At 39.5% G+C, this 72089-nt stretch overlaps 1 protein-coding gene across 7 annotated transcripts; it reads left to right on the top strand.

The window, feature by feature from the left end:
- Positions 1 to 37532: 37532 nt before the first annotated feature.
- TGS1 (trimethylguanosine synthase 1) lies at positions 37533 to 66091 on the top strand. Of its 7 annotated transcripts, none has more exons than XM_068932691.1 (13): positions 37533 to 37692; positions 38794 to 38858; positions 40742 to 40905; positions 42977 to 43850; positions 44870 to 44987; positions 45760 to 45846; positions 46927 to 47101; positions 48737 to 49088; positions 49929 to 50102; positions 51081 to 51224; positions 52619 to 52835; positions 53840 to 53918; positions 65812 to 66091. In XM_068932691.1, the coding sequence occupies exons 1-13, from the start codon at positions 37595 to 37597 to the stop codon at positions 65926 to 65928; spliced, it is 2664 nt and encodes an 887-aa protein (XP_068788792.1). In that variant the 5' UTR covers positions 37533 to 37594; the 3' UTR covers positions 65929 to 66091. The 7 variants fall into 7 exon arrangements, with proteins under 7 accessions (XP_068788792.1, XP_068788791.1, XP_068788795.1 ...); XM_068932690.1 differs by having other exon boundaries at positions 37538 to 37692; positions 46927 to 47105; positions 48741 to 49088; positions 52619 to 52837; positions 53842 to 53918; XM_068932694.1 differs by lacking the exon at positions 65812 to 66091 and adding an exon at positions 64668 to 65802 and having other exon boundaries at positions 37538 to 37692.
- Positions 66092 to 72089: the final 5998 nt, after the last annotated feature.

The following is a 72089-nucleotide window of genomic DNA, read 5'->3' as shown; positions in this document are numbered from 1 at the left end:
GAACTGTATCTCATTGCAGCCAGTAATGTTGTAGAGTCATTGGAAGAGAGGGCTGCTTGTAGGTCTTAAATCTGGACAAGCTGAATGTGAACCCATTTTTTTTCCTTCAAAATTGACGTTCTAGAGATGTCAATCTCTAGGTGCTAAAAGATGGAGTCTGGATTGTACCACAGCTGTGGAACTGATTTCAGGCAGTCTCCGAGGCAGTCTCCAGCACAGCAGAGGTAGAAGTTGAGACAAAGAATAATTATTTTATGTTTTCTGGAAGAGATGCTTCACGGATGAAGATAAAGCAAAAGGTGCAGATAAAGAAAAGGATACTGCTTTTTCTTTAGATCCTGAAGGAAACATCCTCCAATACCATTCCTGGAAAGCTGTTAGATGGACTGAAATTGTTAGCAGTAGGTGGAGTGAGGAACTTCACTGGTCAGGCAGGAGAAAATGGGCATTGCATAGAAGATCCTATTCTCTTTCTGGCCATGTAAAATGGGCGGAGTCAAACAAAACTCTGCCAAGGCTGAGGGCTCAGCCTGTCCTGGAGGAAAACAGAAAATAGCTTGAGATTAAGATTTTGTGGTCTAGCCGCTAACTCAGTTCATTTGCCTTGAAGCTGAAGGTGTTGACCTGAGCAGCAATGGTCAGCTTGACGTGCAGGCCCTTATTCCTAGCTCGAAAGAGAGCTCTTTGGTTCAGATGGGATACTCTGTCTGTATATGCCATCCCTCTTACATAATGCAAGATCATGCGAGCCCAGGCTGCTTTATGACTCAAGTCTCCCCGTTTCTTTTTTAAAGCCTCAATCCCCTTCTTGTTCCCCTTCAAAACTATTATTCTTGGCCAGCTGTTTCCAGATTCAGTCTCCAACTCTATGAGCAGACATTGCAGCTTTTGCCCCCTTCAGGGAGGAGACCTTCTAAAGCGTGACACTGTGACCGTGGTCACCTCCCTCTTGAAGAAAATCCTTCAGGCCACTTGCCTCATCACTTCCAGATTGCTACTCTGAGTATGGCCTTATTAGATTAAACACCTTGGCTGTACATAGCTTTGCACCGTTTATACAATAGCTCACAGTCAGGACTGAAGTCTCAGCTTCAGAGCGCTCCAGTTGGTAGTCTACAGAGTGGCTCCATTGCCCCTGAGTGATTTTGCATTACTATCAGCATTATAAAGTGTATTTGCCATCAAATCCTAAAATAAACATTGTAATACAATTCAGGTCCTGGCTGTCAAGAAGTTGGGCAGCCTTGCTCTAGCTATTACTTCACTTAAATATTGTAATAATAGCATTTCTTCCATTGCAAGCAGTTGAGTGGGTGTGTATGTAGCAACTGCCTAAGTGGACAGAATTCACATAGATGGAAATGAGGTAGGTGAGCTGTAATACCAAGTGTGGATGACCTGCCTCCTTTATCCGCCCTTTCAGTCTGCCCACGCAGGATGTATGCACCGAAGTAGATAGAGTTCTGAATAGTTCAAGGACGGCAAAACTTTACAGGGGCACGGATTTTGCTGAATGGAACTGTCTAGGCTGCTTTATGTTTCAGGAATTTAGGAGGAAAGTGCTTAGCAAGTCATTCATCCACTTTTTTTTCCTAACATCTTCTCACCTACTTTTCATTTGGACATTTATGAAATTATAACCTTAAACAGTCTGCCTAAAATGAAAGCTTTATAATGTTTTTCTGCATCATTAAGAAAAGACTATGTGATATTATAATCTTGACTAACCCTCAGCAGAAAGAAAAGGTTAAAATGCCTATTTGAGTTTGTGAAGAATCTGAATATTCAAGATCACATTTTTTTGACAACAGAATATATTCAAAGGTAATTGAGAATATACTGTAACTTCTTTTCAGATTTCAGTAGTATTACATTCTTAAATAAAACCGAAAAACACACTCTAAAATGTGAGAAACCTCACTTTTAGATTGATGAGAATTCAGAAGCTGTAGTTAAATTTCTTATTCAAGCAGTTCTCCTTATGATGTAAATAAAGTATAATAGATTAATACCTGTACAACTTGCTTTGTCCAACGTCACTAAGACATTTGAACGGTTTAGTCTGTAAGCCAGACTTTCACAAAAGCGTTTTAGCTATTTTATATTTTCGCATATTTGATGCCTGGATCTACTATCACTAATAGGCTGGACTTCCTTGTCTCTAGTCCTGGTAAGACAAAGAACTGAATTCAACCAGCACTTCAACTATAACAGGGCAGAGGCAATGATCTGTAGAAAACTCCTCACAAAAAAATGCACTGCACGTTCCTTCCACTCATGGAAATAAAGGCGCACCCCTCTGTGACCAGAGCAGAGAGACAGTTGTCACAGAATGATAGAGGAGAGGACTGGAAGGGATCTCAAGAGGTGATCAAGTCCCTCCCCTTGCTTGAGGCAGTGCCTGCTATATCTGTGTCTTCACAGATGTTTGTCTGTCCCAGTCTAAAAAAAATTCTAGTGATAGAGGTTACGCTGCAATGCTGTAGGACTATTATTATTATTATTTTGTTATGAGTCTTCTATAAAGCAAGCAGGTATTTCATAAGGCAGAGGACTGGTCTTTTGAGAGGGATTTGAAAGCCAAAGAATTAAAGGCATCTTAATATTCCATTAAAATTAGTAGTAATCACAGGTAAACATCCATTTTCCTTGTTGCAATTTTAGATGTTCAGTTGCTGGCACATGAAAAAAAAGTTAGGACCTCTTCAGGAGTATGCAAAATGAAGTAGTCTTTGCAATAAAGCAATAATAAATCATGCTTGCAATTAATTTCACAAGAGCAATGATATTAACTGACAAAGAATCTGAAAAATGGAAGAATTATTTTAGTCGTAAGAAAATGAATCCAGGCCGTCAAACTTTTTTAGACTGCTTTTAAACAATTTTTTTTCCCCTGCATGTCCTTCAGTCCCCTTTTCCTTTAAGAAAACATATCCAAGCGCTTCATGAGCTGAGTTTTGTTCTATTCTTTTTTTTGCCAACTTGTAGATTTTCAGTGATCAGCCACACTTTGTACCGGATCACACCTACAATTTTCAAGTCCTCACTGACATATGAAGTTGCTGATTTACAACAACGTGACTTTATTCTGTTACCAGTTCTGCTGGTAACTAAGGTTGCATTTACAGCTGCAATAGCTACTAATACAAACTCTTTAAAAAAAAAAAAAATTATATTTCTAAAACAAAAGAAGCCACCCATGAAGGAGGAAGTACTATTTTTGTACAGTCATGCTTCAGAGTAAAAACTGAATTTAGCAGATGTGTTGCAATATGTTAAACTAAACTGCATTCATTTTACTTCATTCACTATGCCAGAGTTTCTTCTAATAACAGAAAGGTTCAAGGAAAGACCCTTGATTCTCATTCACATTTGAGCTCATTTTATGCTACTCTAGCAGTTTGAAGACACCTGAAAAGCTACTTATTATCCATATAGCTCCAGGGCTTCTTCACAGTGCTGGAGAAGGGTGTAGAAGAGGTATTCTATAAAAAATAAAGCAGTTCATATGTATTTTTCATGTAGCTACTTTCTTTTTTAAACTATATATTGTATCTTCACACAAATTGTTCATTCACATAGCTACCATGTCAATGTGCCTATGCTCAGTCACTCAGGATCAAGTAATTTGAATCGTTGCAGTATTAGGAGGGTCATTTTTGTTTTCCAGGCTCAGTGCATGAGTATGCAGGGCAGCATGCAGATCTCAAGCTATCTTTACTTTCTCAGCAACCATCTTGACTGCCCGATAGAGTGATCTTAATGACACACAAGTTTTCTTCTTCCTTCAGCTCTTCTTTAGCTTTCAGTGTAAAATCTTGGGCAGATTTTTTATTATTTTGGCATTTTAATTATTTTCCCTTTTCTATTTATGTTTCGTCACTACTATTCTATCTGAGATACGTTGGGGATTAATGTCCCCTAACATGATCTACATCTACCTTGTTACAGACAAAATCTTTTGATTTACCTGTGTAATGAATGTGAAAGTCACCTTTGCAACTATTTTTCCCTCTTACCTAAATAATAGCCATTAGTGGTATGAATCTAAGTGTGAGGAGCTTATTTTTTTAAAAGGCCCTGAAATCTTCATCTGACCCAGCTAGGCACAAGTGTATGATCTCTTCAGGGAACTGTTCAAGGAGCACTTTGACCTTGGTGCTACTTCAATCTTTCCTCCCAGTCCCTCGCAGGACTTCCAAGCCTGCAAGGGATTGCTTAACTAATATCTGCATTCAGGGAGTCCTGCTTTCCTTTACCATTCTAGCCCAAATGTTCTGACATCTCTTGGCTCCATATGATTTCTGAAAAGGCACGTGACATAGTTGAGCCATGATTCATGGTGCCAATCCTACCATCAGTGGCTCCAATTCATCATGGTAACACTAAGGAAAAGCTCCAAAAGCATTTCTTCTCACTTTTCACTTCCTCACCCGTGGAAAAAGCTTCAAGTCCTTTAACCCTTTCAGCACAGGCTCTGCGTCTGCAGTTCCACTAACTTGTGCGAAGTTCATATCAGGCTTCAACCTAGAATTTTCTAACTGCTTAGCACTGAGAGTTCATTTAAGGTTTTCTGTTAAGCTTAAGTGTCTTCCCTTAACTCCTGAGGTCCTTAATCAATGCCATCCCCCTATGGGGCCAAAACAAAAATGCTTGTTCCCATCAGAGGACCACCCTCCATTAGAATAATGGAGACAAATCAAAGGCACACATATGCAACCTATATTTTCAGCTGTCTTCAATACACCAGACTACTCTCATTCTTTCATTTTAAAAAAGGAAGAAAATTTTCACCTTCAGATGAGGAATCCTGCTGACAAGGTTTGCTTACCCTACTGGTCTTCAAGGCTTCAAGTCATAAGGACTCTCAGGGAGATGACTCTTATTCCCCTATTTCCAGGGACACTAAGACACCTGTTGTCTGTCCTTGCATCTCCCAATATATTGCTGGATGTCATGATTAAAATTGTACTTGATAATTTAGCCTGCATAATCCCAAAGATTTTATTCTGGATGAAAGAAAAACAGAAAGAACAATTAAATGGTTTTCATATGAAAATCTACTTTATCAGTGAGAAATCCTTGGAATTTGTCTTTTCTTCCCAATTTACTAACATAGAATTCTGTGATTCTCTTCCATCCCAACCTATAGATGCTCAACTTCATGGCTCAAGACATTGCTGACCTGCGTTTCTACAACACGCTTTTTCTTTCCTTGTGAAAAAGATACTCACTAGCAATAAGAAGTGGTTCCATGAAACTTATTTGGCAAAGTAAATAACATTCTCAATCTAATGTGTTTCTGGACCTTTCTTTCTGCTGATTTTTTTTTTAGTCATCCTGAACTCTCTGTTAGAACTGAAGGAGTCTAGCCATTTTGTTAGTTCAGTGAAGATTCTCCTGGTAGCTAACTTGGGTCACTGCATGGCATTTCAATATTTCCACATCCAATTGTTCTCAACCTTTTTAAGGGATAGGCCAGACTGTTCCCCTCTGTAAAAGGCTGTCACCTAGAAGGACCTGGTTTTGGTGTTTGCAACCTTCCTCAATCCATCTTTTGCACCCCTAGAAACTTACTCATCATTACATCTACTCAGGAAGGTATTTTTCCTGAAGATAACATCTGCCATGAGGCTGGAAGAAATCAAAGCCAATGTGGCTGTTCCTCCAAATGTAATATTCTTTTTTGATTGGCTATCTCTGAGAAAAAAGTTATTTTCCAAAAGTCCCAAAAGTAATTTTCAAGTTCAATCAGAGAATTTAACTATCTGTGCTCTTCCCTACATCTCACAACTCTGAGGCTGAGGTGTATGCTGTAGGTGTTAAGAAGGACATTTGTTTTTACCTCCTCAGCACTGTTTTTTTCATATAGTCTATGAGGCTGGGCGTATTAGCAGCCAAGAAATCCAAGTTTACAGCAATCTCCACACTGAGAAAGTTTAACTACACAACAGATTGTCTCAAGACTTCTTATGAGACTGCAATGGTGGAACTACCCTGCATCATCAGAGCCCATACCACAAGAGTTCAAGCTATATCTTTGGCCTTAGTAAGAAACAGCTGTATCTTTCCACTTCCACCTTGCCCGTGTCCCATCTGTAACTCCTTTCACACCTCTGCCTAGCTAGTGTGCCGTTACTGAGGCCTCCGAGGAGGATTTTGCTAAGTGGTATGCTCTGTTTGCCTGAAGGATTCTGAGGCTCAGTAACTGTGAACAGCTCCTTAAGGTCATGCATTAGGTTAACATGCATATAAACAACCACTCGAAGGTAAAATAAGAAAGTAACTTCCCTCAGCTGGAGTCCTTTGAAATCTATTGCCTATATGGATATTTACTTCTTGCCATCCTTCCTTTCTCTTCCAGAATCCTACTGAGAATACTAATTCTGGTATTTTGACACTGGAAGACAGACTAATTGATGACATATATTTTCTGTCCCATGTGCTCATGTGCTGAGCATGAGAGGAACAGGAGGGAGCATGACCTACATACCTACTGTAAGGTTAAAAATCTTCAACTTCTAAAGACTGGGCACACTGGAGTGCAAATATGCATACGGATAGCACATCTCAAAGAACTCCAGATACTTTCCTATTGAGAATCTCGGGAGTTGGCATAATATGTCCAGTTCTTAGTGCAGTAGCAGCTTTGATACAGAACGTGGCCTCGAGACTGTCTCATGCTAGAAACAATCCGAGCTTGCGGACTTCTGACGGACAAGGAAAGGCTTGTTAGTCTTTAGGGAGTGAAATAATTCTGGTGGACAATTATAAAAATATCTATATCTTTGTAAGTGCTCTGTTATTATCTGTAATTGTTAAGTACAGTATGAGTCCTAAATAGTGCACTCCCTGATGACTTGGTCATGGTATTACAGATTTCCTCTTGAATTAGTCTTCTTTCAGTTGCTGTCCTAGGCCTTGTGACTGTCTGTCTCTTCTGTGACTCAATCCTACAGCTGAGATCATTCTTATTTCTAGCTATCAAGGTTACTGATTGTCTACATAACCTCAGACATAGCAATTGGAGTCATAAACCAAATATCATTACTTCTTGTAAATTGTCTTTACTGCACTCATCCACACATAGGAAATAATTGAAATTTTTGCCACCTATATTTGGGAAAAAGTAATTAAAATAATTAATCAAATAATGCCTGAAAAAGATATTATTTTTGATTTCCTCAATCAAGACAAATACATGTAAAAATATGTTTCCATATTACTTAATGCTATTCTTAAAAATACAGGCTATTTACTGAGAATTCTGTACAGTTATGGACAGTTAAGTCCATTTGTTATTGCACTGATGTTTTCTGGAACAACATGACATATAGATAGATAGATAGATAAATAGATACATACATATGTAGACAGACTAATCAGTTAAGGGAGTTTCAGAAGTCCTGCTTTATAGTAACATAGTCCAAAGACCCTACAAAATATTCTTGTATCCTGTACCCTATATCAGAGCAGTATCCCTGTCTAAATCATTCACCCAAGAAGAAATTCTGCTAAAAGTGCAGCTGATAGCAGCTGGAAAGAAAGAAGAAAAAGTTTTGCTTAGATGTTTGTTTTGTTAGTTTTCTTGCACGTGTAATGCCTCTGTGAAACAGCATCTGCTGACCATCACAAATGTGGCGGGAATGAGAGGCTGTCGAAGGTCAGCGACTCCCTTGAGATTCAAGCTCCTCCTGTATCCTGGTCAGATTTTACCAGGATCATTAAAGTAAAAGGGAGAGAACAAGCCATTAACTGATTTCACATATAAGGGTCAAGACCAAAGGCTTGGCTGGGCTAAACCATCTTTGAAACCAATAGGAATTTCATCTGCCTAGATACTATAGGTCTTAGAACTGATATTGAAGTCATACTTTGTAAACAGCTTAATCAAAGTTATAACAAATAATTAACTCTTCCACTAACACCACCCAGATGTGGAAATACTATTATTAGTCATCCTAGGTAGAACAGTGCCTGTAAATAATGTTGCATAACAGTTGCCATTATATAGAGCCTTTCTCCATCAATATTTACCAATTCTTTTAATACCTGGATACAGACTGAGCTTTTTGGGTTTCACTCTTTTTTAAAAAGAGCTTCAGAAAAAACCCTAATTAATAATAAACTTTTAGAACAACAATAGTGACACTAAAACAAAAGTGTTTTAAATAGTTCTAGCTTTCCTCTGGTTTGAGCAAAGAAACAATACACTTAGTAGGGAGAGAATATCTAGACGGTAAATATGTTTTTACTGATATTACTTGTTTAGTAAACATTACGTGAATTATTAAAATTTTTCTTTTAAAAGCTTTGGTTATAGTATTATACATTCGTGAGTTTTTAAACTGAAGATCTCTTAACATGCCATTGGCATTCATATTTGAATGTTAGTTCAGCATAAATTCTTATTCAGAAAAAAATCTCTCACTCTAAAGTTGATTCTGCACTTTTTTCTCATGCAAGATCTCAATTAACTCCTTTGGATTAGGGTCCGAAAGCTTAGGTTAGGCTGGAAAAGGGACAAGTATTTATAGAAGTGAATTCCATAGAATGGAAGAGACATCAGTTATAAGGCAAATATTAAGCCTATGTCTTAAATAATGCATGTAACACCCTCTTGCCCCAAATAGTAAACGTGTCCTATAGGAGGAGAAATTACACCAAGTTCATCTACAAAAGAAAGCAGCTAATGTTGCAATAGTTATTTTAAGATTAGCAGTTTATGACTTTGCAGCAGCACATCTTATTCTCATTTTTAATTACTGCTTGTTCATATAAATTACTTGTAAATCTTATAAAACCAAATTAGAAGGTTCTAGGCATTTTATACACATAACACATACAAAACAAGCTTCTGAAAAAGTGTTTATAAGAGAACAACATCTCATCTTCCTTATTCTGCGGATTTTTAGAGCGCATATGTAGGTATGCACGCATGACGTCCTTTCATACCTTAATCGTTAACATCCATCAGCTGGAGAGTTCCATTACAGGTGTATTTCCCTCCATGTAATGGTGGGAGTTGAAAAATATGTTGAAATAATCTGTTGAAATTTCACAAGAGTAGATTTATTTTAATATAAGAGATAATAATTTCATATTCCACTCCTCCTATTTGTTAATTAGCATTTTCTTTTCTTCATCTGACACAAAATTATTCCCACATATTTAAAAAGGACATTAAGTAACTGGAGTTAAAGGCCTGGAATCAGACTCAGAAAAGGCAGCCTGGCTTATGTTTAAAGCTGCAGAAAGCTAGGCAGACGATTACTCCCAGCATAAATGGAGACTTTGAGGGAGGTTAAAGTCAGTTTCTGAAAGGATTCATTAGAATAAACCAATTGGACATCTTGTAGGTTGAAGACTCCTGTCCTATTGACATGTTATTTCTACTAGGTAATGTTTAAAGATGATATGTCCTTCAGGCATTTCTAGTAATTATGCATATGGTGCATAATATCTACTTTTCCCAGCTGGTTAGGGAAAGTAATCTTACATTTGGAGTGTAAAATGTCTTTTTCATCTCTGACTTTGTGTGCCATATGGCCACATAAAGTCATTAGGAAGATTTTGAAAAAAATGGTCATGTATAACAAAGATGGTCTGAGACGCTGAAAGGCATTGGTCACTGGGACTGCTAGTCTCCTGATCTCAGAATATTCACCCTATTGTCGTCTGCCTAAATTAACACACCATTTCTTAAATCTAAGCAGGTTCACGTAAAATTCAATGGAATTTCTGTGAAAAACTGAAATCTTGTGTAGAATTATAAAATTACAACTCAAAGACCCTGAGAGGTTATCTTATGTCCATCCTTGCCCTAGGGGAAGTTCAGCCATCTCTGACTATCTCTGCCTGACATTCATTTCAGATTTTAAATAAAAATATCTGCAACCTGCCATGCAGAGAGAATGGGCTTCCGTCCCGTGACTTCCCCCATAAGACATAGGGTCTGCCACTAGAACCTACTATCCGGGAGTGTTTCCCTATTCCTGTATTCCCTGTCCTTGAATTTTCTTGCTTATGGCCTATGAAGTTCTTCAGACAATCCCAGCATCATAGCTGGCATGATCTTCTCTACTTAAATATATTTAGGCTAAAATTAGTAAAAGTGCACTTTTACATTTGTTCTTTGACCACCACATCTGTGGTGACTTCACAGATTTTTTCTGACAGTTGAACTGAAATTTGTTTGTAATTTCCTAATTAATTCCATAGACATATTTAAACCTAATAAAAAGAGTTTACTGCTTCCTTCTGTTCCCCAAAACGTGTCTCAATCCTGTGACATGAAAAAGGTAGATGTCCTTTTTTTCCTCAGATTTTTCATAGAAACTGAGAAATCCATTGTTAAGTTTTTAGGTGCTTTTAACACTTAGATTAGGTGCTTTTTAGGTTTTAAGTTAATTTTTAGGTGTTTTTAAAAATCCATTCCCTTGGCTATCTACACATCATTTATTTTATTTATTGAAGTTTTTCAAATGCAAATTCCCTTTTTTAACGTAACCGTCGTGACTTTATAGTTCAGATTTTTATTAGCCTGCAGTGTCTCTGAATATCCATTTTTAATGCAGTACTTGTAGGCACATTTTCTGGTATTTGAAGTAATGTGCAACTTGACATGTTTTATTGTAACTGATTCTATATTAAAATTGTTTTTGCTGCATAAGTGTGATCTGGAAGCGATGAGATCAACAGGTGCTGTCTTGTTACAAAGCCAACTCCTCCTCGGTTGTAATGCCTTATAGTTATTTATTGTGTGTACTTGCATCTTATTTTTCTGCTTTTGTTTCTTGTTTAAACTCTTCTTCATGTCTTCTAATTGTGTATTTTTCCTAAGTTATTTCAGCTAGATGGTATTCAGTTCCTGAGATGTGAGTTAGAACAGGAACAGGCCATAAGGATTCTCTCCTTTTCCTATTAAAGTTTTGCCTTCGCTCAGATCCAGTAAGTGGCAAGACACTGGTCTCAATCCTTGCATTCCTAGAAAGTAATAATTACTCCAGGAGAACAGTGGTATAGACCTTCCATACTCTTGAACAGTATAGTCCTGCAGATCTCCAAATACATTTTACGGAAGGCCATGGCTACATTGCATTCATGGTCAATTATAAAGATTTTCCTTTTATTTTGTCATCCTGAGATCATAAGAGTTTCTCAGACAAGGTTTCTTCTTGATAAAGTAGCAACTGTTGGACTGATCTTGCACCTCTGTTGATATATCAGTGGAAGAGAAACTGAGTGAATGGTCACATTGCACAAGGCTACTTCTCATATGTGTTATTTGTTATCGGAAGCGTAAAACTCAGTTCCTTTAGCTATCACAAGCTAAGTCTGGATTTCCTTGTTACCAACTGCAATTCCAGAACCTCTTTTAAATTTTCCATAAATTCACATCCTCGCTTCTCAACATTTATTTTTCTTTAGCAATTATGATCAGGAATAAGATTAACTTCTGTCCAAAATATCTTTTAAGTTCTGTAGCCATTACTTCAAGCTGACAGTGGTACAATGTGATGTTTTCATACACAGCTCTGCTTTCTTTTCCTTTCCTGCTTGAAAAACACTATTTTGAGATGTACATACTCTCTTCCTTGTAATTTAATGATAAAGAATTTAATGTTATTTGTTATTATCCTTTTTCCCCTCCCTGCTAAATGGCATTAAAAGTTAATTGCTGAGTAAAAGCAGACATAGGCAAGTTACTCAGGAGTGCAGATAACAGCCATTCCATTTGCCACATGAACAGGCCAAATCAGAGTTTTAAACAAATAATGCAAAACAAAAAAAAAAAAGCAATTCTATCCATTTTAAAACGTAATTTTTAACATTTGGCATTTGGATTATATTTTTTTCAGGTCAAAGAATGTATGTAACCTGAGCACTAATAGGTTGTGCTTCCTTGGTTGTGCTTTCTTTCCATATTTTATCTTGGCCTGTAGAGTAACTATGAGAGACATGAGGCTGCTGCTCCTTTCCTGACTTGTCAGAACTGCTTCAAAGTTTCAGTCTTCTCTAGGCACTGGGGGACCCACAGTCACCATCAGAGAGACCAAAGAACCTGAAGTACTGATAGCGTCTCACTTCACCCAAGAGACAGGAGTAATATCTCTGATAGAAAGCTTTTATCCCAACCAGGGGCTTATTCAGAAGAGGTAAAAATTTTGCAGCCAGTTCAAAGTGGGTATTTCTGTGACAGCCCTAAACCTTTATCCTGTAACCTTTGCTGTTCAAACTCAGAATTTTAGATAAACCATGCAGAATTTTATCTGTATGAAGAGTTTAGAAGTTACTGTGGGTGACACGTTGCAAATTGATCTTACTCGCCTTCTCTTACCCTTCAAAATATACCATCTGATTCACCCTCCTTTTAAAATATATCTGTTTCTAGCTACCCACTGAATTAATTAGTCTTCTACTAATTCTGTTTTCATAAATCTCTCTTTGACTGTCCAATTCCTTCCAGTTTGGGAGAATTCAGAATAAAAATGTACGGCCTTTTGAATTCCATAGGAGATAAGTCAATAACCAGCCACAGTCAGTTCACTAAATCAGGTCCTTCTTGAGAAAAGCAAGACATCTCACATATAGTGTGTATGTCTGATTAAACTCGGTCATCTTCTTCCCCAAACTTCTCAATGGTTTTGTCTCCTCAGTCTGTTTTATCAAGAGTGAGAGCTAGATCAAACGAATCTAAACATGGAAAATTAGGTGGAGTAAATCTTGTCACCTTCTTATTTCCTTCCTGCTGTGCTCCGCAGAGCTGTTTTGTATTTTCCATGAAACTAAACAAGCTTTCAGCAGAGGAACACCCTAATAGAAACGAGCTGCTCAACTCCCACTTGGAATGTGAAAACATAGAACTGAAAGGAATAATGGGGGTACATCCACTCCCCAGAAATCTCACGTATAGATAGACGGCTACTGCAGAAGTCCACAGAGTATCTGTTCCACTTGCAATGACGTGTAATACTTCCACATAACCAAGCTTAAGAATTTTAATGAGGGGTCAAGAGCCATAGCAATTAAGTGTCACAGGAGCAGAACAGGACAGATTAAGGGAGTTGTCAGTGACTGAGATTCTTGCAACAGCAAGGAATTTGTTAAAGAAAACTCCCAGATGATATTAAAACAAATCTTGCCCTATACTAAGAGAAGGTGGGAAAAACCTGTTGTCCCTGCAAAACTGACTTCAGGACAAAATTACCTGTTGACTACAAATCTGCCAAGCTGATTAACACTGAGCACATAAGCATTATACACCACAAACACACCTTGGCAGTTTCAATGTCAATAGAAATGCTACCAATGTGCGCAAGCCCAGGAGCAAGATTAGGAAAGAGAGGGAAAAAACCTAGCCTCCAAAGACAAGCAGCAGACGCCCTGACACATGGGATCAATATAATGCGAACAAGAGGCAAACAGTGATCCGGTCTATTTTGCTTGCTCTCGTGGAGGTAATAACACATGCGATATACAAAAACCTAATTTTCTTTGTCCAAGAATCTTGCACATAATCTTTCTAAAAGCTTATCACACTCAATTTTTCATAGTCAGGACTCTATTTAGAACATCTTTCCAGAACTTAGTCCTTAGATATGATTTCCAGTTTACATTTATTTATTATCAAGATAAACATTTGATCTTGCGCCAATATTATCCTTTAACTTAAATAACTCTTTCCTTTTTAACTACAAGCGTGTTTTTTTCTCCTTCTCTATTTAATTTACCACTTAAGTCAAAAAGGGCATATACTTTGGGCAGATGAAATTCAATTTCTCATGCTTCCTTCTATTGCGATCTCAGCCTCTCTGGAAGTAACTAACATATTGCAACTGGTTGCAACATTCACTTCATCCCTTATGTTACTAGCAGATTTCTATTATCAGTCAGCCCATATAACTTATTAAACTTGGTCTATATTTGGTTAGAACACTTTTCTTCAAAATGAAACCCAATTTGATCCTTTCTCAGCAGCTTTTCCACTGCCTATATGATCCCACTGTCCAGTAATGTGTTGCGTGCTACCCCTCCCTTTTTTTCCTCTTCTTCAGTCTGTTTTATTCCTGGTGTAAAAACCTAAAAAGTGTATTTAAAAAAGCACAGGTCGTGGACTGAGCATGCAATTATGCTAAGTACCACACAGAGTCTGCACCACCAGCTCCAGACAGTTAAGTGGGACGTAAGCAGAAAATTCTCAGAGAAAGCAACGGGGTAAGTAGTAATGGTAATAGACCTTTTAGTAGGCCAGATTACTTTTTATATATTAAGTGTCTACCTAGGTTAGGCCAAAGAGTAGTGTTAAGGGAAAAATGCCAAAGGAAGTGGCCATAGGCCAGAACTGTAGAAATGGTGGACTTCTCACCTCTAGTTGCTAGAACTGACGACAAGGTATAACATTAGACTGGTTTAGATAACTACAAAGTTATAAAATAAAGTTAAGGTTTGATCTAGTTGCCAAGATAGGCAATGACCAGTTTTGTACATCTGCTTCCTCTATTTTTAATGGAGTTTTATATTAGCAACTAGATTATAAAAGAATGGCTTGTCTTGAGGCACTGCTCCCTGGTGCTGAGCATGTGTTTTTCCGAACACTCCTACCCAGAGGCTGAATGAGACCCTTCACTTTCTACGCTAACATCTTGAAGCTTAGGTAATACTTATCCCAAAGAGACTGGCATCCTATAAGTGTTTCTTGACAATTTGGAATGCATACATTTTCTGTTAGAAATGATTGTACAAAGTCATGAATAATGGGTCCTTAAATGGATACAAAAAAGAACAGGTAGGAATGTGGCTTCCCATACTATTCTGGATGCTGGGGAAATACGCACGAAAGGGACTGCAGAAGGCCAGGCTCATGTGGTCTTCCTGAATAGCATCTCCTATTGCCTCTGCCAAATAGAGCAGATGGGGCTGACCAGAATCACAGGTCTGGTATTGTATGGCATTTCTTATGTTCTTGAGAACACGCGTTCTGCTTATGCCCTGTTCTAGATGTACCTCCTTGATAATGGTAAATGCAATTAGCTTTCCTGGCATTAACAAACTTTTTTTGTATTTAAGGTAATATAAGCTCATTTATCTACATCTTACCAGCATGGATAGAAACTGAGTGAATCTGTAAAGCACTACGTAAGTATAATATGTATATTTAATACTTACATACTATAAGCACAATATATTAAATTAAATTAATTGAGATACGTTCATAGAATAAGATATGAAGAAGGAATGAAGATTTAAATAAAGAGGTCCTAGAGGAGAACTGTAGAAATGATGACTATTTCAGTTCTAACAACCTGAGAGGAAGATACTTACAAAACATTTTATTTATTTATTACTAGATTACCCATTATCCTGAAGTAATACAGTCACTATCTGATAAACAAACTGACAGAAACATCAACAATACAAAATATATGCAGATTAATGGCATGGTGCCAGGCTTTTACAACTTTTACTTGGTTCACCTGCAAAAACTAAGAAAAAAAAATGAAATTCTATAGAAATTCTATAGAATTAAATGATCTTAAACACACAAGTTATTTCATGGGTAAGTGTGGCGTATTTCTAATGTGGCACCTGTTTGCAAAAGGCAACACAGACATGGTTTGTATTATCATACTATAAAAGATAACTCCAGAATGATGGGAGGCAGAACCCAGTGAGCTTCCCAGCTTGCCCAGCCTCTTAAATGGACTACAGACTGTCTCAAATGCACACAATGAAATATAGAAAGACCGTCAGTAACGCTCACTCTGCTAGGTCACTTTTCTATTATGCTACTAAGTTAAGCGTTAATATGCTCACATTGTCTTCCTGTTCTCTACTTTTGTCTTGGCATTTTCTCTCCACTCCTGCAGTTACTAAAAATTCCCACCTCAATGATTACACTTTGAGGTTTTTTGTTTTTTTTTTCAAACAGGCATGGCTATAGCTCATGATCTGTCTAACAGCTCAGTAATGATTTTCTCAAAAACAAAGCCACAGATGTCCAAACCAGACTCTTGGCTACAGAGAGTTGAATCCCTTGGCTGGGTTACACCTCCTGTCTGGGGCATCCTTTAAGCAATGTGGCTCTGGACTCTTCTTGCTTCTTCCAAAGCTGTGCTGTCCTCTTGTTCTTTTGTACAGTCCTTAAAACCTATAGTCACCTTTTCTACTTGGCTACACAGCAGTGAGACATGATTTAATTTGTGTGTATGAAATCCATTTGTTATGCTGATGTAAAAAGCTATTTACAATGGTCCGTACTCTTGCTTACAACTCTGACATAAATGATTGTAAAAATAATTACAGAATTCATTCTTCCAGCTGACAGTAGCTGTGACTGAACCAAGTATAAATGAAATACTGAGCAGAAAAATGGAAAATCCACTCTGTATATTATGGTGTAAAGGCCTGTGTCTGAACTTAGATTAAAAATTTAGATTCTAAACATCTTCTTTACCACAGAAGTATACACCTGGTATCCTGCTGATAAAGTGATTAGTTGCTGAGTGGCGAAGCCTACCACTGTTAATGCAGGGATTAAGTATAAAATAACTGTAATCTATAAGAACAGCACTGTGGTAATAAGCAGTAAGCATAAGTCCTTCCAGTGCATTTTCTGCATCATGCTGCTCATAAATTCTCAGCTGCCTAGAATGTAATACTTCCAATATCGGCTTCATACAATTCATCCTACACTTTAACTCCTTACAACACACTGAGAAGATACATACAGGAAAGTAGACAGAAGTCAATATTCAGTGGGCAGTGAAGAAATAAATATTTCAGCAATTATCATTGAGTCTTGGCAGTTAAATGTTTCAAAATTCCAATATGAACAAAATGCTATGAAGACAAACCAAGAGCATACCATTTTGCATACTTCACTTGTGTATCATCCATTTTTACAGACGTCTACAATTTGTTGATGATTTTTTTTCTGTGACACTTCTGTAGTTATTACTAACCAATTCAACAGCAGTTTTTTAGCACCAGTTTGTATGAATGAATGAATAACATAAATTGTGAATTATGAATACATGAATATTTTTACCACGTTATCATTTGGAAATGAAATTTAAACATAAAAATAACACCAAAATAAATGAGTACATGAAGAAAGTAAGAATAATTCTGAAGTTAGAAAACCGACAAGACAAATATGAAATCCTCACATGATTAAGCACAGGAGATTGTCCTAATGATAACAAATCATCAGTTTTTTGATGAAACTTTTTGTTAGACTTTGCAGAGAAGGTGCTTAGTAAAGCTGCGCCTGAGATTTTATTTGTCTCTTGGCCGATGTACAATATCATATTTGATTTAAAACAAAGTACTGTCAAAAGCATGTCTGTCTCCTTTAAAGCCTTCAGTCTGTGTGAACTGCAATGTTAATTACTTTTTTGGATTAGGCTGACCTTTAATGCAAGAGAATCTAGACTATGCAGAATGTCTACCAATATTCTTTGAGGTCAAATGAAGGGGTCTTCTTAACATTAATTAGTATAGGATACCTTTGCTCTTCTGCCATTTAATCCCAAGAGTGGCTTAGGCCAACAGTTTACTGTCCTGATGTTAACAGTTAGCTTTAAGAGATGCTCCAAGACAGCTTATTAGGAGGAGAGAGTCCTCTCTAAGGAAGTTAGAAGTTGCCTTCTACCCCAAACACAGCAGTTCTTGTCCTCAATGCTTTCACCTTCATGTAATAGGGAATATTTATTCAAATATTAAACAAACAGTTATGTAGTCTTAGCAACACATCGTTGGTTAATCCTTCCTCTGAAGGATGAAATGTATCAAAATAAATTTTTAAATCAGTTGTAGATGTGTTGTCTTTCAATTCTGAGTTCCTGTACTCAAAACCTTTGTACTATGCTGACTGAGAGACAGGAAATAACCAGCTTATGCTCTTTATAGCTTTCAGGACTGTATACCCCTCTGCCAGTTACACCATCCATGAGGAATCCCTGTTGGAACTATGATGTTTTAATAATCTTTTAAATGTTTTCTTGACAGCCGTCTGTTCTGTCCCTTATGTACTCCTTCTGCTTCCATTGGATCATTCTTGAGAAGAGCCAGAAAATGTAGTTTAACACAATACTGAAAATTATGGCTATGCTATCCACGCTGGAAATGATGCCCAGTTATTTTTACTGAATTGTATTGCATATAACAATGCTTAAATCCTTTCCTTCACTGATTAGGGGTCACTAAAAACGTATGCACAAAAAATTGGATTCAAGGTGTTCCTACTAGCAATTGTATGTTAGGGTTCTTTATGCCGAGAACACCTAGATCATTGCCTAAGTAAGAAGTACATTATGAATAAACAAGAAGGAGCATCAAAGGTTAGATCAGGAAGAGGTAGCTCCTTCATTTTGCATTTATTAAAATTAAATTTAATATTCATGTTTCATTTCTCTGATCATGATAGCAAAAAGGCAGCAAGCATTGCACCCACATGTCCAAAGAGTAAAGTGACCAAAGAAGAAATTTACACATAAATTCAGAAATGTAGAAACAAAAGAAGGCTTCTAATAATAAAGGCAACACTAAAAGTAAAATACTCCTCCTCAGTTTCAAATTCCTTTTTTTAAAAAAGATAGGAAAATTGATAAAGAAAAACATTTTATCTGTGGACATTTGGGTTGTTTTTTTTTTTTTACTGGATAGCACTGGGACTTTCATTTCCTACTGTGCAGAAGATTGAAAACCTCATGTGAGATCAGACTTTCGATTTTCAGCTCAAAAATCAAGAATCCCAAAACTTCCCACAGCATCTCCTGCAATGTACAAAGGAGAAGTCTGAGAAGTTACAGTCTGAAAACTGCTCTTGGATTTGCTGCCATTTCAGCAATATTCAGCCAATGCATAGGCTCCTGCCAGCTCACAGAAGTTCCTCTTCCAGAGGAATACCTAGTAACTGTTTCCCTTAGAAGGAGATAGAATAACTGGATGATACTGGACAGACCCTTTTGTACAAAAATTTATGTTGCCAGAGAACTTTTCTTTACATTTAATTCCTAATAAAAACCTAGAGTAAAGATTAGGAATTATTTTTATTTTTAAAATAAAAAACGTAATTTCAAAGAAGTCACAGTCGTCCTTTAAATATTGTTTAATATTTTAAACAGAAATTATAGGAAATAAAATTTCTGACAATGTTTTTTCTTCAGAAAATGCAAGTTCTAAAAGACGAGAGCATTCTGGAAATAGGAAGGAATTTTGAAAGAAATCTGCCTGGTCTCTTGACAACTTCTCTGTCCTACCAAGCAGATTTCAAGGCACAGGAGGAGTCTAGCCTCCCAGGAAGCTTTCTTTTTTTTTTTTTTTTTTTTTTTTTTGGACATACTGTTGAACAAGCTTTACATTACTCTGGGCTACTGAAGAGTTTGGAAGTATATTCGGCTTTGAAAACATTTTGGTCTATTTGAATATTTGAAATGAAATACCATAGACTTTCACTTCAACAAAAGATTGTGTTTTTTAGAAAGTTTGTCCCCAAATCAAGAGAAGAAGTAAAAATAAATAAATAAATAAACTGTAGAACGGAAAGGCTATTGTCTGACCAGGTCTGGTTTAAAATAAGTAGCAGAATATATGTCACTCTAACCTGCAAAACTATTAATTTGGACATTTCAAGTGAAGGTTTCTTTAGAATCAATCTCCTAACAAAAACAAAGGAATATTTTGAAGCAGTTTCTCATGACAAGAGGTTGCTTAAGAAGAGACTGCAGTATAAGCTGTTTTGTTGGGGTTTTTTTAACTGACAGCAAGTACAGTTCGCCTGCAAGTGTTTTTTTTTTTTTTTTAAGAAACAGTGAGAATGGAAGGAAACTTGGAAGGAGTCCAGAGTTAAAGGGATTACACCAGGAATGTACTTAATAAATAGTAGGATTTACTGTGCTAAGAAGTGGAGGACGAAGATGTTTTAGACGAAAAAAAGAAAGTGAGAGCTAATAAAAGAACAAAGCTAAAGCTTTGACGGGTTAAAGGAGTTGGGATAATGAACGACAGAGGGAATGGATAAGCAGTAGTACAGTAGTATAGCAGTATAACCATTTCCCTGCAAATGTTGTAGGGGCACCCAACATTAGTCTGCTATCAACAAATGCCCTTGAAAATCACCGGCAGAACGCCTCATGCTGGTAGAGACCTACAACCCACCCATGCTATTTCAGTAGTTGACCTAAGTGGTGTATACAGGCAGTAGTCCCATTGACAACAGCTGGGGAGCTGAGTGAACTCCGCAGTGAAACATCACTCAGTGGGATTTTTTTTTTTTAAGTGCTAAAAATGAAGTACCTATATGCACAGAACTGGTTTAGAAGGAAAGTAAATTTGCGAATGGCTACATTGTGCAGCTGATCTGGCTTTTTATCTCCTCCTGTTCCAGCCTGGCCACTGCAGGATTTCCTGCAACATTAATTGGAATGTCAGGACGAGGGCATTTCCAGAATACTCTGCTCAGGGCTGATTTATTTTCTTCTTAAATATCAGTTTGGTAGTCCAGTGTCTCATCACTTACAGATGAATCCCTGAAGATGAGCAGTATGTCACTGACATGCTTTTATATTAGCTAATACTACAGCTGACATTTCCCAAATTCATTGAGATGTCATTCTTTTGTATCCAATACCATACATTTCAATGATCTCTTGCCTAGAGCATCCCATGATACTTGCACATTGTGTAAAAGATCCTGCTTTAATCTCAGGTCTCTCCTTTTCTTTAAAGTCCCTTGCTTATGCCTTTGAAGCAGTCCGTTGTGTGACCAAGTGCCACAGCCTCTCTTTCCTCCACCTGTTGCCCTAACCACTTCCTTTCTGCTCAACCAACAGAGAATTGCCACATGCTTATCACTGTATTAAAGCTTTCTTGTATTCACAAAACAAACTTTAGAAGGGAGAGGCCAAAAGGTCTCTTAGCAGCCCCTGCACTGAGGAACCACAGCTGCTGGAAGTAGGCACCTTGGCAGGCAAAGCGTGATTAGCCACAGAGAGGCAGGTCAGCTGCCCCACGCATGAGGCTGCAAGAGCTGGGGCAGAGCTGGTGTCCCAGGGCAGGGAGCAACTTGCTCAACGGGTGCTCCCCGTAGCAGCGGGGAGCAGGTCTGGGCGGCTGGCTGTCCCTATTTCACATCCAGCTCTGGTTCCTTGCGTCCCTTCCTGCTCTCGATACGAGCTGTTCTTCCTCCTCACCACTCCCTTATCTCCCTGCTATCTGCTTGCTTTGGCTGGTGCTCCCACCACTCACCCAGGTGGCTGGAAGACTGGTAAAGAGAGCTACTGAGCTACGTAGGCAGTCCTTCTAGTGGTCCTGCAGAGAATCCATCCTTTTTTTGGAAATGAAGGTTACACAGGAATAAAAGTTACTGTGCAGCTCATCAGCCTGAATTCCTGCGCAGGTCTCCTGCAGAAAGACGCTGCTATGATTCACATCCAAAACGTGAACTGAATGAATGGTGGAGCAGGTGGCCCTCTGAGTTCCCACCAGCCTCCCTTCCCCAAACAGGGTGTCTGCTCTGAAGCCTCCTAATGCTTCATGCTTCAGAAGTTGCTATTTTACTGCTGACAGCTTCTAGGGGAAGCGTGAGGTGGGCGGCAAACTCAGCCTGTTTGCTCTAAGAGCCAGAGTGGAGCTAGTAAAGGTGCTGCTTAGTGTAAGTTCAGGGCTCACAATGCACTTCTTTTTCTCTTTCACAGAGCGTACAGACACTCCAAATAAACACATTTTCTATTTGCATTAACTCTGGTGTTTACAGCTACAAAAAGCAGCACGCCATGGCAGCCAGTGCTGATTAAGTTACTTGATCAGTACTTGACTTATTTGATGAATACAGTATGCAAACACACCATTACTCCATTCAGGTAAAGAACCTCTCGCATTAGGACAAATATTGTCTCATGTTCTTAATCCAACCCTTCAACCGCTATTTTATTTCCGTTACAGCCATTCACAGAACCTAATTTCCTTTCCAGTGTCTTGATGTGAAATGCTTCTGATAATCTAGAAATGCACCATCCACTGATCCTTTTATCTTCCAGAATCATCTTGCCTGAATATGGAAAGAAGAAGCAAAAGAAATGGATATATGTTTTTAAATTGATTTCTTTAAGATGTCATTGACAAATGAATTTGAACATGAGAGGTCAGTAGTTTCTTGCTTAGTTTCATAACTCCGTATGAATCATTTAGCATTTTCTTCTCAGAAACTCTCCCAAACCCCAAAAGAATGACTTAAAGTGACTCTGAAAACAACTGTCATGCTTTCATAATTCCTTTAAAATCTATTTATACATCATACATATCTAAAGGAAAAAGTTCTTCTATTACTTGAACATAATTTAATGTTCCTTGTTCTGCTCCTGGGACCCCAGAATAATGAAATACCACAGCTTAAATAAAGTACCCCTTCTCCTCTTTCCTAAACCACCCGGTACTGTATCTATCTAGATAGAGCACCCTTCTCTTCTAGTCTGACAAAAACTATAATATCTGTTTCTTCCTTTTATGTATATGTATCTCCATCTATATTTGAAAACAATTTTTCTCTGTCTTTACCCAGTCTTATTTCTCATGGCTGCTGTATTTCTCTGTTCTACATTTATATTTTCTCTGTCTCTTGCAAATGTATTCTGATCTGTCTTCCTACTTTCTGTGTGCTTGTCAAGTTTATTTTTATTTTGCATTTTGCTTTGCTGTGGCTTTTCCTTCTTTCTGGCTTTAAGTTAATTCACCGTGTATTCTATTCTCTAAGCACCCTGAAAAACACAGCTGTCTTTGAGACAGGCACCCAGGGGAAAGGAGAGTGAGCTCCCAGGCCACCATGGCAGGGGACGAGTGCCAAGGCGGCGGCGACACCGGGCTCTGCCGGGGCAGGAGGGGACCTGCATGCGGGAAAGCCTAGAGCCCCTGGGCACAGCAGCAGGACGGTCACTCCAGGTCCCTCGGCAAAGTCGCACATATTGTTTTGGAGCCCTGGACTTCAAGCTGGAACTGAGGCATTTAATAGCGGTGAAGCAATACATGACAAAACTTCCGTAGTTAAGCTTGTGTCTTGTTTATTTGGTGGCTGGTATTATCCACACTTGCTATCCACAGAGGTATCAGCATGACAACACACTGGTAGAATTCATATTATTCACGGTTATGCCACTCGCTATATATTGTTCACATCAGAAGTACAAACCTGATTTCATTATATTGTCATTGCAAACCAAGGCTAAATTGATTTGTGTTCCACTTTGTTCTTTAATGAGTTTTCTTCCAGAGCTTGCTTCTGATATTTTTTCCCAAATGTGAAACAAGGCAACGGTTTCAGGTATGTCTTTTCTGATCTGTGACTGTCACCTCCAGACATTGCCCAATAAAATTAGGATTTTATTTCATGCATTAAACCACTTTCTTTTTATATCTTTATTTTTGTTATCAGGAATAGTATTACCGTTTGCCTGCAAATTCTTTCCTCTGTGCTAACCGTGCTACCTCTATTTATTATTAATTCGAGGCTTATTTATTCCTCTTTCACAGGTACTCTGATGACAGAATTAACTGCTCTAACAAGTGAGGGCTTCACCTCATAGGTAAAAGGTATTTGGGACTTGCACCATTTCCATTTGAAGTCAGTGGGAGTTTTTTCATAGATTTTAGTGAGCTGATGCCTGCTATCTGTGTAGTTCATATTTTTATATGTATATACAAATATACGTATACACACATGTGAAACTGTCATATTGCTTTCAGTAAGACAGCTAAAGGTTCTTCATTATGTGTGGGATCAGGATGCAGACTGGCACCCTGGAAACTGAAGCTATTTTCTTTTCAAGCTATATAGTATGTTCAGCAAACGCAGTGGCAGCACAAGCTTCCCTTTACTTGTGCTTTAACAAAGATCTGCAAGATCCACCAGAAGGGACATATAATTCAGCCTCTCTGCTTGTACCTGGCCCTGTTTAGTTTACTCAGATACATGCTCCCTGGACACCTACTGAGACTGTCAGTGAGGATAAATGCCAACGGTGCTGATGTTTTGTTGCGCTCATGGCTAGCCAATGTAATCCCAAATTTATTTCATCTCAGCCAAACAACTTATATAAAGATGGCAGTAGCTTTCAACCTTTAGTCAAGGATCAATTTGAGAAGATGTGCCCTACTCTGTATCCCACTTACTAATACTCTGAAGCACACTGTCTCTCTCTTCTAATCAGCCCTAATCTTACTTTAACTACTGTCTTGCAGTTCATCTGTGAAGAATTACTGTCCTCTGTATCTCAGCCTCTTCATAAGTCTATGTTTGAGGTTTTAGTTATTGTATATGAGGGCCGCGGTACACAACTGTGAAACGACATCTATGTCAAGCTCTCAAATACTGTACTTTCTTCTGAAAGCAAGAGTTAGTCTCAATAGAAACTGCAGAACTCCCCGGAGCATGTCAGCATACACTGTTTATACACAGGCTTGCTAAGGGATAAGGATAGGGTAAATCTGTAAATTGTGCTTCTTCTGATCACTGTAAAAGAGAATAAAGACTTAGAGATGATTGACGGCCATAGGGACACCTTCTGGCTTTATGCAGACCTCCTTGCCACAAGTACATATATCTTAACGCTTTATCACTAGGCCAATGTGTTAGAGCTATCATGTTTGTTTCCAATAAACCTGGCCAGACTTAATCACTCATAAAAACAAGCGTGAATGCTGAAGTTTCCTCATTGCGTTTGGCTAAGTGCTGAAGGGCACGGGATGCCAACCTGCATGTATCAGTAACGCTGACAAAGACAACAGAGCAACAGCGGGGTCACACTGACCACCAACCCCAGGGACCAGCAGCAACACAGGGGATAGCTGCCCGGACAGACAGGCTTTTCTTTCTGGTCTCTTTTTCTGGTTTCTGTGGTCATTCTGGATATATGGCTAGAAAGAATTTTTGTTTTCATATGTTCCATATCTTAACCACATTTTTAATAAGAAATTCAGGCTATGTGTCTACAACTTCGGTATATTTGTTCCAGTATAAACAGTACATGTTATTGCCCTGGCATGGCTATGATCACAGAAAACAGGAATTTCCTTCAGGACATTGCTAAAATCTCTGCCTTGCACTTTTAAAGCTTTTTCTTTGCATGTACTTAGTTTTGGCCAAATATTTAGGTTCTTGTAGGTTATTCCAGTTTGGAAAAGAAAGGCAAAGTCACATAACTGTGAACAATTTTATCATACTGCACAGAGTCTTGCTTTTCTGCGCACTGGAACACTCAAACAACCAGAGAAATCTTCCCTACTCACAATGCAAAACTTCTTTCAGCCAACACCGCGATCCAAAAGCACATTCCCCAGGCCTCTCTCAGAGTTACAAAGCACTGCTACCAGGTCGCTCCGTTTCATTGAGCTGCACCTCTCACCCGCTCTGACATACCACTTTCCATATAAAGTACATCTGCATTCTGCAGAATCAGTAGCGCTTTGATAGCGAGGTATTTAGCTTCATTAGCATCAGGAAGCAGGTCTAAGAATGTGGATACTTCCATGCGCTCCTCTTCTGCCTACAACCTCTTTCACGGTTGAGGGCCATGAGCAACGCTAACCTTGCTTTCTAACCTTGGGCATCCGCATACAGCCTGGAAAGCACTATGGTAGCATGGAAGCAGAGAGGTAAAAATGACAAGGTGCTCTGGCTGCAGTGAGATGGAATAGCATCATGGCAAAAGCCACATGCTTTCCTCGGGCTTTTCTTTCCCACGTGCGATTGGACTTGGATTTCTAACAAAGTGTTTTCACTGTTCAGGAAGGCTTGCATCATACAATATAAAGACGGGGAAGGGAAGAGAAGACAGAAAGTTTGGAAAGAAATATAATCTAATTTTTGCAGCATAATCTAATTCAACAAAACAGCACGCTGATAGCATGAGTTACATTGACACTTAATAATTAAGCAACATATATTCTTCCTAATTCAGAAAAAATGCACTGCTGTGTGATCATTTGCTCATGCCTGACCTAGACCAAATCAAACTGCAGAACAGAGAGGGGCTTACAGATGTATAGTACATACATCCAGGCGTCACTGCTGTCTGATTACTGCCATAGTCACACTAGCTAAAAACCTGACATGGCAGACTGATGAGTTTTGATTACTCCATTGGTCACAATACCAAAAGAACATTCCAACCTTTCAATTAACAAAAGTCCAAAATATACACATTTAATCTCCTTAAAAAAAGGTATTTATTATGCTACTGAGGATAAAAAATGAGCAAAATCCAAGTTCCATTGAACAAATCCATTCAGTTTTTCTCATAAAAAAGCAAAAATAAGCACATATGACATATGTTAAAAACACTAAATCTGCTTTGTCTTTATGAACTGTTTTCCATTTAAAACATCTAAACATTTAAATGATAAAAGCATTTGGTTTCCGCTGCACAAATGCTAGGTACAGTAAATAATTTAATACATAGGGAACAGAAGCTGTAAGTAAGCACAACTGACCATTTGTTTTATGTTGCCTATAACATTTTAGATCTTGCCCTTTTTAGCACAAGTATTTGAGTCTTAGTATTTCAAGGAATGCAGTCCCAAGCCATTAAAAAATAATCATCTTTGTGGGGACTACACTTTAAAATTAAATTTATTTGCATAACTTTTGTTTCAACCACACCAGTGAACTGGAAGTACAGGTCTACGGGAAAAGACATCCTAATATAAATGGGGAATTTTTCCTCAGTATAATTTTACCATATAAGTACCTTTTGCTTAAACCACTTAACCATTTTGCTTAAAATGTTTAAAGCAAATACATTATAAAATTTAAATTCACATTAAAGTAAAAATGTTGATAACAAAGCCAATAATGTTGTAATAAAAGACATTAAAACAACTCCAATGGAAAAGTATATGGATGAGATCAATGGCCTACCAAATGCTTCCTCAAATTCTCTTTCTAAACTTATAGAGGGCTTTTTGAAGCAAACGGTCAACACAGTTCAGAGTGATAACCTCTTTTTGCAATTCAGGTTGTCTAATTCTGTATCACTTGTTTGGAAGATGGATAGCAAGTTTCTTCATGTTTGGCTAAAACAGTTGGAAACTGGCTGTACCGCAGACCCTTAAGATGTTACATAGAAAAAGACTTTCACTGAAAACATCACAATTTCACTCTCTATTTCACTACTCCATTCTTCTCCCCACTCCGCCCCATGGAAAGGACATTTCATCTCTTGGCCCATCTAGAAGCAGCCTCAGATAGAGGGCAAGAGAAAAAGCAATAGTGAGAAATAGAATTTCTCAGGACCTACACCAAATGCTTGGGCCTGTTCTGTTGTCTCCTCTGTTGTCTGTGACAACTGGAGGTCTCGGAAGGTAAGAACTTGTCTAAAATACAGAATATACCTCCGACGTTTTAAAGAAAGGAGAAAAACAACCACAAGTACAGTGACTTTTACTTTAAAAATTGATACTTTTAAACTAAATCTAATAAATAAATACATCTATTAAACAATTAAAATGTCTCATTTAAAATATCACAAGTTCTACCAATTCATTAAATTTTGAAGATTTCTTATAATAAAATATGTCAATATATTAAAATATATTAGTCAACTTTCTGATGTTCATCAAATTGTTCTAATAAAGCCTTTAGTGTTTTCTAATGTCTGTCTCTTAGAGTCTGGACTGCCATTTTTGCCTGTTAAGAAATGAAAAAAGAAAGAAATGTAAGTCTGGTTGTTCCAAGAACTTCAGTGTTTACATTCATGATATACACGGTAAAATACATCACCTCAAAGGTTTTAGGATTTATTTTCTAATTTGTGGAAACGCAGGGACTATGTTTGGAGGGATGACACCCCCAAGACCTTATACAATCCAGTTCATTCTAAGCGATGCTTACATATGTGAAATCCTCCCTGCATCATAAAAGCAGCAAAAAATATGGACGTATATTTAGGAGATATTGTAAATGTAGAAAATGTGAAGTACCGGGAGGCATGGAAAGACTAAGGAGGAGAGAAGATCTCTGAACTGAAAAGTTGAGTTATCAGGAAAAAAATATAAGGACATTCCATGCTTTTGTTGTTACAGATAAAAAACAGTTAGGGACGTACTTACTAGCAGTTGAAGTAGTTTCAACAGACACATACATCCCAGTCATAGAAAAGGAGCAATTTTCACCTTGCCTGATGTAAAGATGCAATGAAGAGAAGATGAGTACAAAACAAAGCTAAAAGCAGAATTACTGTTTTTGCCACTGCTTTCAACCATTTGTATCATAGGCTGGCTATTTTAGCCAGTTTCTTCCTCGTAACAGCAAAAATAAAAAACACTAATGTATCATAATTTTTCCCCTGGCTAGCTAGGATTAGCAGGCTGAGAACTGGAGGAAATGCAGCAATGGTGAAGGTTAAGGAAGGGTATAAGGAGGCTAAATTAATCTCTCCTTAGACTGTATCAGAGGATTTTCCCTAGAGAGACAAGAAGTACAGGGAGATTTAGTGAAGAAGCTGTCAGAGGGACATGAAAGTTGAGGATTTTGGAATTCACTAGCTGGAATAGTCAGACTTCTATCCTGAAAAAATTTCTTTCACGCAACTGTTCAAGTGAGATAAGTAGAATACAGCTGCCACTTAGCCAAGGCTTTATTTTGTACTGCTTCTCTTTGCCCCTTCTCCCAGTAACTCACACCGTAGGTTCATGCAGTACGGCCTCTGAAGGGGGGGGGTTATGAGTGGAGGTGCAGGTGGGTGCCCAGACTCAGCATGCCAACCAGCTGGCTGGAGCCCCCACAGCTTCTGCCTCAGCACTCACAGGCGGGTACGTCTGCACTGCTGGAGACAACACACACGCTATGCAAAATGCTTGCAGCTCACCCACTAGCACCCCACCTTTGCTCCCTGAATAGACCGTTACAGCTCCCACCTGCTACTGATTGCAACAGCTACAAGGCTCACACCCCTACAGACATTATATCCCTGTGATAACTAGAAATAACTGATCTCAACTGCAAATAATGTAAGAGAGATTTCAGTGTGTCCTAAGTTCTTTCAGATCAGTAAATCAGGTGGCAGCACCTGATCAGCTGATTCTCCACTGGCACACTCAGAAAGTACCCCATGCAGCATGCAATCCAGATGCAAATTACTGAAAGGGGCAGAGTTATGGAATGAAAACAATGCACAAATCTATCCAGAAGCATGATGGATCTGCAAATCTATTGATTTACATCATCTGTTGGGGGAGGCCAATTTCATCATACAACAGATGAACAATGTGCTACTAGCAACCTCACTTTTAAAGAAAATAATGGGTAAGACATCTCAGTTTTGCTGTTTACACTGGAAAAATTGATGACTTAGTATAGAATACTGTACATTTAGTACAAAATACCAGAAATTTTCAAAGAGAGTTAACTAACCTTTTCAGCTAATTCCTCAAAAGTTATATCTGGATCAAACGGAATAGCATCTCCAATAGAGGGACGAAATTTAACTGGAAATCCACCATATATTAGAAGGAAAGCCAGTCGCAAACATTCATATGATTTACAAAAAGTGTTTCTGACATATACTCAACAGAGTATGTTTAAGCAGATTAAATAGAGATACACGGGGAAAATATTGTACATATTTTTCCAAGTGTCTGATACCCTTCTCTAAGATTCTGTGTAAATACAGGGATGATGGGAAAAGTGGGGGGAGCTGCACAGGGGCACGTACATCGGGAGCCCCCCACCTCTAGCAGGAGTGGTGGGCCAATGGGGAAACCTGCATTCCCAGGGAGGGGGCACTTCTCACCCCCAGTGCCTGTGAAAAGGGCTGTGCACATGAGTAACCGTGTATGTGTGAGGTTGCAGGGCGGAACTTGTGTGTGTAGAGTTACAACTTTTTGAGATTAATTATAAAAGGGTGGTTAAAAACCTGTAGGTGCTTATTAACATTTTGTAAGTGTCTTGTACGCTATCTGTTGTATTGCTGATGTTGATCCAGCAAGTATCTTTCACTGATTGTCAGTTAATTACATGTAATTAATAAATCAGTAAACCTTTTGATCCTCATTTGATTTAAACCATGAGCAAGTTTTCTCTCTTATTAGTTAAAGAAGTAGCATGTTATTAAAAAAATAGTAAGATATTAGCTTCAGTACACCTGAATCACAGCCAAGTTATAATAGCTCTTTAAATTTAATGATTGCATGTTTCATTTTATAGGATAAATGTAGTTAGAAACTGAGAAGCATCTTCCTAGTCTTCTAATTATATTGCATATTCATCCCAAATAAATTTGTTATTTTAGCCTGCTCTAGCTGTCCCTGTGTGAGCAGGGGCGGCGGGGACCACACGATCTCCAGAGGTCCCCGCTAACTCCAAGTATCCTGTAATTCTATGATTCTGTATCAGAATAATGGGCCCAGCTCTATGACTAGGGCTCTTGCACAATGCCAAATGGTCTGCAAACCTGCAAAAACTTATAAGCAAAAGGCTTAATAATTAATTAAAATAAGCAACAGAGAGATGTAAAGCTGCTTCTTATCAGAGCTACATTGGAGGACAGAAGTGTAATAAAGCACTACAAAACTTCCTTACAGGCATAGTCATATAAGGCTGTACCTATAAAAAATAACCTAGCTCAATGAGAAATACACTTGATAGTAAAGAAGAATTAAAGCTTCACATCTTTAAAGTTATTGTTCTAAAACATCCCCAGTGTGTTCTCAGTCTCAGGATGTAATTTCATCTGCTTAAAACTACATCATCAGCTTCCAAAAGTGCAAATGAACAGTCGTCACTTGTAAAATAAATGGTCTAGTCTATTATCTAGGACTATGTAACTTGATAGGATTTAACGGCAGGTACTGCCATACAAAAAAGAAATACAAAAAGTTAAACCAAAGATGACAATTGGTAGAAACAGAGGTATTAGGTTAACAGTGTCTGATAACGGGCAAGACCAAACAGGTACTGTTCCAACTAAACATTGTTCAGTCAGGATTCAAAGGAAGGCAGCAGGTCCTGACAGTCACTATTCATGTTGGCCCTGTGAAGACATGGAATCGTTGAACAGTCGAAACCGTAGCACAAGCATTATAAAAGTTATGAGTTATCTTTCTGGGCTTTCAGCATTTTATCTCAAAGGGCATGCTAACAGATTCTTTATGTAGGAACTAAAGACACTCGCAGTAACTGATAGGACTCCCCAATGATGCAACAAACCAGTTAACTATTTTCTGGGCATTTCTCCACTGTGATGAAATGTCACATAAGCTTGTTTGGCCTGGTTTAAAAGCTTTAACAGAAAAAGAACGCATCACTGTATAAAAGTAAGGACAATTACAATTCCTTTACTGTCCTGGAATCAAAGCACATAGAGCTGTGACCTGCGCACTTCTTAAGTTATTTCTTGTTTTTCAGTAGGCTTTCTCTTAAACTCCTGCTTTGTTTCTGTGCAAATTAAGTAATTACTATTTAACGGTTATTGTTTCATTGTAATTGCAAATGCCAAACTGAAACCATAATGGCCACCACACACAATGATTACAAGAACCTGTATCTCCCATACATTTATCTAACGACCTAATCTGACTACAGCATAATTAAAGCATTACTAGAAGTTTGAGACTTAAGGTGTCGTTAAGAAGGCAACTAGAGAATTAAAAATGAACAATTTAGGAACTAACATACCTAACATGTCTGGACATCACGTTCACTTGATGTCCTTTTAAACATTTGTTTGGTTCTCCGAACATTTTAAAAAGTATAGAATCTAGCTAAGATGGCTTAACGTATCTCAAAATAAAAGCAAAAAATGGTTATGCGCTGAAAAAGAATTAGAAGTGCAAAGTTTCTGAAACTACTAGAGTTTAACTCTCACTGAGACAGTGTTGCTGCATAACAATTTCTCATGCCACTCACATTTAAGTGCCAAAGAGGACTCTGAGACCGAAAAAATCTTCTTATACACATAGTTATAAAACCATATTTCAAGCTACCCTGACCTTGTAATAGCTTATGATAGGATCTGCTCAGTGGACTCTAGACTTTACAAAAAGTGAAAAGGAGACATAATCCTGAGAGACCTGTATTTCAGCAAGATATGAGTAATATATGAGTTACTTACAGACTGGAAACATTGAAGACAAATATCTGGAGAGTCTCTGAAGCTGATCCCTCTGTGTACATCTGCAACTGGAGAACTGACATTTCCTTCAGCTCTTCCACTTTATTAGGAACGGTATTCAAGCTAAAAGGAAAAGCTCACTTACCTTGCCATAATTTGCCATACAAGTTCCACAGATATGTATGTCACTGTTTGTCTTCATCTGTCCCATAGTTCACTGGAATAATGTCCCTTTAAGCCATTCTTTCTCTTGTAAATATGAAACAAAAGACTGGGAAGGTACAGGACACCAAGCAGAAGAACAACATACAAAAAGCATTACAAATGGAATTTGAATCAACTAGAACCAGTGCACACAAATCTTCCAGATACTCTGGAATCAGTTCTTCCAAAATACAAATTGCACAAGTTCGGGATTCAATTCTACGTATCATTTCCTGTGAAGAGACAATATAGTACATTGAGTAAAATACTTTCACATATGTCTTTTAGCTTATCCACTACAGAAAGATGACAAATTGATATTCTTGTCTTTTGTAACATGTTAAGTTACAAAATTTTACTCTGTTTAAATAGTGTTCTTAATCTTATCTTATTATCTGCTAATAAGCTAAGATTTCAATAAATGATTTGTTATTTGGTTATACACAGATATGTATATAATGTGATAATTTCCACCAAGAAAATAATGAGGGGTCTTTTCTATCAGGCATTACATAAACATACAGTAAGCCCCAGCTCGACTCAAAGAACATGTGCCTTATTTTTCCAGCACTTCTCATAGCCAGGAAGTACATATGTGCTTATAAGATCAGAGCTCAGAATTACATGAGAAGATAAGAGATAATGTAAGAATATGTTCTATTTTATATGCATTGCACATATTGGCTTTTGTTCTATTTTTCATAGGTAAGGACACTATTCTCAGCATTGCTCAAGTTATCATTACTTCATCAATATCTGTCATGGAAGTTAAGTCTTCCTACAGCTTGCAAGTTAGTTGGAAGGCAAGATCGCATTCTGAGAAGCATGGATAAAAGTGACAAAGCCAGGATCACTGGCAAGTGGCAGTTTTCAGTATATCTAAGATATAATAAAATTAACAATAGATGGGTCCATGAAGGGCTTTGAAGCTGAGGCCAAACATGATGTGTGACCCAAAGGAATTACGAGAAGAAAACAAGGGTGAGAGTCAGAGAACCAGACAAGGAAGCAGCTCAGAGCAGGACACACAAGACAGAAGCAATATGGGGCTGAAGACAGTAGACAGAAAAAAGACTGAGGAAGGGAATGCCAGTGTCGTGACAGCAGCAGGCAGAAGCAGAGGGCTGATGCACTGAGGACAGTGCTCTTTACTCACTGTCTCTACACCATTGCCCCACTCCTCTTTGCTCAGCCAAGGTGTGCACTACGCCAGCATGTCTTGGACTTCAGAGCACTCTCTGGTCGGTAAGCGGTTGTTGTAAAACCCAGTGGCTGCCTGGCAGTCCTGCGGAGTGAATGCCACAGTAACTTCTGTTGACAGGAGAAAACATCATGAAGAAAATGCAGCAGAAAAGCAAAGTCAGCTGAACTGCAGGGATCTAAAACATTTGCAACAGGAAATGCATGACACTGAAGTATTCTGCTCGCTGACTTCTCCTGACATGCTAAGGCAAGGCCTGCTACCAGTGTTGCGCAGTAGGCTTCAGAGCCTTTATTTGGTTTGGCTTCATCTGTACTTGTCAGGTATATCTTTTCAAGTTCCATCAGAAGGACATATCCTCCCTATGCTGAATCAATGTGAAGCAGTCCATTTCTTCCCTACAAGACAAACTCCTTATGAAGCATAAACTTAAACCTGCTTCATTACATACACTTTTTAAAATTAGTGTAATCTCATCAATGAGTATTTTTTTAAGAGTGGCTTCATTGACTGTAGCTTAAGCATGCTATCTGCCAGTGCAAGCTAAACCAAAATAAGTGTTGTTCACAAGTGCCTTTTTGCTAGTTGAACTGTATCTCTTTAAAATCACAGCTGCTAAAAATCACACTCAAAGTGCATTGCTCTGGATAGGTCAGACCTATTTTCATAGTCTTGGCCTAAAGGGGATATCTCTACCAGGATATACTACAACTAGGAAAAGAGTAACTAGAATGAGTAACAAGGACACCCATAGGTACAGACTAGCTCCCAGAGAAGTAATGCTGAATATACCATGGCTCTTCACCTTGGAAAAGAGACAAATTAGAAGCAATATGATAGAAGTCTATAACATCTGTAGCACAGTAGCTGAATATGGATCAGCTCTTCACTTACTCTTCTTATAAAGGACTAGGGAGCATCACTTGAAGCCGGTAGAAGCCACATTCAAAAAGAGAAAGGTGTTCAAGCAACAGCTATTAGACCTGTGCAATTTCCTGTTAGATGACAGTTCTACAAGGAAACTGGAGCAAGTATCATGAGGAGAAATCCACTGACTATTACTAAACTGACAGAAACCACATGCGTTCAGCTGCAGATGGCTGTAGAATGGGAGAGTATTAGGAGGAATATGCCTACCCTTAGGTATCTGCTGTTGGCTGCTCCTGGAGGCAGGATATTGGGGTTGGATATTATATAAAAATGACTGTATTATTCTTACACAAAAGTATGCTCTGCACTTCACTTAAAACACAATATTGTTTCTTTTTCCTTAAGGCAAAAAGTATAATCATTCTTAAACTATTTCACAATCCACAATTCGACTTTTCAACACTCAATACATGGCTGTTTCTAAACAATTTGTGTTGAAAGATTCTAATTTGACTACTTTCTCAGTTTTGAAATAAATATTATTAAAGTGACATAGTCTCCTAACTGTATAACCTTTCCACATCTTTCTGAAGGATTATGGTATCCTGGGGGTGCATGAGGCAGAGTGTTGCCAGCAGGTGGAGGGAGGTGATAGTCCTCCTCTCCTCAGCCCTGGGGAAGCCACACCTGGAGTACTGTGTCCAGTTCTGCGCTCCCCAATACAAGAGAGACATGGCACTCCTGGAGAGAGTCCAGCGGAGGGCTACAAAGATGATGAGGGGACTGGAGCATCTCTCCTATGAGGAAAGGCAGAGAGAGCTGGGCCTGTTTAGCCTGGAGAAGAGAAGACTGAGAGGGGATCTCATCAATGTGTACAAGTATCTGAAGGGGGGGGGGGGTCGAGAGGATGAGGCCAGTCTCTTCTCCGTGGTGCCCAGCGACAGGACAAGAGGCAACGGGCAGAATCTGAACCACAGGAAGTTCCATCTGAACCTGGGGAAAAACTTCTTTCCTGTGAAGGTGACAGGGCACTGGAACAGGTTGCCCAGAGAGGTAGTGGAGTCTCCTTTGCTGGAGCTATTCAAAACCCGTCTGGATGCGATCCTGGAAAATATGCTCTAGGTGACCCTGCTTGAGCAGGGAGGTTGGACTAGATGATCTCCAGAGGTCCCTTCCAACCTCCACCGTTCTGTGATTCTGTGATTATAGTGATAATAGTGATAATAGTGATAAAGTGATATAGAGAAGCCGTGAGTAATTTTGGTTACACCAGACATCAGATGGTGCATGATTCAGGATATAATTAGTTTTAAGATTTTTGTTTGTAAGTAGATGGAATCTGTTGGCTGTGCCACTGTCACCTGAATGGCCATTCCGTTTGCCTCCAAATTCTCCTTTTCATATTTTCGACATGAAACTTCTTAAATATCCTGAGGACATTTTGCTCTTTCAGTGGCATTTACTTAATGAACCTCTACTTAACCGTTTGCGATCTTCTTCAGTGTGACTCAGGCCTTACTTACTACATGTTATTCAAATCCTGTTCAGAAGACAGAATGATTGATTTACTTCTGAGTTTCTCTATAGCTGTTATCAGCTGCATATGCATGAACAACAGTGAATGCTTTACAGATATTAATTAATCTTCATAAAGTGAGGGAAAGTGTAGTTTCATCCTTTGCATTTCAGCAGCTGGGGTGTTTTTTTAATTCCAGAAATGTAGCTTCTCAGTGTACCTTTTCTGTTTTGGATAAGGCATATTATCGTCATCACAAATTCTATCAACTGTCACTATTTTGAAACAGAGTTCATCAGAAAGGTAGGCGTGATCGCTTCACAGACTTCCATCGCTAGACAGATAACTGCTAACAGTATCAGCACTAGTGGAAGTGGGAAGTCCTGCGTTGCCAGGGCATTTCACAGACATCTGTGGACAGCAGGCGCGGGAAAGGATGACCCCGGATACCAGCCCAGGTTCCCACAGGCGCAGACTCTTTCTCCTCAGAGCCGTCCTTGTCATGTCTTTGTCCTACCTCCTTGGCCTAGTCTCAGTTTCCTCATCCCAGGCTTTTTTTCTCCTTGCCTCACCTTTGCTCCTGCTCTTGCTACATTATCCAAATGTCTTTTTCTCCTTTCCCCATCATACCCACCTTCCCCGGCCCAGGTCTCATCCTGTCCCCTCGCCCCTTTCCTTGCTTCCCAGTGCTTTCCACCCTCTTTCCATTCTCTTACCATTTTTAATTGCCCTACTACTTCTGCTCCAGACACTACTTCAGGACATTTTGCCCAGGCATTGCAGCCGTGTTCCTTACTCCCAGTTTTGCCAGATTTTTGCTGCAACGCCTTTTGTTGCGGATTTTTGTTGCAATGTCGTTTCGCACTCCCCCTTCCCTCCCACCCAACACCATCAAAATGCAAATATTCCTCTTAGGGACTCATTGAAAGCACAAGAAATAATATAATTACAGCTACATGTCCACAGACATTTCCAACTACAGCTCTCAACAGCCCCATTATTCATTTTATCCTTGAGGAAGCTAAGACGCAGAGAGGCAAAGTAACCTGTCAGAGGCCCTGGGGGAAAGGAGCAGGTCACTAGAAGGTGCCAGGGCCTGAACCCTCAGTCCGGGGCTGCTGCTCTTTGACCAAAGATCAGCAACTTTGGGGAGTGTTTTAATGGATCACACTGTATGGGAAAAATGAAATACGCTGTCTCTTACAGCGATAGCTGCTTAATCGAAAGTACGTTCCACCGGACTCCACAGCAGAGGTAATTCTGCACGACCAACCTGCAGCACAAACTTTTGGTTTAAGAGCTCGCCAGGACCGAGCTGGAACACGCTGCCACCGAACCGCGCAGCTGCCCCATCCACTGACCCCGCCTCATCCTCCACCAAGTGAAACCACGAGGCACCGACCTGCCCCCGCCCGGCCCCCTGCCAGCCCCGCCGGCCCGGCCCCCCCCCCGGGGCCGCAGGGCGGGGGAACCAGCGGCACGGACAGACGGACGGACGGACGGACGGAGGGACCGACGCCCCAACCGAGCGGCGCAGGGAGCGCAGCGCCCCCGCCAGGCGGCGCGGGGCGGCCGGGGAGGGGCGGAACGGGCTGCTCCGGCCCTGCGGCGCCCGGCGCCGTTTGGCGGCGGGTCGCGGCGCTTCCGGCGGAAGGCGGCGCCCTGCGGGCCGGCGCGGCTCGGCGCCTCCGGTCGGCGATGGTGCCCGAGGCGCGGGGGCGGCGCGTAGCGGAGCTGCTGCTGCGGGCGGGCGCGGCCCGCGGCATCCTCTGCCTCTGCTCCCGCGCCTTCGTCGAGTGAGTAGCGGCCTGGCGGCGGGGAGCCGGCCCCGGCCGCGGGACGGCGGGAGGCCTGCGGGGAGGGAGCCGGGGGTTGCTCGGGGGAGGCCGGGGTGCGGGTGGCCCGACGGTGCGGGTGCGCGGGGGCCGGGCGCGCTGCCTGCGGGCAGCGCCGGGGGGCTGCTGGCTGCGCTGTGGGCGCCGGCAGCGGCCTGGAGAGGCGGTTCACCGTCTCGGCTGGTGGGTCTGTACCGCGCTCCGGTCCCTCGGCGAGAGCTTTGCAGAAGTCGCGTCCAGCAAAGTCGGTCCGCTCCCTAGGAAGTGCCGGCAGCGCGGGGTTTTTCCCGTGTGTTTGAGCTTGGCAGCTCAACCTGCACCTTCACGGTAAGGCTTCGAAACGGCTTTTCCGATCCCTAGAAGCGGCTACAGGCTGGCAGCAGTTCTTGAGAGCGAATGCGCTGTGGATGAAGGAATTCAGGCCTCCCAGAGCCAGAAAGAAGGACCAGGTTTCTCAGCTGCAGGCAGGGAGGCCCTGCTCAAGGGGCTCTTTGTTAGGAGCGTGCGATGTTTGGAGAGGGCGAGCGCTGCTGGATCCCGGCGCTCCTTCCGCAGCCGGGCGCTGGAGTCCCGACGTTTCTCTTCGTTGGGTGGATGTGGTAACTACCCAGGAACTGTGGGCGCAGTTTGTGCACAGCAGTCTTAGCTGAGCCCTGAGAGGTCATTGCCAACGGGACCGAATTGGTAAAGGCAGAAAAACCTCCATCGTTTTGGCGGCCCTCGTGGGGCAAGCGCCATGGGAAAGCCGGAGCTTTTGATCTTAAAACAGAGTCGGGGTTTAACCGAGGCGTCCACAGAGATGAGTTGCCTTCAGAGTTTGAGTGACAGTTGGGAAATATGCAATTTTGGACTGAAGACATTAAATTCGACTTAAGTGGAAGCCTTCATGGCTCTGCACCTAATTCCCAGGTACTCTGCATAACAGCAGCATTTTCTGAACATCTGTCATGTAGGCTTTTTACATGGTTCATCAGTCTGTGAAGTGTTACCTTTCTCATTTTTATCCTCTGCTTTGTGTATTTAGTGATGACGATCTGCTTCAATGTCTCTTCCTTTTTATAGGGATCGAAAATTATATAAGCTGGGATTAAAGGGATTTTATGTCAAAGAAGACAATGATAGTACAGGTAAGGTAATAAAATTACTGTGATAGAACGTGCAGTCGTGTTTAAAGTGAGTTATGTTTGGTTATTTAAGGTGCAATGGGAGTGTGTAGCTGCCAACCTATATTTTTTGTGCTTATTTCTGTCTTATTTTCACTGCTTTCAATATGGGGGCAGATGTGAATAGTAATGTCATAACTTAACATAATTTTCAAGTTACTGAAAGGTTGTGCTAAACTGAGCGCAATGCTTATTCCTGTCCACAGAGACATAGCAGCTCACAAAACCTCCAATCTGCAGAAAACACATTAGCTTACAAGTGCCTGACCTGCTCTCAAGTAATCACTTCTACTTCTCTAACTCAAAAGTAAATTACGTAAGGGAGAATCTGTGGATCCTAGATGGTCATCTGGGGCACTACCGTCCTGCTGCCTCTACCCCAACTGACGATGTCAGCTATTGCTGATTAATCTGCTGAGCAGCAGAGTTGGTCCCAACAGTGGAGGAGAAGCAGCGGCCCTGATGGAGAAACTGAGATATGCGTGTACACAAGGGAGCATATGATGAGCACCAGAGGAGTTAGTTTCTTGCTCAGCATGCTTGTATTTCTGGAATGATCATGTTGCATGCTCTGGCAAATTCAACTTCGTTCCGTTGGTCCATCCTCAGAATGCCCCACGTATGCCTATCTGAACATAATTACTTTGGTATCTCTTTTTTCCATTCCTATCTTCCCAGCTCCACCATCGTACAATAGCTTGATTTCAAAGGAGGAAGTCTCAATGGTAAAGGAATACCTGTTGAGGCTGAGAAAGAATAGTGCTGCTTAGATGAAGGAAATGTGAATGGAGTGATGAAGCAGAATCCAAACCACGTTTTTGTAGATACGTGGCTGAATTCTGGTGAAAGTAATCACTTAAAAAAAGGAGCCTTGTGCTACGTGATGATTTGGCAGTATGTATATCCTGACCCAAAAAATTATTAAATTTTTCAGATTTTATCAAGCCATATCAAGTCTGTATTTTGTAAATTTCATCAAAATACAGTACCTCCTTTGACAGTGGTATTTATCATTTTATATATATATATGATGCTATTTAAAAGGTGAGACGGAAGTGCAAGTAGTAACTCCGTCATATATGGCTGAGCTAATGATCATATATTTCTGAGCTACTTAGGCTCTGTACTTGAAACATTAGATTTTTGTAAAACGGTGTCACCTTTATTAGCCTAGTTTTAAAAGATTCGTAGCAAAAGAGGCAGTCTGTCATATTTTAACGTTGTTCTGATATATGCCAACAAAAAAAAGTCTTGCAAAGGAATTTTCTTTTTATTATATTAAATTTTCTGTTGTTTGTTCAGCAGTTTTGTAGTTTGCTTTGCAAGTATTTGAAATTAATATTTTTGGCTATTGAAGCTAGCTTTTTGTGTCTTCTGACAGTTATGCTCTCTTTTTTTCTAATTGCTTTTACTTGCTCCTTTTCATAGAACGTATGTGTGCATGCATATCATCCTGTGGGCAAAGGCATGCAGAAACTGAGGCCTCATTTGAAAATTTAGCCTTTCTTTTTTAGGATGATGAATTACCATGCTCCTGAAATAGAGAAACCAATCAAATTGAAATAATAACGCAATTGAAAAGTTCAGAATTCATTCCAGCGCTAATGCTGGGTTAAATTTCTTCAAAAGCTAACATATAAATATTCACATTTTTATTAATATTGGTGCTTTGATGAGCTAAACCAAGAGATGAAAGATATTATATCTATTAATAGGTTTCAAATAACTATAGGAAGCTTTTAAATGGGAAAGGAAACTTAAGGGGCAATTCTGTTAATTTTTGTAGTCAGACTGATGTGTTATAGTACCAAAACCAGATTATGTTTATTTAATATAATTGTTCATAGGAGCATCTGAGGAAGAAAACTGTTGTCCCAATGTGACATTAAAGGTGGACGCTCATTATGCTTTGGACCAGGCAGAAGTTGAACTAGACTCGGAGGCTGAGCTTATGAAGAGTATGGGATTGCCTCTGCAGTTTGGTGGACAGTCAGCTCACAGGGACTTTGTGGTAAAACTTCATTCTATTTACTTTGTGTTTTCAAGGTACAAAAGCAAGGGCACGTCTACTCTTCAGTTATTGTTGGGACAGCCTTTTGTGGAAAAAAAAGCCAGCCAAAGTGGCTTTAAGTTACCTAGTTCAAGTACTTCTAGCAATATAGTCATAGCAGCACTGTGCAGCCTGCAAAATTTATCCAACAGTTTAGTTAAACCTTGGCTATGCTTTATGCTTTCATGTCTGAATGGCTTTTGCTACTAGAGAGAGCTAGTTTGAAACAGCTGTAGTAATGTTTGTCTCGACACCTGGTATACTCCAAACTAAGCATGGGTGTTCACACTGTCTGCTTTAGGCATCTGTCTTTAGATATAAAGCTAATTTTTCTCCTATAGCTGATGGAGAGAGCCAGGCTTTTCCAAAGGACAGCAATTAGACTTGGGTACTCTGCTTTCTGTAGAGAGCAGTTCCACTGCAGAGAAAAACTAAGGTTGTACTTGCAAGACAAAAGGTAGCGAGATATTCACATTGTCCACTTTATACAGTATAGATTTCCTAGAGGTGAAAAGGTACTTTTGGGCAGAGTACTCTGGGATTGTCACCCGATTAATTTGTAAATGAGTAGGACAAACTTGGATGCTATTTAAAAGAGTGGCATGTAAATAGACGTTATAGGGATCAAACCCAAAGTGTATATGTATAGAATTCAAACCCAAAGTGTTTATGTAATTTGTGTTGCTATATAGTAATACTGTAAAGAACTTGAATGGAAAATAATATGCTTTTATTAGACTACTGCTAAGCACTGTGCTTTGCACAGTCTATATTAACATGACATTATGAGGAATATGAATGAAAGATTAGTGCCAGTTCTCTGAAACCAACTTCTTCATAGTCCACCTTGTGGCTTTGTCAGTGCAACAAAACTAAAGATTGCAACAGAGTAGGCATTTGGAGTAATATCTGTACACGTCCACAATCTTTTGCCCGTATGATTGTTTGGGGCTTTTTCTCTTCTACCTGTTGAATTTAATTTGTCAGTTTAGGCAAAATTTGACCTGATAAAATTTCTTTTTCTTAGATTTTTTTTTTTATCATTCTACCTTGTTTATGTGTGTAAGCGCATGTAGCAAACTGAAGCAAGTGCAGCGGTATTTGATGGAACCAGCAAGTTACCCTACTGTTTCCTCTCAGTAATAGGTTCTTGCCTTCTGTTTCACTAGATAACTGTCGTAGTTTGAGTTTGTTGTAACAAGTGAAGTGCATTCATTGCACCAATGAAATGGCTCCCTTTTTGGATAGGAGTCTGTTTCTGCCTTTCTACTTCCCTTCCAAAACAGCCTGTAGCGCATTTGGAATTCTAAAGGCAAACTGTTTCCGTGTGTTTCTGTTAGCGTCTCAGGGATATGTGTGGGATGAGAGGAATATTGCACCCTTCTTTTGAGTAAGTGTCTTTAGGCATCTTTAGCCATGCATGAAGAGACTTTGCAAGCAGGGTTTACAGAACTTAAAAGTATAAAGTTTTTTGTAAGCCTGCAAAAGATAAGTACGCCCTAATAAGGCATGAGAACAGCGTTTGCTGGCCAGAGAGCTATCAGGTGGTGGGTGGTAAGGGTCAGCCTGCACAGCCCTCTGAAGGAGGTCCTCGATGTTGCTGAATTACTGTTTTACTGCTGACTTCAACCCAGTGATCCAACAATTCGTGACTAGCGTCCCTTTAGAATTTTATATTGTTCCTTGTTGGTGTTCTTCCTCTTGAATCCTTGAGCTACTAATGTCTTCCATGTCAACAATCACGCAGTCTGTAATTCTGCCTTTTTTATCTCTCTACAGACTTTCTCACAGCTCTTTCTCACAACTTTTTCAGAAGTGTGAGCCAAGGTTATGCAGCTGGGCCATATCAGAGTTGGGCTCAGGATCCTTGAAACAACGACAGCTGAACCTTTTGAAGGCGGAAGGCTTATAGTGGGGTTGTAGCAAGAGGGAGGGTTACAGCAGAAGCAGAAATGTACTTGGAAGGAGGACAAGGGAAGACTGCATATATGCTGTAAGCTTCTGCATATGTTCTTTTTTCATTATATTTCAGGCAATAGACAGTTATAAAAAGAGAAATACCATGAAGATCATGAAAAAGAAGAAGAAAAAGAAAAAAGAGTTACAGCAAAAACACCACTGTGATATGGAGCAGGAATGTCATGAAAAAGCTTGTGTTGGTCATAACCAATCCGTTTCTGATGAGTCAGCCCTCACTACAGAGCAAAGTGAAGAGAGGGATAAAATTCAGGTTATGAATGAAGGGAACGGTACAAATTCAGGAAATGTTGTTAGTGAGGCCTTCCCCGATGAACTTAAAGAAAAATGGGAGAAGTACTGGAGTGAATATGGAGAGGGCCTTCTTTGGCAGAGTTGGCTGGAGAAGCATGAAGAGGTCAGGTCATCTGAGGCCGCAACAACCTCTGAGCCTTGGAATAGTCCTGACACCAAGGAAGAGTGGGAGCAGCATTATAGGGAACTGTACTGGTATTACTGGGAACAGTTTCAGTACTGGACAAGTCAAGGGTGGACTACGGACAGCTCACGCAATGACAATGTGGAAGTTGGTGGGGTTACCCAGGAAACCAGTCCTTCAGGAAAAATGGACTTTGTTAGCCTAGATGCTGAATGTAGTCAAGTGCTGAACCTGGAGTTGTCTCCTTCTGACGTCAGAAGTGAGGAAACACCTACTTCAAGTGCTGAGGCCCATAATGAAATAATCTCTGGGATCTGTAAAATAAATCTGAATTTGGAGGAAGTGGATCAGAGCAGAGCACCTCTAACGATTACTTCTGATGGCCCTCAAAAGCATAGTTCATCTGACAGTGAAAGCCAGTGTCCTTCTGTTTCAAGCCAGAAGGAGCCATGTGATGGAGGGACCAGGAAAAGGAGTGCTTCTAATGAAAATAAAAGTATTAAGCAGTCAGGTAATACAAAATCAGTTAAAATTCTCTTGGTATTTCTCCAGAAGGGTGCACATAAACAAGATGATGTCTTTACTATGTCATTTAAAAATATGGATTGAGTATTTTTGTGGAATTGTTGTGTATTTAATTCCTTTTTCTTCCCTCTAGTTCTCTGGAAGATCTCTCTCCCATCAAACCTGTGTATTGAATGTATTCTCCAGCCAGAAGTGATTTTAACAAAACGTATTTGTCATAAATCTTCTAAATGTACTACAGAAAGTAGTGAGAGAATAGTGGTAGGCCTTTTTTTTTTTTTTTTTTTTTTGCTGTTGGCCTTGCGGTTGTATCATTCACTGTTGTTTTCTCTCTGATAGTCTAAAATGAATGAGTGAAACTCAGGTTGTCAGTGTTCCCTGTAAGCAGTAGCGTAACATCTTTCCTGTTGTATGGTTCCTTCCGCTGAAGGAGAGCGATGGAGTATGTGAGTTAAGTATCAGCAGCTTGAGGTCAGTTTTAAGGAGAAATGAACTTTGAGTCCGTTGCTAGTGACGACCTGTGGAAGGAAGGAGCAGTTCTGCTCCCACCTTGATCTTTTAGCAGAGTTAGAGTGGGAGAGATGAAAGGAAAATCTGCTTTCCAACAAGAAATGAGATAAGGCATTGGAATCCTCTTGTATTAGAAGTATGTGAATATCTTCAAGAGCTGGTTAGCTGGAAACAAAATTTGAGAAGAGGAAAACAGCTATTTGGAATTTGTATTTTGCAGGCGTTTTATTCTTATTGGAGAGCTGAGGTATTTGAAAGCTGGTCCAGCTTAGGATTGCTAAGACCTCTACAACATAACTAATAGTGGAAGCTTGTATTGGCGTGTTGTCTCCCTGAGCAGAGATAAAGATTTATGTGCTTTGGCACTGGTATCACTTATCAGATTTAGGAAGTCAGACAACGTTAACTGTTTGAAAAAGCTGCAAATGTACTTTTGGCACTGGAAGATAAGGAGTGTATTAGGCAAAAGGAGCTTGATCTTATCTACCTTTTTAGGTTCACAGGGCTCATATCAATCAAAGTCAAATGACAAAGGACAGTTGCTGCTTGGTGACAAGAATGAAGATGAGGAAGAAGAGCCTCCTGAAAACAGACGTACCAAACTCAAGAGAAGGCAAGTCAAGAAATTCAGGCCAACTTTTCTCTCAAATGTAGGAAGGCCCAGAAGCCTTTTGACTTAATAACCCCTACTGCTTCTATTGGGATTGTCAAGTATCACTTCAGTACAAAATCATCTGGCCTTCCGTCACTGTATATCACTTGACCTGACAACAAGCAGTGGATATTTCTTTTCTTTCTTTGCTTTAGAAAAGAATGTGTGGCCTAAATGCAGAGTTCTGCGCAATGTAACATTACTGTTCTTGTTCCACTGAAGGAGACAAGATTATTAAATTGGATGGAATAGCTTGTTTGTTTTAGGTGTAAATAGTGTAGAAGGATTAGATAGATGATATTATAGCTAACGGGGACAACAGCTGATGAAGGTAGTTTGGAAATAGGGTGAACTTACCTCTCTCAGTTCTGAGTAGGGCTTAGTGTTAAATGCTTTGAGAAGTAATTCAGAATAGTTGGAATATTACAGCCCTCATGGATGAATGGATGTTCCTAGAAATGGGTAAAAAAGGTACATGTTCTACATGTTCTACGTATCTACATGAATAGACTGGCATTACCTACCTGTGTGATTTCACCACAGGTGAACTCGCTGGGAGAACTCGCTGAAGTGAGCATATAAATGTTCTCCGTAGGTGACTTTCTTAGTGACATATCTTTAAAATAAGCGTATGGGGGTTTTTTGTTTTTTATTTTTGGGGGTGTTTTGTTTTGTTTTGTTTTGTTTTGTTTTAACAAATAGTAACTTTTCTTCATCTGCATTTTTTCCCTAGCCATGAGCTGGATGTGGATGAAAACCCAGTGGAAGATCCTGAGGAAACTTGTTCTATTTTGGGTTTCAAACGTGGCACAGGACAAAAGTAATTGCTATGAGAAATTCAGCGCTTCTCCACGGCAAACTAGTGCTGTTGATATTATTCAAATTCATCTCTATTCCAGTTTTGTTAAACTATTCGAAGATTTTTCTCAAAATTAGTCTTTGCTCTTGATAAAACTGCAAGCCTTTAACAATAGAGAGAGAGAGAGAGAAGTGCAAAGTTACAGAGGTGAATTAAAGAACAAGAAAAGTGCTTTGAAACAGAAGTACTGTTTTATAAATTAAATAGGATTATAAAGTATCTCTTAAGGTAGCTGTAGTTGCGTAAGTAACAGTGAAGTGGTGGGTCAGCTGGTTAAATCAGGAATGCGTAAAGGTTCTATCTGTTAATGATCTTCTCAGTTTGGAGTCTTGTGAACTTAGACCATAACTTTTAGGCATTTTATATTAGAATGAGGTAACTTTCCTGTTAATAAAATGTTGCCAGTGTATTGATTAGTGAAATTTCATTTTCAGACATATGACCTAGAGACATGGTGGTCACTGCTGCAGAAGCAACGTTGTAGGGTACGGGGTGGACTGCAGCTTAGCTTTAGGGCTTCTGCAAGACGTTGCCAACATAAATTGTTTAGAACATATATATGTTTCAAAAAGGAGCATGTCTTGTTGACAGTCTCTTCTACTTCATAAGAAACTATTTAAGTGAATTGGCTGTATTTTCTTTTTTTGAATTGTAGGAGAGGAAAGTAACTGTTTTGAAGATTCTTGAAAAAGCTTTTTCTAAAAAAGATGTTTAATTTTAAAAATCAAGATATTTCTACATTTCCTGTTCTTCACGCTGATCTGAGAATTGTTTCTACCTAAATTTATGAACCTCTTAGAAAACCATTGAAAAATCTAAAACTAATAATAGTAAATATTTTCATGAAACTACTTCAAGTAAAAATACAGTGTTCATGAAGGTATGCCTGTTCTGCAGCTACTGCAGGTTGTATTTATTTAAAAAGAATCTTCAGGGGGAGTAAAAGTCTCATAAAGAGATCATTTAGTGTAAATCACCTTTTCCAGACGTCTACATTCGTGTTAGAGCTTCCAGATTGGAAAGCTTTCTTTTTTATTTCAGGTATGGTGGAATTCCAGATTTCACCCACCGAAGCGTGCAGTATCTGGAGAAAAATGCAAAACTCAAGTCCAAATTTTTGGATATGCGTAAACCAAGAAAGAGCAAAAACACACACATCTTCTTTGCAGAAGAACCTGAAACAAAATCTTGTCAAAAAAGTAAAACTTTGAAGAAGGTAGGTTTAGTTGCTAATCTTACTGTAATTCAAAGATCTATCAGTTCTCTTAGCTGTTGTTGAATTATGAAAATTAAAAAAAAATGCACAGGGCAGGTGGCATTTTTAAGTGTCAGTTTGGTACTCTTTATTCTTGTATCTTTTGGTTTCTTCCTTAGGGAAGAATAGTTAGATTAGGGTGGGTTTGGAAAGACATTGCAGAACTCTTGGCAGTCTATCAAGAAGAATGTGAGCTTAGTGGTGAAGCTATGTGAAAGTCATTCCTAATGTCTGGGTTGATCATTCTTTTAGAGGTTTCTACCGTCAGTAGAATTATCTGTGGTTTTAAAAATGCATGTGAGTGTGTTTGTCAGTGCTGGCATTTCAATAATAAGAGAAAAATGCTTTTATAAGCATGTGCCAGTGTATTCTATGCAATTCCATATTCTTAGTAATTCGGAGGCAGGAGGAGGTCCTTCTTTTATGGAAAAGGAACAGCACAGGACTTCTTCATGCACTAATTATCCAAATCAGGGGTTTGACAGAATGTCAGAAACAGGGCTGTTCATTCTGTAGACTTTTAGCAATTGTTACTTAGTCCTAATTCTTTCTACTATGTTACAGTGTTCAGTGACATCAACTTTTTTGCTACTAGCTGCACCTATTTTCACCTGTACCGCTTTCCTTCATTTTTTCTTAAGAAATTAGTAATAACGAGGGAAAAATGTGTTCATTGTACATTTTTCATAGTCAAGTCTCTTTAAAATCTATTACCTCAGTTTTTAAACGTTACCTTGTATTCTTCTGGGATGCCTGGCATTCACTAATACCTGATTACAAAACGCTGTTTTCTGGTGCTGGCAACGTATATTGTACTGAACTCAAATCTCATTGCTACAGTTTTTGATCAAAAGCTTGACCATTGCCATTGTGCATCTGAAGCCAGCATAGTTCTTGGAGAACTTTGTGATTATTTGAAAAAAAAAAAAAAAATTACATATTTCCTCAGACTTTCTGGTAAGGGACTTCTGCTGCTGCCATAGGCCTAGCACCACACAGAATAATAGTAATGTTAAAAGTGAGCATCTGCATATATTTTTTGAAGAGTTTGAACTAGCATCTGCTTATTGTTAGAATATCATGGTAAGTTTTCTACTGTGCAGTAAAACACTTTAATACGTGAACTGTTTGGTGCATTTTGGAGATGATGCGGCTGTAGTGTATGAAGTTAACTTTAGCTGTTTATCTGAACTTGCAAGGCAGAGTACACCTTTTTTCAATGCAGATCAGAGAAAAGATAGTTAATGAAAAGGCAGTAATCTTGCTCACTTATGTTGGCAAGTTTATTTATATTTAGTGCATATATTTTTGTGAATGATTTGCTGTAATTATCTGTTGATTTCATGGAGTTTCTTTTGCAGGTAGCTGGGATCTAGTTTCTAAAGACAAGTTGTTTCAAAATGTTGAACAAAGGGAGCAGAGTTAAGGACTTGCATACATTTCTGAATATTTTCACTGTGAATATTTTACTCTTTTCAAAATACATGTAGTATAGATTATATCCAGGGTAGGATGCTTTTAAACTATAATGCTTTTAAACTATATTGTCGTACCTGGTTAACAGCACAGTCTAATGGTGATATTTGACAATTCCAGGTAGAGGAATTCCTAAAGCAAGTTAATAAACCTGTGGAGGAAGTTACACCCCAGAAATCTGTTCCTCAGGATAAAGTAGAGGGATCTTCTACAAGCAGCGACTCAGAGGATCGGGAAAGTGTTGTTACTGCACAAAATGTGAATTCAAATGCTAAAGACCATAAGCCACAGTCTTCCAGCGTGGTTACTTGTGAACTTGCAATGAATAACCTTGAAGAGGAAACAAAAGAAGCAACAGCAAACGGCTCTGTTTCTCAGGGTGTGGGAAAGCAGGAATGTGGTTCTGGAAGACAGTTAGTCTCTCTGGATATTCCAGATTATCTTCGGGTAGAAACAGAAGATGTGAGCCAAGGTACATCTATTTCTTACAGACTGGAAATGCATTGGCAATGGAATTCATGTAGTAATGTAATTTGAGAAAGGAGCTTTATGTGGTATTTATTTATTCTGTTTATTCAAAGAGACTTTTTAAATCCAAATTTTGTGTAGTGCGGCTGGCGTAGAGCTGCAGTAGTGGAACTGAATTGTTTCTGAAGCACCAAAATCCCAGGTCTTGTCTTTAAGTTTCAAAGTAGTTCTCTGTAGATAAACAGCCGTTGTTGGTTTTATGCATGATGTAACAGGTCTCCAGTTTATGCCCTCCTTTTTTCTCTTTTAAGGGTAATTAACTTCAGATAAATGCGTGGACTGTTGGTTTTGCTTGTTGCTGAGCTGTAGGGAGTGTGGGATGTTAAGATTGTTTTCTAGGATAAAAATCCTCCATAGTGTGAACCTTTTCATTTAACACTGTAACCTGAAAACAGGTGATTTTTCAGGTTTCTGCATATCGTTTTATCTTTCCCACGCTAGTTCAATTCTATGAATTTCTAGTGTAAAACTCTTTTGTCCGGATTGTTCCTTCTATGTATATGGACGTTGAATTAGTCTGTGATCCCAAATGTTTGTTCACTATGTAGCGTTTATTGCTGTCAGTTGAAAAAGATGGCTAATGTATGGAGACTATTAAATACGGGGTGAAATGTTATGATCTATAGGACTGTGACAGATATGACAGATAACTCTTTCCCCTTGTTATATAGGAACTTTTTTTTTAAGCCGGAATATTGGGAGTGAAACTTAACACCTATCTACCTGCCAATTACATTCCGAGCCTATGAGAACAGTAATTGTTAACTTCTGCAGTGTCTTCCAGTTGTAGGTGAAACAAAGACCGCAGAGAAGAAGCAGAACAAAAGAAGAAAAAGGAACAGAATTGTACCAGGAAACATACCTGCCGAGATTGCTGCTGACCCCGAGTTGGCCAAGTACTGGGCACAACGTTACAGGCTGTTCTCACGGTTTGATGAGGGAATTAAACTGGACAGAGGTGTGTCTAGTACAAAGCGTGTAGTCTGGTAGTATAAGATGTATCCGAACTGGTGGCCTTTCTTGCAATTTATTACTCATTTTCTTATAAGAGGAGCATTACTGAATGTCTGTTTGCACGTCTGAATAAGTTCCATTACCCAGCAAGTAGATGAACAGAACTCTTGGACTTAAGTTGCCCTTTCAGCATGGGAAGCCCCTGTTTGTATTAGTCCTGATGTTTGCTATAGATCAGGATGTTCCCAAATTATGCTTGGTCAGGCCTTTTTCAGAAACTCAATGACATTTTCTATGCCTATATTTTATAAAATTAATTTTGTGAAAATTTGAAATATACTCATGAGTCTAATTTTGTCCTGTTAGCATGCAAAGGCTGTCAGTAGTCATTTTCAGTCTTCTCTTTTCTATGTTTACATGGAAATCATTTCCAAATCATCAGTTCATAGGTAAATGAGCAATTATGATTACTACCGTTTGGGGCAGAGGGGGGAGCTGCTCTTAGTGTTGTTTTAAGCCTTTCATTTTCAGTACTCTCCCATATAAACACGTAGATTATTTGATGGACCAGACATTGCTGGAGAGAAAAGAACACATCAGGTTGGAGAGAATATATTTCTGGTTTTATTTGTTACAGAGTGTAAAGCTCTTCAGAGCTGCCCTCAGTGGACTTACCCTTGATAAGCCAGAATCCTCAACACGTAGTTCAACAGCGCATTCGCTGAGATTCTGGCCTATCTGTTCACTTCAGACTTTGTATGCTTAGCAGATTGCTCTGTTGACGAAGGCTCAGCATCTTGAAAGCCTGTAGTTTCCTGGTCAAATGTGTCAAGCAAAAATTGTTGGGATTAAAGTTAAATCTTAGGCTGTGTGTATTTTGGGGTGGGGGGCAGCAGGGAGGGGGAGAGCTTGGCGTTGGAGTTTTAATGTAGGTGACCTTGAAATAAATGGCAAACACACACTTCTTCCATTTCCTTTGCAGAGGGTTGGTTTTCTGTTACTCCTGAGAAAATAGCTGAGCATATTGCAGTGCGTGTCAGTCAGTCATTCAACTGTGACATAATAGTGGATGCATTTTGTGGAGTTGGAGGAAATGCTATTCAATTTGCTTTGACCTCAAAAAGAGGTAAGTAGGTGTTTTGTATAGCACTTTTTTTTCTTTCCTTTTTTTCCCTAAAGATTTGGATATGGACTTTGTGCACTGATTTTCCTTTTTTCAGTGCTTCTGAAGCAACAAAAGCCTTTTTGTTTCATCAGAATCATAGTATGATCTTTATGATTTTTAAATGGACCCATAAAACTGCTTTTGTATTTTAAGTAAGGTTGAATATATGTTTTACTAGTCAAAGTTGCTTTTACATGGCTTAGTAAGTACTCTGTGGGATGCTCTGAAGATTGTTGGTGAGGGTTGAGTTCCGGTAGCAATGCAGTCTTGAAATGACACCACAAAGCTGCTTATTTTTCAGTAGTTATGCTAAATGTATGTACTCAAAAGCATATTACATGTGAATAGTGCTTACAATAGCTTAACGGGATCATCTGCAGATGCAGCAGAACCAAATACAGAAAAGCGATGATGACTTGATGCTAGTTGCCAGCTAATGAAACTGCAGTGAATCATGACATTGTAGCATTGACTACCGGATATTCCTTTACTCATCCAACGCTCTGGTAAAATACCAGTTCATTTTACACTTGTGAGTAATTTCTGAGCAAGACAGATGGTAGTTTATAGTGCGTTAAGTTTGGTAGGCTATGATCCATTCTATACGTATTTTCTAAATGTCTCTTTGTATTTGTTGGCCAAGATTGTATTTCTGTGAGGATGTACCGCTTTTGTATCACATTTCTTGTGCTGCACTGGATAATTTTTTTAGCTTAGTTTGCGGTACAATGTGATGGGCCACAAGATAAATATTTACCTTTCACAAAGGGGAAGAGTAAGTTTCCAGACAACACAGTTTTAAGTTGTTTTGCTTCTGCCAAGATCAAAGAGAGGAGAACTTCCTCTCTTAGGCAGACAAACTTAGCTGTGCACTGCGCTAGCTGAGATGGGGGATTGTCCTGGTAGTAGATGTGTGACTCCCAAAACCGTAGTATAACATGTCAGGGTAAAATTTTGCTTTCTGGCTTTACAATAGCAGCTGTGTCTCCCCAGTCTTGGCTCTATTATTCCTCTTGCTGTTTTGTAAGTGCGAAGGTTTTGTTGTGTTTGTGGAACTTCTCTTCCTGCAAAGTCAGGAGGGGCAGCTCATTCCCTTCTGAGGAAACGTAGCTTGATATCTGTTAGTTACAAAACTGGAGTGATTCCTTATTGCTGTGTGCCACAATAGATTTGTGAAAGTTGAAACTACGAGCACAAAGCTAAACTGTAAAAGTGATCTGTATCTGGTGGCTACACAAGAACATCTTTATTCTGAAAATCTGTTCTGGCAGTTGGGTAGCATCCATCTGACAATCAGGTAGTTCATGCTTCACAATCCACGTTACTTGTGTGTCTCCTCTCGCTTTCAATTGCAGTGATTGCTATTGATATTGATCCTGAGAAGCTCAGTCTTGCACGTAACAACGCAGAAGTGTATGGTGTGGCAGATCAGATAGAATTCGTATGTGGAGACTTCATGGTGCTGGCTTCTGATATAAAAGCAGATGTTGTGTTTCTCAGCCCTCCGTGGGGAGGCCCTGACTATGCCACTGCTGAAATCTTCGATATTCAAACTATGATTTGCCCTGATGGATATCCTTTGAGTTGTGCGTCTTCAAAGTTGTGATTATCGGTCACTTACAAATTTCTCTCTATCTCTCCTTCCTGTCGTGACACTGGCTTTGTTATGTCCAATGGACTGACTTGGAATGATGGTAAGTGCAGTTGGAGTTGCAGGTGTGCCACGTTTGTTTAACCTCCTTCCCCCCGCAAAACCTCAGCTATATGAGATTGATTATATTCAAAAATCTTTAGTTTAGGTAGCTTGTAGCTTTAAAAACTGCATCATAGTTACTCATAAAAGGGGGAAAAACTCTTAAAGACTTCTCATAGCTTCTTAACTTAAAGTATTCATGCATGCAGTGTTTTTAACTCCTTCATGTTATTTTATGAGGAAAAAAATGATGTCATTACATAGATGCATAGTGTATATATAGGCAGTAATTAGTTACATGAGCTATGAATTTGTCGTTAATTCCATTTTTACTTGGTTTGTGAAAGGCACATCTTGTTTAAAATAGTTTCTTCAGACTATTTAAATTACAGCACCTGCCTGTGACTTGGGAAAGTACAGAAAAATGCAAGCGAAATATTAACCCTTTCACTTAATGCATACAATTCAGTACTGATTTATTTACAGTGGTGGTGAACAGTCATCCAGTTGAGAAGGTATTAGTATGTTACTTTCAAATATGGAGTGCTGTTTTTCCAGAATAAGCTTATTAGTTTCTTTTTTGGCTAAAATGTAACCATATTTGCAACCAAAGTGTAAAGAAATCTTTTTTTAACAAAATGAATATAGGTGTGTTTTTTTTTAGTGTAAGTTTTCTGAGACAATAATGGTCAAATAAAGTTTCTGTGTTCGGATAATATTGATTTCTGCATTACAGAACAGTATGTGACTGATAGACTGAGAGGACTAGCTAAAAAAAGTTACTTGCTTAATCGTTAAGTTTGGGATACGCTTTCAAAATGTGTGAATTTGAAACAACTTCTCCTTCCCCTTTGTGTTTTTTTTTTCCTTTACTGGTTTCCACATTTGAAATTTTCAGGCTCTCCAAGATGATCACCAACAATATTGTGTATTTTCTGCCTCGGAACGCTGATATTGACCAGGTGTGTTACTTGATAATGACTTCATAGTTACACAAAGCTTAGTTGCCTCAAAATGCAGGTATAAGCACAAATTTAAGACGGAATGAGTTTGTTTTTAAGTTTTTGTTTCCAGTAGTTTTGACATATTTAGAAATAGGAGTAGTGAATTTTTTCCATGATTTTGAAACTGTTCCTTCACAGAGCAACAAATTGAAGGTATAAAAAGTCCAAAGCCGGTATATTTCTGGGTGTGTATCAGACAGATATATCATTGTAAAAGAAAAAAGAAATAATTTGTTTTAACCCACTCTTACTTTCTGATAAAGTGCTGAGTCCTAAATCTTCATGGCTTTCAGTTTATGGGGGAGATGCAGATAATCACTATACAGCCTGAAATACCATTTTGGTTAGTAGATCAGTAGATGCTCAAGCAAGAGACATATGTCATGCTGCTAGAAGTGGTATTGATGCTACTTGCAGAGGTGTGTGGTTACATATGAACTGCTTGCATAGAAGTGGTTAGATGAGTTAGATTTATCACTGACTTCATAAACACACAATTTGTTTCACTAGTGCGTTTTTTTAATTAGAAATTGTTGTTAAAAAAGTACTATGCGTCCTTGGTTGTCAAGCTTATTGAAGTGGAATGTCAATTGCAGTCATTTCTGTACTGAGTGAAATGAAACATTCCAGCCAAATACTTCTCTTTTTTTTTCCTTTTTTCTTCTCCTTTTTTGGGGGGGTGGGAGTAATTAGATGACTATAACACTTCCCTAAGTGTCTGGTTTAGTTTCCTCTGTATATTTTCTATGGTAATTATGCCTCGTAGATATTAAGCAAAGAGGGGAGCAGTGAGATATTCTGATCGCCTGCTTTATGCAGGCTGTAGAACTTCCCAAAATTATTTCCTGCTTTTCCAAAAGCTCTGTCTGACCAAGAGCAGGTGAGGTCTCAGGCCACGTCTGATTTGCAGAATAGATTGCGGCAAACAGCTGCCTTGAGAAACAGGCTAAAATTCACATGGCCTAAGGACTAGCACAATATGTGCATGCTCTGTGCACAGCACCTTTTGTTCAGCAGGTGATGATTCAACTGCATTTTATATTTCAAGCTGATGAAAAGTGAAAATGGTTTATGAATCTCTGAATAGGAACCTTAATTTCAGGCAGAGTTTGTCTAGTTTCAACTTCTAACCATTGCATTTTGTCAAGCTTTCATTGTCACAATGAAGAACCAGCTTGCCAGGTTTCTGCTCTGCTCATGATGGCACTAGATTTACAAGTGGACAAAGGCACCTGAATTTTACCTACGTTCCCACAAAAGCATCTGAGAGTACAATCCACAGGCCCGCACCTGTTCCTACAAATGGTTCTTCTCCTTTGTTCTGCTGAAATCTTGCAGCTCCCCTCAAGGATTCCCTTCAGTATATGCCCAGAAATATCTTAGTCTTGTCATTACTGAACAGCTCAGCACCTATACGTGGTTGGGAGCTAGCTGTCTTGCCTCCCCTGGATCCCAGTCTGATTGTCCCTGAACACTGTTGGTGTGCTCTGAATATTCCTTGATATATATCCACAGGTTTGGCTTCACGTAGACTACCAACTGCTGCCACTCAAAAACATGCCCTTACGAACATAGCTTAGTTGTTAAAGCACATGGCTTAAGGCCTGGGTTCAGTTCAGTCCTTCAGGCTATAGACTGCTCTCTGGATGAGAAAGCAATTCCTTATGCCTCTTTCTAGAAATTATGCCAGTGTAAGACAAAAGGAACTAAGGAGAGATGATCTGAGAATGAGCGTGTGTCAAACCTGCTGTTTAGAATGCTGTCTGGGGAGATGTAGACATGATCCAGCTCACATAGAGGTGGGTTGACTATTACCTTCCCAAATCCTTGGTGAGTGCTCTGGTCAATAGGCGACTGTATGCAACAGGTCATGCATTTGGCTGCTGTTGTCTGCAGCTGTGTTTAGGAATGGAGTTTCTGAATTTGCTACCATTAAAATTTCAGGGCTGTGAATCTGAAGAGAAACTGAAGATTTCTTATTGAAGTTCCTTACTGATTATTGTGGGCGGTTCTTTTCTCATTTTGCTCATGGTTTTGTCCCAGATCTGATCCATCTTACTTTTCCCATGGATCAGATAGGGTCATTTGTTCTACTTGAACAACTTCCTTGGCAAAGAGCCATGAACAGCACTGGTAGTGTGTAGCATGATGCAGCTATGCTTGTGAAGGTAGTGCATACACAATAGGGGCCTGTAAAAATTTGAACTACATCTTAAAAACATTTTTGGAGGAGATTAACACCTGAAAACTGAATAACTTAAATAAGGCAGTATTTGAGTAAACGGATTATCTGATGCCTTAAATTTGCGAAGAAACTTTTTATGTTTGATTGTTGAGAACATTGCTCAGACATGTAAGACTCTTCAGTGTCCTTCAAAATTAGCTCTTTGTGTAGGCATGCACCATATGTAAGGCTTTCATAGATCACTTAGCCCCCAGGGCAGGCAGTCTAATACACTTAATATGTAAGGTGGTAACGGTTAAAACTGAAGTATTTTGCCTGTCACTGACTGGCTTTGGTTCCACAAACGAGGTGTGCTTTGTCAATTAAAACTGATTTAGAAGCTGATTTAATTGCCATTGCAAACCTCCAGGAGACATTTCTACTGACTGTAAGCCAGTGTATCGGTGTAAACTTGCTTGTCCAACCAATGACTATCAAACTCAAATAGAAATAAATGCCCAGCAGTTAGAAGCAACCTTATAATAAAAATACTGTTTAGCCTTTAGTTAAGGTGGTGTGAATTTAGTGGAAGAAACCGCTTATTGTTACAGTTGGATAGCTAACGTGGAATAGTAGTCTTGTTGGAAAATACTAGTGTGAAAGCAGGTGGTAGCTAACCCTGACCTAGATGGTTCTGAGGACTCCGTTCGTTGCTTTATTGCTGAGCAAGACAAACAGCATTATTCTGCATGATTTTATTACAAAGTCAGTGCTTATTTTGACCTTTTTTGTGTAGAGCTAGTCTCGTAGAGAGAAGATAGGTCCTTACTTGCACTGAAATCCTCTGAGCTTAAGGAGAAGAGGAAAAAGAACTTTCATGCTTCTGCCTCGAGAGGGAGCAGCAAACCGATAGAAATACGGTTGGTGCATTTACAAGAAATCTGAAACGTTTCTGTTAATTCATTGAATCTCTTTGCTCATAATCATATATTGGTTACAGAATTTGTAATATATAGGTCCAGTTTTAGGTCAAATCAATCTTTTTATAAAACATTCTTTTTAGTTAAGGAATAATCAGGAACCATTATATAGATAAATAAAAATAAAAATATATAGTTTTATTATGAGGTGCATGAAAGCTCAACTATGTGTGACATCCTTGTTGATATCGATCCATTTGCCGCGTCGTTACATCTGAGTCTTCTTTAACCTTTTTCACATCCCTTAGGAAAAAAAAAGAGAGAGGTAGTTATGGAGAGAGCTACACTTCTATTTGGCTGCCAGTGGTATGTTTAAAAAATAAACAAAAGATTTGACCTACTTGGAATTCTTTAGAAGTAGAAAAGAATTAGAGGTCAGTATCTCAAATAGATTTGCATATTTAAATCACAGTTATGTCCTATTAACATGAAGTCCAGTGAAAACACTTGAGAAATGCTTGGGTAGTTGAAAATCACTCTTGCTTTTCTGTGAGAAGAATTAATGGTGTTAATTTAAGTTGATATTAGTTTAGGCAAAAAATAGAGCGTTAAGGAACATGCACCCTTTGACAAAACTCTGAAAGTTTCTTTCACTTGCTCTGCTGTTGCTTGATTCTGCTGGCAGCAGAGAACCTGGAGACAGGGATGTTGAACCTTCCCTGGCATCCTTGCCCTTCTGAGCTGGTTCCTTTCTGCCAGATCAAGGGAAAGGAAAGAGATTTCTCGAGGGGATCCTACGTCTGGATCTTAATACTTCAGCAAAATCTGACCAAGGCCTCCATGAGCGACTGAGAAGCAAGGTTGTTGAGACAGACGTTTAAATATTAATAGTCTATGACCTGATTAGCAGCCTGTACTCTGTCCTGTTGTGCAGAATGAGAAACATGTACGTCCCTCCAGAATCACCGCTCCCCTAGCGGGTTTCCTGTTTTCTCACTCGCCCTGTTTTCTTTACCTGATCATACTTTTGTAGCTTTTACTCTTTGCAGCAAAGGAGGAACGTCACTTCTGTGATGTTGTAGTAGCCTCTCCGTAACGTTGGATAGCTTTTTCTCACCTTGTTGCAGGAGGTATACTCTCTTATGTAAGATGCCGCAGCACACGCTCCTAAATGCTCACGTACTAATGTAGTGATGCTCCTAACTGTTGCTGTAAAGTGCGTGAATGCTATCATTAAGGTATTTTTTTTTTTTAGAATGGAATTACTAGGCTGTATGATGGCTATCCCTAATAAACTGATGACCCTAATATGTTGATGGCCTGATATATTGGTGAGACTGATCAGCAATTCAGACCAGTCTAACCTAGTTGGTGAGACAGGCTGCTAGAGAAGACTGGGGAATTGGAGTTTAGCCCAACTGTAGCCTGACCATGGAAAACTGACTCCTTGGATAATGTTTTCAGTCTTGCTCATTATACTAAACTTCTTCAAAATTCTTAGAAGACAGTCAAATTGCACAAATTTACAGATGGTGGTTTCATTTCAGAAACAGAGTTTTCTGTGTTAGCAAAAAGTCAATTTCATATAATTGCTGGAAATGTTGTATGTTTAACGTCTAGAGTATGCATTTATGCGAAAGGTTTAATTTGTGGACCTTGTTAACATATAAAAGCAGCAGGAGAATTGAGGCCAATTTCCAGATAACGTTTGAATCTTTATGAGCCTTATAGCAATGAAAGCAAATCAAGTAGAGTAATATTGATCTACTCTTAAGACAGAATACTAGTGCTTTTGCTAAATCTGGATGGTTCTGAGAGGAAAATGCCTCATTTTTATTCCACTTGAGAGCTGCCGTATTGGGTTAGACAGAAGTTTTGGTCTACCCAATATCCGGCCTGTGACAAAAGAAAAAATAGTTCCAGAAATGTATCTGCCAGTATCCGGAAGCCTTTCTCTATGTAGTTCGACTGAAGTTATAATATATATGCACTCTCCCAAGAAGGGATAGGGCACTGTGGCTCTGCTTTGAGGGTTATAGCCACAGTGTTGTGAAGTCACATCACAGATACTGTAAATTTGCTATGAAGTTTTTTATGCTTCATGTTGATATAGGATATCAGGAAAGGCCTATTTAAACAAAGCAAATGACCAAAAAAAAAAATTTGAACGTGGAATGACTTAAAAAAGCCCTTCTACAAAGTTTGAGTCTATTTCACAATCCGGTGTTAATATAATTCCAGTTTCATAAACAGAAATTATTTTTAATTGAAAAGAATGCCTTTTCCTGTTAGAGTTGCTACTTAAACCGTCTGCAAAATTTCCTCTTTCTTCAGTTGGCTATTTTTGGACCTCATAGTAATATAATGTAACAGAGGAAGAAGGGTAATGCTGCTTTTTCGGTAATATATTTCAAAGGATAACATTCTGCTTTCTTTTAATCATTTTCAAGTATTACTTCTTCTTCAAACCATATGCAAAGTTTTATACTTCCTAAAATATTAAAGTGAGTAAATTGCTAACACAATTTTTACTACTAGAACTGTTTAATTATTTATTGCTGCCCACATTAATCTTATTTGTGTAAAACTGACAGGCCCAAGATAATTATGCCTGAAAGACCAAGTAGAACAGCATGACAGGCATAACTGTCAGGTTGATGGGTTTTTAGGTGGCTGCAGATAACTTACTGCTCAATATCTGCAGGAGGAGTTTTCTCCTGTCCTGAAAACTTCAGAGAAGACCTCAAGGATTTTAGCTTAAGCCGGTGCAAAGGAAAGTCCTGTCCTTTCCTTTAACTTTGAGTAAAGGCTAGGTGGGTTGTTTTGGGGTTATTTTTGTTGTTGTTTTTTCCCAAATATAAGACTGTAGCACTTCGATCTACATTTTTCATGACTGCATCACTCTGGAGGATGAAAGCGCAGACTTCAGAAATGACTGAATTCTTTGAAACTGGCTAGAAAAGAGGAGCTGATACAGCTTTTAAAAGTGTACCCTTATAAAGAAGAAACTGGGATCGTATTACTTGTGAATGCAACGGCAGTGCCACTGGGAAGGTGCACAGCATAAAAGCTGCTGTGGTGGATATAGTGCAACATTTCATGGATTTGTGGAGGATTCAAGGACAAGTAATAAATGTTCTGCACTAGAAAGTTGTTCACAGGCGTACACTGTTCTGTGTTGTGTTCTAAAATCCTCTCATTTATGATATTTATGATATTCTCCCCCATGATTCCTACTAGTTGACTAGAACTATATAAACCAAGAAAGCCATGCAAATTGTAAACATCTCTCAAAGTAGCAAGTGATTTAATTTTTATCAGCCAGTAGTAGATACATCAATCACGTGCTGGCCTGTCAGCAGTCCTCTTGGTGTGTAAAACAGTTCTTGCTAGGAAAAACTTCCAGACTGAATTTTGTTCACCTAAGACACTGTTTTTAAAAACTGAAGCAGGGTAGAGGGATGACAAAAATTTTACAGTTAGTTTCTGTGCACAGTTAATCAATATTTTTTTAAATCTGTCACTTTCCAGACTTCTTCCTGCTTCTGTATTTATAACTTCATGTATGCATTACTATTTACACATTTGGTGAGTGGGTGAGTGGTCAAGTTGAATAGATTTTTGGGGCTTTTTTTTTTTTTTTTGGTGATAGTTGTTTATAATTTAGTGAAATGCACTTCACCCTTGCTAGAACTTTTGCTATTCTCAATGTTGGTCTCATGGGTCTGTTTTGCATTCCAGACCTTGCCATAAGGAATGCAATATCTGTTGTTCGTTGTCTAGCGCTTAGAATGATTTGCTTATCCCATAATTAATTTGCCTAGCCAAATGCTTTTGACCCTAATAGTCATAAGAATATACGTAATACAGATGCTTTATTTTCTTGCCTTTGTTCCCATTTATCCTAATAGCTTTGAGAGAAGGCAGTTAGAAACAAAAGCCTTATTCTTTCTAAAAGTCTAGCGCCTAGATGTAAGAAGTTTATGTTTGTTTTTGAAATTGAAATTCCCTTTGTTACAAATGACTGATCAGTGAAGAGAGTGTAAAGATGGGCAAAACATAGGGTTTTGTTTGTTTGTTGGGCGGGGGGGGAGGTGGTATTTTTCGACTGATATCACTGCAGGTACAGAAAACCATGCCAGAGAGCAGTTTAACAAAAATATACATGGAAACCATTTTTAATTCAGAAATGTTGTGGAAGACTAACTGGTAGTACTGCTGCTGGCCCTTTTCATTCAGCTGTGATTTGAGATGAGGTTCATGACTGGAGACCTAGCCAAATGTGACCTTCCAAGCAATGTCACATTTACTCAGGAGTAATTATAAAAATGAGCAAAGAAGGAAGTAAGAGGCCAGGAGATCATCTTAAATTAATTTAGTTGTATTTGTAAGATGCTCGGGTATTACAGGGCTCGACAGATAAATATTATGGGTAGATATATTTTGCACGTTGATGTTTTTTTAAGATAGTTGTATACACTTCAGCTGCAGCTATCATGTTAATAACTTCAGCTTTTAAGCAGCCCACCTTAAACTCGACTATGTTCTCTGTCCTTGATTAAAGATAAAGATGGCGTAACTCCTGCACCACCCTCCCATACACTGAGTCAGAGTAACACATCTGGATTTAAATTTTCCTGAAACGCAGTGGTGCTCGAATACTGAATTTTAGCTTGCTCACCTCAAGTTTTAAAAATATTCTAGCCTGTCAAAGGGTGGCAGCACTGCTGTGCTAGTGGCGTTATTCACCAGACCTGTACATTTTCAAAAATGTTGTCTGAGAGCGTGAATGGTCTAGTTTTACCATGTTCAGTCTAAACAATACAGTATTTTTTTTAAGTGAGTCAGGACTTTTTCCCTAAACTTTAGTTTGGGTTTTTTTTCCCTGTTTTTATTGGTGTTGGGTAAAGTGACATGAGTTACGATGTCATGAGTTACAGTCTTTGTGTGACTGGTTAATTGGACAAAAAGCTTGTATTTCTTGTGCCCCAGAAAACTTTTTGGGGGGAGGGGTGATACCATCAATGAGAAAATACTTTATTTTGTTCAGGTATATCATTGAACAGAAAATTTGTACTTTAAGCAACTTGCACTCCTGAAATAATCTTCTGTGCTCATTTGCCTTTTCATATTTCTTTTCTGATAACCTCTTTAATAAATGTAATATCCAACTTGTTGCCTAGATTCTTAATGTTCTGTGACTGTTTCCGTAGCTGTAGACTAATTCTGGTAGCAGTCGCTGAATTTAAGAATCAAGCAACCAAGTGAGAAATGTCAGAAGCAGTGACTGAAGCTATTCCCTTTACCTCTCCTCGTGGAGGAGTGTGGAAAGTTTGGAATTACTGAACAAAACAAGTAAGGCAAGTTGGTCGTAGTGGGGGCTTGTATACAGATTTTCAGAGAGGGTAAGGAAGAGGCCAGGGAGGTTTTGCAGAGGAGAATGGCTTAGTTGAACTGGTGCACCAAGATTAAGCTTGCCTGAAAAGACTTTCACAGTCTGCTCCCTGAGGAGGAAGATTTCAGCTCAGAGAATAAACCAGAACGTGGATGGAGGGAAAATATCAACAGTGATCATTATTTGTCTGGATCTGTTTTTCTTATGCAGATAGTAGCGTGCAGTGGTCTTGAGCCTTTGCAGTGTTGTGTGTGCGCAGGCTCATTGCTGTTAGAGGTGAGCTGAGGTCAGATTGGCCCCGGGCTGGACGCTTTCCAGGCAGGATGCACGACTGGAGGTGGGCACCAGGCCTAGAGAGGGACAGCTGGAGCACTGCTGCCTGCTTCTCAGTCCAGTTATACGTGGAATTTGCAGCCGGAGGATGTGCTTCAAGGCATCAAAGCAGGTGCAGTTCTAGGTTTTGCTTTAAAGGATTAAAGCATGCTGAATCCACTGGCTGGAACTTAACAAAGCAGTCTGGTGAGTGTCTGGATGGGGTTAAGAATCCCCCAGCTATAAGATCAGCATGGGAAAGAAAAATGAAAAATAAATTTTGGGTTAGTCCATTTCAGTTTTTTAATAAATTCAGAAGTCTGTCCATACTCTTCCTTGTAATTCACTGTAAGAACGAGAGATGTGTGTTGATATTTCTAAAAACAGATGAGCACCTTTTGTTTTTTCAAAACACTGTTCTGTAATCTGCTGTTATTTTTAGAAGGTGTCCCTCTGCCAATTTAGTGTATACTGTAAGTTTTCTGTATGGCAGTTTTTCCTTGTTAAGCTGTCAGGGTTCATTGAACCCTCTGAGGAGAGCTTGCAGGCTGGCAACTTGTACGTAATTAAATTTGCAACCTCCAGGGATTTACGAATGAACGCTGCCGCACAGTGTTTGTAATTTTTTCCTCCGAATGTTGGCTGTTCCATTTGAGCGGGCAGCGCCTTCTTACTGAGTTCAGTTCGTTTCTCTGGACCTCCCATTAACGTGAGAAGCTGAGAAATTAACATTGAGCTAATTGAACTTGAAGAGAACGCTGTATAGTTTATGGCATTCTGCAATCCTGAGATTTTTGTACTGAATCTTAATTTCCCTGTGAAATTTATGCCTGTGTACTCCATTAGATTTTGTCACATTTAGGTTTTCAAATATTTTTAGTAGTCTTCATTATCCTGAAATTTGAAATTAGTCTTCGTTATCCTGAGTTTAATGCTTTGAGCCTTTAAAACTAGATATAGTGCCTGTGACTTCTCAGATGTTCTTCAGTAGATGTCACCTCTTAGAAGAGAAGGAGCAGTGTATCAGTTGTTACTGTATTTGGTCTTCGAACAGAAAGATTTAGTAAATAGCTGTTTAATATGAATACATTAGTTGTACTTGCACATGCTTTTAGTGCTACAAATTATGTGTTGAAAGCCTGGGATACATAATCCCAACAAAGTAATTTCAGTATTTTTATAATAAGTTGACTAATCTAATCAATATTTTAGAAGACTTAAATAGAGCTATAAAATGTGGGGTCTCTAGTGCTTTTTGAGATGGTCATTCTAGCTTTTGTTGGTGATAAACAGTACAAAATTAATGTCTTTTTTTTTGAAGTATGAATTGCCCTGCAATGTTAACTGCTTTTAGAATTTCAAGTAAGAAAAGATAAGTCATAAAATTAACATTCCTGATCGCTTGCCAATTTCAGATTCTTGTGCTATTTATAAATCAGACAGCTTCTGCGTTTTTACTTAAGTGGCAGGTTCCTTATTGACATGAACGTGGACCTTTTTTCTTAATAATATTAAATTGAAGGATGAAGAAACTGTGCTTGTCTTTGTTTTTTCTGCAAATATTTAAAAGAAAAGGTAAACACCTGTTTTAGATAAGTATGGTAGTTTTCTGGGCAAGTCAATAGAGGTTCAAAGTATAATATGGATTAATCTGTTATTTCCTCTCAGTAGTAGGCTGATTTTTTAAAACTTACCGTAAAATAGAGGAAGTTCAACATATTTATATTTAAAACCGTGCTACAGGGTAGAGTGTCAGAGGAGTTTACAACCGTTAATAATGCAAACTGTGCGTTAAATTTTTGCTGGTAATATCATGGACTTCTTGGTTTAAAGATCAGTTAAAATGTACTGCAGGTTTGTGGACCTTGATCAGTTTTTGGCTGCGTAGAAACAGTTTGCATCTGCTTGGTGTGCAGAAACAGAAGCTGTTCCGTAAAATAAGCCTGATCCCACAAGCCTGTCGTGAGCAGGAAAATTGCAGCACTGAGCAGAACTGCCTGTAGAGCAGGGAACCACCATAAGTACCCGTCCATGTGGTCTGGTCTGCACGTCCCAGGAGCAGCATTTGGGGCTGCTGAAGAAAAAAAGTCAAAGTGGAATTGTGATGCTCTCTTCCTTCTGCCTGCGCAGTCTATCATTGTAAGAAATCAATAGCCTGTAAGGCTGTCATCCCTCACAGCGGGACAACGAGACAGTATCAGTATGAGCAGAAGAGGACAGACTCCTGTGGTCTCCAATCCAAAATAAAAAATCTGTTGCAATAAATATCCCTTGCTGTTGTCCTCTGTAATCTTTACACATTAAAGGTGTTCGCCAGGTTCAGTCAACAGAGCATAAACAGTGAAATTCTCACTCTGTTGATCGTAAGCGTGGGCCGCGCGTGTTGACGTCGCTGGCCCAGCGTGTCCTGCCAGGCTCTCTCTACCTGCAGCACTCCACAGCCCTTAGCAAGCTGCCAGCAGTTTTGCCTAAACGCTGTTTGGGGTTCAAATGCACGCAATAGCAATGGCAACAAAAAAATCTTTAACTGGTTTTTGTGACCTTTCTCTTCATCCTGTGTTGTTTTTTGCACTGCCCTTTTCAGTGCAATCTTTGTTTCCTGGTTTTAAGACTCATTTTCACAAGTTCACCTCTCCACATCTCGGGTGGGGGGACACTTCTCATTTTGATACCTTCGTGGCACAGTTTACAACTTGTTTTTTCCCACAGCTGTTACAGGCAAGCAGTAAGGTCTCTTGAATGCCAACGATCCAGTAAAGCAGAGCATAACATCTCTGGCTTTTGAGCAATGTGTGGAGCAATGGTTGTTTACCTTAGTTCTGAAGTCCTCTTACTTTAATGGCTTTGTGGCGGGGAAATTTTGAGTCACAAAGCCACTAACCACTTCTGTGAGTAAAGAATGACGTGGAGAAATGACCAGAAGTAGTAGATGACAAGGAGTATTCTCACTGGTATTAACGCAGCAGAGATGTGTTTTAGGTGGTGTTTTATAGGAACAAAAGTTTTGTTTTACCTTTTTCCCTGTGCATTGATTGATTGGTTTTTGTGCTTTGTTTCTAGGTTGCTTCCTTAGCAGGGCCAGGAGGGAAAGTTGAAATAGAACAAAATTTTCTCAATAACAAACTGAAGACAATAACTGCTTATTTTGGTGATCTGATAAGGCATGACATCTCCTGAATTAAATGTGGATACTTCCAAGTGTGACCTTCTTGACTTCCTCTTTGTATAAGCAAACAGCTTGTCAAAACTGACGTGAACCTGTTTTCTGCTGTAATTTTTGTTCAGATAAATATTTTTGTTTATTGCTACTGTCAATAAATTTTTATAATAATTTTGACAATTCTGAAACTAAAATAGTTAATTGTAAAATGTAGGAAAAAAATCTTCGTAGAATGCAGTCTTGCCAGTTCAGTTCTCACAAATTGAGTGGCATTTCAGGACTTCTTTATAGCTCATTTGTGCTATTTCAGTACACTATTTTGAATATTCAAAGCATCAAAAAGAAGATAGTTTGAAAGTATGTGTTGAGAACAATTGTCAATGCTTAAGAAACAAACAAAAATCTCAATGTAGTATGAGCTGGACACTCAGATACCCCACCAGATATAGCCCTGTGTTAACTTCTCTGTTCGGCTCACTGTTTGCTTGGAAATCTTTTCAGGTTTTCTTTATAACATGAAGGGCCACGGATTTGTTATAGTGGTTACTCCAGCTTATTGCAGCTTGCGGACAGAACTATGTGGGTGGCACAAAAGCACAAAGTTGGCATCAGAGCAAAAAAAAAAACCCTTTTTTTTCTTTTTTTTCTTTTTTTTTTCCCCCCCTTGCCCATCCTCTTTGTTGCAAAGATTCTCTGAGGAGAAGTTCTGGCCCAAAGTTTTCCTCTGCACCATACCTGCCTGGTTCTCACCTGTGTCCTCCCTTTCTGAAGCCTTTGGGTAGCTGAGCCTTGTTCCAGCTTCAGGGATTGACTTAGGCCTCAGGGGAAGAGGCAAAAGAAAACCTCTACATCTTACTCCCCCTCCGTCCTGGTCCTTTCTCAGGGGAGCCCAGTTATCTCTGATGTGTGGTTCTGCGCTCCCACCCTGGCTTTGGGGTAAGGAGACTTGCTTTAGATCTATCTCCAGCAGAAAAGGAGTTGGACAAGAAAAGAACTGCACTGGGGAACTAATACCCCTTCTTGCTCTGTGGTGATGATGCAGGAAAGTTCCCCCAGCAAGTCAGCATCAGCAGCTGCCCTTTGTGCTCAAAGCCCCTCTCCCCTCCAGGCACTGAATCGCAGAGAGCTGCAGCACGAGAGAGGCCAGTGCCACACACTGGGGTAAGGAGCTGCCAGGCTCAGCCTGCCCTGTGCTGCCCCATCTGTACTGGGATTGCTACAGAGCCTGGTGGTGCTGTTGGATGCACACCTCCGAGGGAAGGCCAGTTCAGACCATGTGACAGAGAAGGATCTCCAAGGCTGGTCTTTTCCTCCAGGAAACCCTGCAGAGGGGTTTCAACAGGTAACGTATGTGGTTCCCTTTCAGAGCAGGAGGATGGCTCCCATTGGAATAGGTGTAGAGTGAGCACCCAGGACCAGTTCCAAGCCTGTTTTTGAGGTAGGAGTGCAGGGGTACAGAGTATGATGTTGAAGGCAGAAAAGATGAAGCTCCAATTTTACAAGAATTGTGCTGACCGAGCAAACCCTGTAAAATAACCAGATCAGGATTCCCCCCACCACCGTAAGGAAGGAAAGCCAGCTCTTCCAATCACAGTTAGGAGGTCCAAGTATGTGGTTAGGGGGTGTTAAAAACCACACATACAGCCTGACTCAGGGCAAGGGTGAAGTGCAGTAAAATTACACTTAGGGCATAGTTTTTTCTAACTTTACTGTCTATCCGGTACCAGACAGCTGCTAAGTCGATACTGAGATAAGCGCTTCATCCATGCTCTATGTAAGATATTTTAGATTAGTTTGAAGATAATCTGTTGGCTTTGTTTAATTTGCGTCACTGAGTTTTGCTGCTGCACTACAAAGAGGAAGAACTGTTGTGATAGTGCCAGCCTCTATGTCAATATTTAAAGGAAGTTGGAAAAAAATTATCTGCACTTCATTTTTTGTTTCTAATAAATGGCAAGGAACGTCCGTCTCTTTACCCCTTCCTCCTCCTGAAAAATCTATTGGTTTTATAGATGTCCTCTTCCTTACTAGTAGGAGGGGATTGACAAGAGTATCCAATATTGCTGGAGGTCCCAGCCTACTGTAGCAATAGCATGTAAATGTAATGTATTTCAATTTTCATTCTACAAGCCAAAAAAAAAAAAAAAAAGCCAGAAATAGTCATGAGGCCAAATGAAGAATACAATAATTTATACTGTATCTTACACTTATGTGCACTAAAATCGACTATATTGTGCTCCTAATCGCTTATAGAAATTTTTTTTTTTGGTCCCCTTTTTCTCCCTAAAGTTAAAGAATAACTTCAGAAGCGTTTTCAGGGCTTCCTCATTCCACTCTTAACAAGATGTAGCTCTTTGGGAAAATATCAGTGAATTCACTTTTTCCTTTAGGAAAGTAGTCAGCTTCTGTTCGATGCCCAGTATTCGAAGCGGGGAAGCTGAAAGGTGGCGTAAAAGATGTAACATACACGGTTTCTGTTCCAGAAACGTTTACTCCCATTATGGCAAAGTTCGTGGTAACAAGGAAAGACTTATCAAAAGTCCCTGCTGAGCTTTGCAAACAAATTAAGAACCAAAAGTGTCTGGAAGAATGTTGTTCACGTCTGTTCATCTGTGTAGCCAAGAGGTAAAAAAGGGCCTTTTTTTTTTTTTTTTTTTAAAATAAGACTCTGGTTACTCTGCTGTGTTGTGGTGAATGTTTGCTGTCAGCTTCACGCTTGGGCGGAACAGGTGACAGTTCACAGGGCTGTGAATCAGTCAATCTGTTAAGCCCGAAATACATCTAAGTATCTTCACTTTGTTGTTGTTAGTGATTTCAGCCAACAAACTCTTCATGGAGGATAGCTTAATTTATGATAAGGCATTCTCTAAATATCATTCTGTTTTAAACTGTAGAAAGAAAATTAATATCTGCTGAGACACGGTTAAAGTTGTGGTTGTCTCGTGCCCGGAGTTCTAATACGCTGTTGGGACTTGAGTACTATTTTGCATACAGTATCCAAAAAATTAATGTTAGGATACAAAGAAGTCATGTTGCTACTGGAAAAAAAGTATTCATAGACCTTTGGTCTATGACAGATTTTTGTCTTCAAAACAGGCTACAGAAAAAATGCAGAATTTTTTGAACGTGAACTAGTAGCCTAAATTAAAAAAAAAAATTTTGTCTTACAGTTTCTGCCGTGCTCTTGAACCCCTGATCGCTTAGGTTTATCTGAAGTAAATCTAATATTAAATCAAGCCCATCAGTTCCTTTTTCTGTTACACGGTATGAAGATAATAGATGGAACATTGAGTTAAAACAGGCATATTACAAGACTTAAGTTTGTTTGCAGATTCAAGAGGATCTGCGCGTTGCATCAATGAGGCTGAACAACCGTCTCTTCATGGTAGGAAAGTTAGCATTGCTGCCCTCCTCTGAAGGAGGCCTTGTTAGTGTTATGGTAAAAATCACTGTTCCATGAGGTTTTGATGTGCAGGTTTTAGAAAATCTTCCCCAAGTATAGTGTTTCTGAAATAACATCTGGGTCTATATGTGCAACTCAAGGGTTGTATAAACAAATTAATGCTGCGCCACAGTGACCATGGTAACATTTAGAAGAAGAAAGCCCCATAAATAGCACAGGGAGAAAAATACTTGCAGCAACTTACTGAACAAATCAGCAGAAAATTGGGATGTTTTCACTTGCTTTACTCTCTCTGCCTTTATACGCCTCACCTACACTGTTTCTCTTTAACTTTCCTCCCTTCATACCCAAATCTTCGCACTTCTAAATATCAAGAAAGGGGAGTAGCCTGGTTACGTAGTGCTCACTAGTTCATCACGACTAGTTTAGCCTAGTTTAGAACAGGTATTTTAGCACTCCTGTCACTGGTCTATCTTGATGCAGTCCGGAGTACTAAAAACTTGGTTTTCAGTGGCAAGGAAGTTTGAGATTTCTGCGTGTAAACAAAACAGATACGTTTTTGCAAGTGTGTTCCAAGTGAGGAAGACCTAACGGTCATTGTTTCAGTGCTTTTATATTTTGTTTAAAAAAAGGAAGAGGAGAAGGAATACATGCTGTAAAACCAGACTTGGAAATTGATGTAGACACTTTCCTATTTCAGCTGTCAGAAGGGTAAGGTGTCGAGTGCTCCAGCCTACTCGACCAGTGAAGGATGGCACCGATTCATACACCCTGTGGAAGGAGTTTTGAGACTGATGCTTTATCGATTCAGTTAAGTGCAGTCCCCCAAATGCCTAAAATAGTCCTATTGCTGTTAGACATAGCCCCCTAAATTTTGAGAAGAAGCCTGTGTGTGAGTGGGGAGGCTGCAGAAGAGTTTGCTAGTTGAAAGGAAATGGCAGAAATGGCTAAAAATAAGCCAGATTGGTTGAACCTGTTGGGGCTGGAGGTTTAAAAAAGTAACTAGTGAAAATCTTGGCCGCAACCACATGAGGAAGAGGCAGGAGGAAAGGTGACGTTTGAAGCTGTAAACAAGGCTTGTCCCCTTCAGGATCTGATTTCCACCTTCAGTCAGGGTGATCACTTAAAGCAGGGTGTTTGGCTTTGTGGCGGCTCTTAAAGACATGTGAGGCTTTGCTATTGCCCGATCGCTGCTCTGAGCAGGACTGGTGCCCGCGCTGGGGTCAAGGGGAGCAGCCTGTCTGGGAGACGTTATAGCAGCTCCGCTCAAGGGTTTCCCTGAGCAGGGACTTCCCCAGGCAGGTGCTGTGCACCGAGCTGTGCACAGAGCTGTGCAAAACAGTCCCTGCAACACAGAGTAGCCCCCGACCAGCTACCTTGTGCTTTTCCTACTAGCCTAAATGTCAGCTCTGGATTTCTCCATATGAAGATTGAAGGATCGATAATTTTTTAGCAAATGTCCTGATAGGCGTATTCCTGGGTGTCAGGGATGAGGTTTTGCCATCAGCTGCTTGTGTACCCTTCTTGAGGTCTCGTACAAATTAGTTTTCTGAGAGCTTCCTTTCGCCACTTCTCTGAGGTCTTGAGCCATCCCACTGCAACATTGCAAAACCAGAGGGAAATTTAAAGCACTTCACAGCAGCATAGGTTTCACTGAAAACCCACTGAAGCTGAGTGTCATTCTGGGTTTCTTAGTTCTCAGATCAGTTAGGAAAAAAAAGTGCTGTTGGAGACAGTCTGTTTTAGATGGCAGTATGATTCTTCCTAGGTCTGTATGGCTCAACTGTTTTTCTTCCTTTTTCTCAAGACTATACTGCAACTTTCTTGTGAAACTCTGTGGTTTGTGCTCAGGCTCCACCAGAACTGTAATATGCACTGGCTAATCTTGAGTCGAGAGGCTCACAGCGTTCCTATGTTGTATTGGGAATAATAAAATACCTTTCCCCAGGTTTTTGTCCTAAAAACGTGACCGAAGAATGTGCATCAGAGAAGATACTTCTCTGCACAGTTGATGCAGTTTGAGTAAATACGTTTGTCCTATTATGGCATTGCTATTAGATCTCTGAGGGCTCTTCACGTTGTCACGGTGTCATAAATGGCAACTGTAACAGTGGCAAGCAGCTTTTGTGAGAGGCAGTATTAGGATCTGACAGCAAAACAGGTTCTAAGGTATTAATTAAATTGTTCTAGGCACAAGGATAGCCTATGATTGTGTCAATCGGTAGCAAATTGTACACTTAGCTTTACTGGTATACACAAACATAATCTGAAACTCTGCCTAGGAAAACTGAATACGTATAGTTTTGCTCAAGAGAATCCCAGGTCAACTGAGCTGAGCACCCTGAGTTACTCAGGGGGGTTGCATGTGCTGAACACTCATTCTTGCACAGAAGGGATTTTCAGCGGATGCAGGTTGCGGCTGAGCTTGTTCGAGGAGTTCCCTTATACTTAAGAGCGTTTTGGATGATTCCAGCAAAGACATGACTAACTGCAGCTCCGGCTCAGATCTGTACTTCTAGAAATCAACTGTCCCAAAGTAGGAAGTTGGAGTTCCCCAAGAAGAGGCTGTGCTGAAAAGCCAGGGCTGTGGCTTCAGCTATGAAACCTCATGCCAGGAAGTATTTTTAATGATGCTTTTCTATATTGAAAAGCTCAGTTCTCCCAGCAAAAGCAAATCTCATGGAGATTCTTCACCTACTAGAAAAATTACTGTTCAGGATGAGATGATGTAAAAGACTAAGACGCCTTTTACAACCAAGTGTAGACGATGACTCA

This window comes from Struthio camelus, chromosome 2, assembly GCF_040807025.1.
Source record: "Struthio camelus isolate bStrCam1 chromosome 2, bStrCam1.hap1, whole genome shotgun sequence".
Classification (NCBI taxonomy): domain Eukaryota; kingdom Metazoa; phylum Chordata; class Aves; order Struthioniformes; family Struthionidae; genus Struthio; species Struthio camelus.
This window is presented reverse-complemented; position numbering and strand designations above follow the sequence as displayed.

What these genes read in the sequence shown, in the direction of transcription:
- TGS1 (XM_068932691.1), top strand. Translation starts at nt 37,595, where the DNA reads ATGGTGCCCGAGGCGCGGGGGCGGCGCGTAGCGGAGCTGCTGCTGCGG. An exon ending in AACAGAAGATGTGAGCCAAG is followed by an intron (nt 49,089 to 49,928) that starts GTACATCTATTT and finishes AGTGTCTTCCAG; the next exon opens with TTGTAGGTGAAACAAAGACC. An exon ending in GGAACGCTGATATTGACCAG is followed by an intron (nt 53,919 to 65,811) that starts GTGTGTTACTTG and finishes CTTTGTTTCTAG; the next exon opens with GTTGCTTCCTTAGCAGGGCC.